General features: G+C 39.0%; 1 protein-coding gene across 1 annotated transcript; it reads left to right on the top strand.

The window, feature by feature from the left end:
* Window positions 1-2,800: 2,800 nt before the first annotated feature.
* On the top strand, window positions 2,801-38,861 carry HPGD (15-hydroxyprostaglandin dehydrogenase). The gene is made up of 7 exons (XM_077814514.1): window positions 2,801-2,893; window positions 3,299-3,422; window positions 7,636-7,742; window positions 27,342-27,429; window positions 35,037-35,113; window positions 37,251-37,414; window positions 38,723-38,861. Exons 1-7 carry the CDS (start codon window positions 2,801-2,803, stop codon window positions 38,859-38,861), a joined length of 792 nt encoding a protein of 263 aa, XP_077670640.1.
* The last annotated feature ends 22,087 nt before the right edge of the window (window positions 38,862-60,948 follow it).

Below are 60,948 nucleotides of genomic sequence, written 5' to 3'. Positions count from 1 at the left end.
CAAACAATAAGTTTTCTTTATGCTCTTCTTTTTTAAACCAGAGAAGGTTGAGACATCATTTAAAAACACAGAAATCACCCCAAACTTTCCTTCCAATGGATCACAGGACTTTAATAAGGGGCTTCTGAGAGCCCTCTCTACCATAACAAATACGGATAACCCAGATCTTGCATTCATGTAAATACCAACAAGTGTGGGTCTGAACCATTTGTGAGTTTCCCTTTAATGAGACTGTCAGAATATTATAAATTACAATTACACTAAAATCCTTATAACCCTAACAGAAATGAGTTATTCTAGTAGGCTGATCTCCTAATTTTAATCAAACATCCCAGCTTGTTAAATAGCTTTCTCACAGTCCTGATATACTCCGTGCCTTAGAACACAACATACATACATTAAAAACACAGTCTAAATTCATTGCTGTATGATCTGATAGTCAAGTGAATAGAACAGAGAGCTCCTTATAGTGTGTGTTGCCAAAATTGAAAGAGGTGAGGCATGGGAGGGGTTCACATGTGTTTGTTTTGCTTTTATTCCCAGCTGCCATACTACTATACTGTTTAAAGATTATGCCAACTGTTGCGGGTTTAATGGTTTTTCTGTAATTACATCAGGCAAAGAGAGGGCAGGGATGATTCAAAACCGATACTCAACTGTTATCGAAAATCCTTCTTTACTCATTCAGGGCCTGAGCCCAGGATTGAGGGCGTTCAGTACCTTGCGGGATTAGCCCTTGCCAGAACCAATGTGCAGTGGTGCTCACATACAATGATTTTTTTTTAAATATGCAATGAGGTTTTTAAAATATACTATTGGATTTACTGCATGGAACCAGAATAGTGACTTTTAAAATTAATTTAGGTAAAGACACCCATCATTCTCATTTACGGGACTAGTACTAAGATAATTTAATAGTTTGGCTTTTAAAAAAATTACATTTACATTCTAATAGAATATATCTTCTCAAATATTTGGCCAACCAAAATGAGGCCCTACCTTCACCTCCATGGCATTTCCCTGTCTGTAGTGCTATAGCTTCTGTTTATCACCAAAACCACCACTTGGTCACTCCAGATATGGTGGTGAGACAGAGACCTCAGGGTTTAGTGTGAGGCTTATGTTAGAAAGTAGGGCACCAGAGATCTTCCTATGCCTGCAGCACCAAGCGGGCACTCTGTGGGCCAGATTTTAATGGAAAACTCTGGGGGCCCTCACTTCACCACTCTGGCCAACTACTACCATGCAGACTCCTCACCCCCACACCAGCAGCATGCTCCCCCAGATGGGTCCCTTGTCCCCAATCCAGCCAACATCCTAACTAGAGTCCTCACTCCACCCCACACCCACATTGATGTTGGATTGAAAATGGGAAAACTGGAGCCTGTTTTGACTTTCACCAAAATCATAGAGTTCTGACCATGGGCAGGAGTGGGGGAGAGGGCCAAGGGGCTCAGCTAGGTGTACAACTCAGCCTACATAAACAACAAAGTACAAGACCCTCTCTCTATATAAGAAATGTATGTGGCATCTACAAAATTATTCTGGTTTTGTATATATATATATATATATATATTTTAAAAGCATAAAATATATTGGATTTAATCCTTAATGCCTGTATACCCAAACCTCCCATTGGCATCAATGGGACTACAGGAATGCAAGAAATTCTCTCCTGGTGTAAATTCTTTGATTTACATGGAGTTACACCAAGCACAAATTTGCCTCAATGTTTCCCTCTTCTTACTGAAACTACTTTGGTTTGCTTTGGACCAATTTATTTATTTAGAGGTATTTTATTTCAGGTTTGTTGTTAATTTTATATTTTTAACTCTTCGGACATCTGTGTCTCCTGTGGAGAGGCAGACAGTACTTTATTTATAAAGTCCTTTAATAAAACCTAGCTCCATATTTTGTGATGGATAGATTATGGCAGATTTAATTACACTTTTAAAAAAGTATCTTATTATTTACCTTACTAACCTGATAGCTGGAACATTTTTAGAAAGCAATGGCAGAGACATGATGACCCTGGGGGAAGTATGAACACACAGGAGATTCCCCCAGCTGTTATAAAAGGGGGAGGGGGGAACTGATGGGGCCCAGCAATGCATTTAGGAGTCTGAGGAGGGACTCCACGCTTGTTATTGTTTCGGGCTCTGAAACTTGTTCCAATTATTTAGCCTGCTGCTGATACGAATTGGGCCAAGCAAAACGCATAAAACCTGAGCAGTTGCCAACAGCCCTTATCAAAAGTCCCCTAACTTGTTCTCACGCCATTTGTCCGGACGCAAAGGGGAAGAAAAGAGGCAGGACCTGTCCCCAGAGTCTGCAGCTCGGGCTTTTGTTCGTTTGGAAAAAAAAAAAAAAGAAAAACATACCAGCGAGAGGGGGAAGCTGAGCGTGCAAAGCGCCCCTGCTGGCCCCCGTCAAACCTGGGGCTCCCGGGGACGCTCTGCCCGGGAATGCCCGGCGCCACTCCGCAGACACGCACTGGGCGGGTGTCAGCGCTGTCCCAGGAGAAGGGAAAGGAGAGAAGGAGCCGCAGCAGCGACGGCAGGAGGAGGAAGAGGAGGGGGAGGGAGGAAGTGAACTTACAGGGCAGGTGACACCGAGATAGGATCCCCATCCCCAGTGTGCTTGGCAACTTCCCTCTCGCCTGCTGCCCGCGGAGGCACGGCTGTGAGGGAAGATAAAGGAGACAGGGACTCTATAAATACCAAGTGCGAGCGCGCGCGCCCCAGAGCCCTGGCGAGGGACAGAGACCGGCGCGGCGCTCAGCCTTCAGCAAGCAGCGAGCATGCACGTGAATGGCAAGGTGGCTCTGGTGACTGGCGCGGCGCAGGGCATAGGCAGAGCCTTTGTCCAAGCGCTGCTGGAGGAGGGCGCGAAGGTAAGCGCGTGTGTCCCTGGCGCACCACCCAGGGGCTGCCGCCATCCCGGAGCCACTCTCACCTTCTTAGGAGGTCGCTTCCACAGAGGCTGCTGCTGCTGCTTTCTAGGAAGCCAAGAGCCTCTCCCCCAGTTTTCGTGCACGCTGTAGGTACCTGCTGCTGTCCTTCTCCCGGCTTCGTGCCCCTCCCCAGGGCCAGTTTTCCTTCCCGCGGGGCGTGCAGCTGGGGTGTGCAGGTTGGAGCAAGAGGGGCCTTAGACACGTCACCTCCCCGGCTGGGAAAAGGCTGTGTGGTATTTGGCTGGGGGGGGGGGGGGTCCGCTCGTCCCTCTTGAATTTCCCTTGTTTTACAAATGCTGTGATCATTCCTCTCACGTGCATCGCCCCGACCTCCTCCTGACACAGGTGGCTCTCGTGGATCGGAACCTCGAAGCCGGTGAGGAGAGCAAAGCTGCCCTGGATGAGCAGTTTGAAGCTCAGAGGACTCTTTTCATTCAGTGCGATGTTACAGATCAGGAGCAACTGCAAGGTAAGGAAGGAAATCTGTCAGCATTATACAGTATCATAACATGCAACAACCTGAACAAAGCTGGGCTACTGAACCTATAACTGTGCAATTAAGGTTTCTGGAGGGCAGCCTATTTCTGATCCCTTACAAGCATGACTCAAGTAGGATCTGTTTCTCACTCTGCAAATGTGAAATATTACTACCAGTGTGTGCCTTTGGCTTTAGGACTTGGCACATAGTAAAGAAAGGATAAAGACGTCACTGAATGTTTTGTGATACTTTTGTATGAAAGCCTCTGCATAAGATAAGGGTTATTTAATGAGTAATGTATTAAAAACTTTAAAATCCAGTGTTTAATAAAGTAGAGTATTTACTTAATAAAATATTTAAAGTGTTTAATAAAGCTTCCTGGCAGACTCAAAAATGCATCTTCTCACCATGAAAGTGACAAGTTTCTGCTCGGAGTGATCTGCAATACAGATACTTAGGAGTACAATGGAACTAGTCTGAATTTAGGTTGCTATTGTTCAGATCAGAATCTGGCCATAAATGCCAAGGATGAAATGTTGCTCTTTAAGCTAAGAAATAACTTATAATACAGCTTTTTAAATTTTAACTTAAACCATTGCAGATAAAAAGCAATCAACTCCTGTGATTTTTGATTTTGTGCATGTCCTCATTCAGGAATAAACTGCTCTACTGAGCTCTGGATAATAATATTTACTTTTTTATGCAGCATTTCACAACAGACATCTCACAAACATTTTATGATAACCACAACATCCCATGACTGTTTGCAGATTCATTAAGAGATCCTTAGTTAGGTTAAAAAAAACCTTGGGTCACTTATGTGAATGCTCTTTCCATGGAAAAAGATGTTAGACTTGATATAAACACATAGTTTCTTTCTTCTGCCTCATAAATTCTATGATTGCACCTTTGTCACATGATAATCTTCACAGAAGCAATGTGTGATTATTTTAATTCTTTCTTCACAAAACTTCAGCAATTTGCTGCTTGTCCAGAATGCAGCAATCTGATTGTTCACTTGTATAAATAAGCATAACTACACTACACCTATCCCCAACTCTTTTATACTGGTTGTCTATAAAGTAGATCAATTAATTTAAATTGGCTCTGTTAGTTTTAAATTCCTTAGTGGCTACCTACTCTGTAAGCTTTTTTACGGACAGTGGTCCTCATACTACAATTTGTTCAGTGTGGGCAAATCCCTCTGTTGCTTCACTGGAGTTCCGTATGGACATGTGACTGCCCCTGTGAAACAAGTTGCAGGATCAGGAACACAGTCTGCAGCCACACGGTGCACACTGTTCAGGGTCCCACTATCACATCTGCAGTCAGGTCATGGTCATGCTTTTTGCTGTGCATGGCCCAACAGTGTGGAGCTCTCTCTGCACAGACATTGGTTTTATTTTCTCCCAACCTACTTTTGAAAAATCACCTTAAAACCATTTTTCTCTGCAAAGCAGTTTTGGACTGATCAGCCTTGATCCATATTTATACCTCCCTTCCATTCCTTTTCATATCCTCTTTAAGTTGGATCCTCTCATTTATTTTAAGGTGCTTATATTTTCAGAGGGTGGTATTTTATATTTTGTACAGTGCCAAGAACACTGGCGAGATGGATGTATATGCAAAATAAATACAATAATTATAAATTACTAATTATCATAATACTAACAAGATTCTTTTGTTTCATATGGATATGTAACAAGGCAGGCCTTCTCCCCACCTCTCAAAGACAGTCTCTCTTCAGCAGTTTTATTGTCCAAACAAACAAAAACAGTTCTTCAACTCACCCTGGCTTTTACTCACAGGAGACTTTAACCCCTTTACCTCTCAGGCTCTCACTGCCTCCTCTCACAGGTGTATCTGTCAGTTTTGCTGTTCCTGGTCCTGTTCCCTGAGCATAGCCACCCAGGGCTTTTCTCTCCAGAGGACCTTTTTCTAAACAGTTCCTTTCAGGTTCTCCCTGTCTTCCCTTAGGGGAGTCTACCAGCCCTAATTCACCAGGTCTCTTCCTTTCCCAAGCCCAGGTACCCTCTTTTAAAGCCTAATCTTGGTCATCTGACCAGACACAAGGTACACTGACCCTGCTCCCTCTTAAAGAGGTAGTGCCACCCTGTGACCGGACCCTAAACAGATGTGATCACTGTGGACTGACAAACCTGTTGCCAGCAGTAGACTACATAAACTAATCAACATTTTTTTCAACACATCAGTTTGACCAGTTGAAAAGTATTTGCTTTTTTTTTCCTAGTGTGGTCAAGATTATTTGTATAGGCCTAGGAATGATACACACATCATTAAGAATAAGCCAAAAGTTTTTTGTTTTTGTTATTTTAAGACAGAAGACTTTGAATGCTATGTGTCAAGGACAGTGTTATTGAAGAGCTTCTGTAGAGAGCAGGATGAAAAACAAGTGAAGCATAAAGCCAAATTCTGAAATTGAGATCAAATTAAGGGCCTGATCCTGCATCCCCAAAACTGCATTGATTCCCTGAATGACCAGTTCTGCTCCCACTGAAGTCAAAGAATTTCAATTAACTTTGATAGTGCAGGATTGGGCCACTAAGGAAGTAAGGAAAACATGGTTAGAGAATGTTAGGTTCAGAGACTGAAGAACAAAATAGGCAATAAACTTAACACAAAACAGAAAAGACAGGAAACTAAAAATAGAGCCCTTTAAATATCAAAGCATTATAGTGGAGGATAATATCATCATTAACTCTGAAAGGCAAGGGAGGTTAGATGAATGCATTCTTTGCTTTTAGCTGTTTTTAACATGATACAATGCTCTTGTGTTTAAAAACGACTATTGTACCATATTCTGACCCCTTCTAAAATTGCTCTGGCAGCCTTAGCCAAATACCTGGTGATTCCCCTAACTAGGGTAATCCTGAGTGACACAAACACCTGATACTGTTGGTGCTATACCCATTCTAGTGTAAGGGTGTGGCCAGAGAAAAGGAGGTATGGCAACAGTGCTGTTGTAATTTTGTAATTTGTTGTAACTTTTCTGTTGGCCACAATGGCCTGGTGTCTCAAGAATACCTTTCAGGGAATCTGACGTGGTCTGGATTTTCATTTCATCAAGTTATTTATTTTCATTCAACATATATTTGTTATGTAGTATTTGTTTGATGTTTGCCACAGACAAACAGTTCAATGGAACAAGTGTTCCGTGTGATGAACAATGCTTGGAGGAAAGAAAAAGTAAAATGCGCAGAGACACGACTCAAAACTGTTCTTTTGTTCAAAGAAAATGTTAATGACACTTGTTCAGTGTTTTATGATAAAGCCCTTAAGAACTCTAAATTGCTGGGAAATATGCACACATTGCTGTTGAGTCAGATTCTGGCAGTACAGACATCTCTGCACTTTCTTTTTTAAATGTATTTTTGTCTTTGAGTATTTTTACAACCCTGAAAAAAACAGGCACCACAAAAGTATTGTAAGCTTTTTATTCTGAAAACATTGCCATCTTTAGGGTCCCACAAAAGGTGTCTATAAGCCACTTTGGGAATTCCCTACCTGCACAGGTTGTGCTGAGCATAGAGGTCCTGAGGATCTGGCCCACTAATTTTAATTCTGTCTGATGTATAGAAACTCTGTGGAGGTAATTTGTCAACAATAGAAGGAATGAGATTGAATCTGAGAGGCTATAAATCAGTAACTGTATATATAGGGTGTACATCAATTACTCATAAATAGGTACAGTTCATCAAGGAATATGGTGAATTATTGATAGTTTAAAGATTTAAAATATTTATTAATTACATCATTGAGTAAGGATAGACTCATTCTTAAAATAATTTGAATTCAAACCCAAACATGAGTTTTTCAGACTGTGTAAAGTTTTTCTTTAAAAGATACATGGGATCAGATCCTGAATTTCTTGAATACCCAAACTAATGCAAGATCAAGCAATAAAGACTTGATTTCAGAAGATGCTGAGTGAAAAGGTTGTACTATTCTACTTCCATTAACAGTCTTAAATAGAGTTACTGTTAATACTTGTTGAATAGTTAGACAAGTGTTGTATTTGTTAAACATTAACAAAGTATGTGTTTAACATTAACTGTTTTAAAAAAATGATGAATTAACATACTTTGGTAGGGTAACAAATATCGTGCCTTGCATTCCATGTGTAACATTTAAAAATATGGAAAACAAGACAGCTAAGGAATTTTTCCCTTGGATTTTACTGTAGGTGCTTTTAAAAAAACAATTGAACATTTTGGAAGGCTGGATGTTGTGGTTAATAATGCTGGAGTGAATAATGAAAAGGACTGGGAAAACACTATACAAATTAATTTGGTAAGCATTATCTGTTTTAAAATGTTCATACTGTATTACCTAAAGGTGAGATTTTCAAAGAGGCCTAAGGGAGTTAGGCACTCAACTCTAATTTAATTTTCCTCTTTGAAAATCCCAGCCTATAGTGCTTGATTATGCCTAAGGTAAAGTTTAGGAGGAAATTATGTGCTGTGGATTTGTGAGAGAGTGTTTTTGGTTCATTGGTTTTTGTTTACACTCAACGTGTATGTCATCCTGGAGAACATCTAAAGAAACAAATTTACCATTTGAAAAGAGTGTTTCAAACAATTTTTATTTAAACCATGTTTAGATGCACTAATGCTCTACAGTTAAGTCTCTTTCATGGATCATCATGTTCCTTCACATTAAAAATCCTATATTGCCCGCAACCCACTCATGCACATATATATACACACTCAAACCCCCCTACCTTCCAGTGACATGAGAGCCATTAATGGTCAGTGTATGGCGCGGCCCTACCTATATATACATGAGTCACTACAGATAATTATACTAGCACCTAAGCAAGTACTATAATTGTAACACTAATCTCAAATACTGATATATCTTAACAGTTAAGAATAAAATGAATCATTAATGCTATGATAACTCATTCATTGTCCTGTATCTGTACATTATTAATGTTAATGATGGCGAAATATTTACTGGTTATGGTCTTTAGTTCCTTTTCTTTTCTCTACTTTTTACACGTTGTACATGCAGAGAAATAGTCTTCCCTTAGACCCACATACCAGATCTTAAATCTAGTCTTTTGCTATTTGTACATAAACATTTCTCCCTGATTGTTCCACATATAGATGGAAAGCAGACTGCTGGAACTGGTAATCAGACAGACAACTCTGAAAAGAGAATAAATTCAAATATTATTGGTAATAACCATGTTTTATAATAACAGTATTGTTAAATTATTTTTATCAGCGTATACTACATTACACTACTAGATTCTAGTGACTAACATAATGGCATGCAAGGCCTGATCCCGCAGACTATATGGTACCTGCAGCATACTGAGCTGTGAAAAGTGTGAAAAGCCATGGCTGCTGCCTCTGGTAGACAAGCCTATCCAAGGTAGCAGTTGTCTTGTAGCAGAGAGAAATAAATATTTACAAATAAACTCTGTAGAAGTAAGTTTCTCAAGGAATGGAAAGTTCATGAGCTCTCCGCCTCTCATACTTCACAACTTATTTCTCACATTCTTCACTCCATTTGAATCTTTGCAGCTTGTAAACATGGCTTCAAATATAGATATGGGAATATAGAGAATAAAAACACTCCTGGTGGCTGAGGATCTTTGATACCTGAAAAGCCATTATTTCAGGCTGAAAGCAACCACAATAAAAGTTATGTTGGTCTACATTACCGACAGTCCACTAATGTCATTAATTGTTTATTCTTTGGCTCTCTGTATTAGATGTATGGAGAAAATGTGTTATGTGTTTAAACCCTCCGAATGCTAATCAGTCAGAAGGTAACCTGGAATAAAAAGATAGTTAGAAATAGTAGTGAGCCTCTAAAAATTCCAAGTGAACGAACATGTATGAAAATAGGAATATTGTGCATAAAAATTAGAGAATGAATCACTTATAAAAAGTGATGAATCACTTATAAACAACATAAAATAACTTATTGGCCCATATTTAAAACTGGAATATAAACAATAACATTAAGGAATATACACCTACTTTAGTCTCAGTCTTCACTGGAGTCCATTTCTATGTAAATGATTAAGACACATCAACTGTTATTGAGGCTCAGCTGGCATACACATGAGAAATAAGTTGCCCACTATTAAAAGATTTGTTTAATCTAGGGCTACATATTTCATTTTCTTAAGGCATACAAATATGTTCCAAGTTCTTCACGTATGAAATATTTTCACCATTCCCCATTTGTTGGAGCACATTCTTTCAGCTTAAGAGCAGCTGTCCAGCTGAACCCATGTAAATTCAGTGAACTTTTGCAAAAGAGATCTTTCAAACATGCATTCCTGGTTTCTCACATGACACGATGTCACAACTTGTTTGCTAATACATGGAATATCAGGGTTAGAATATCAGGAGGTCATCTAGTCCAAACCCCCTACTCAAAGCAGGACCAATACCCAATTGCCCCAGATCCCTAAATGGCCCCTTCAAGGATTGAACTCATAACCAACATGACTACCATTCCAATGCCATCCCAACTTCCCATTGCCAAAGAATGTTGTACGTGGGGGTTCACTTCTCAGTCACCATTTCTGGGTGGTTCCATCTTCAAGCCACATAGCTTGGAGATCTGAACTCCAAAAAAGCTGTCAGTCAGGAAGGACTTACTTTATGCCCTGACCTTTCAAATTCTGACTGTCATTCCAATATTTAGGAAAGACCTGCTTCCATGTTAGGATTCAGTGTATCTCTATACATCACTCCCATGAATCCGAATGCCAAACATAGTAATTTGCACCTGCAAACAGGGCAGCAACAGGAAGTTTGGAAGAGGGATTAATATAGAGTTTGCATGGGATTACAGCCATGAAAGATATTTTTATGTCAGTCTTCCAATGAAGGATATATATGCAAAAAATAATTTCAATCATCATTTTGTAGGATAATGACTTTTTATACATGAAGATGTTTTAAATTTGATCAAAACACATACAATACGAAACAAAATCACATGGGCACTCTGTTGGAATTTGACAACTAACTAATAGAGCAAGATAAGAGATCTAAAAGTACAGGGCTAGGTTATGGATTTTATAGCCAGAGGTGCACTGGAAAGGGTGAAGAGTGGCCATGCTAAAGCAGAAGTCGCAGAAGGATGGCTAGCTGGAAATATCTTCTGGGAGCCTGAAGGAGCGCATGCTGCTGGGCAGCTCTAGTGGCTAGTATAGGTGGAGAGCAAGCTCATTGCCCAACCTCACCACCTCCTTTCTTTTCTCATTTCATATGGTCAGTGTTGGCACTGGGACTGTTCAGTGGATTGTATCTAACTTCTATATTGGGGAACTAGACGTTGATGGAGGAGACTCCTTGAGCCCTTTTTACTGATATGTTAATATCAAAAACAGATTCATCCACAGACATTTTGGTAGAAGTGTCAGCAGAAGTTATTTTGCATAATTTGAGTATGCTGATTCTGAAACAAATTTGCTGAAGTGATCTTTTAAATCGTTGTGTCTTTCAAAAGAGAAAACAAAAAAGTGTCCTAAATGAAGTATTTCCACAGTTAGTCTTCTAGTCTCAGATTCACAAAGGGACTTAGACATTGCAAAACCTGCCTTTTAGGCACCTAGTCCCCACCCCCCACACCACTGGAATCTACAAAGCCTGAGTTAGGTGCCTAGGCTCCCTGTACAATGCATGGGGAGAGAAAGGTGCCTAAGAATGGGATCCACAAAAGCTAGCCTGCTAAGTGGGGAGCTGCTTAAGCTAGCCAATGGCAGATGCCAATGAGAGGGATGTGTCCTAAGCCCTGCCCCACACATGCCCAGGTTGGAGAAAGGTGTGTATTCTCTGGCCAGAATCTACAGCTGGAACCCTCTGCTGGAGTCAGGCACCTAGGACATTTTTTGTAAAAGTGGTAATGATACACAGACTGAACTCCACACAAAGCAGTTGTGCAGGGAGGGAGCAAGGAGGAGATGCGTGCTCCTTATAACTTTTGACCCAAAATGCAGGAGACCCTGGTTCAATTCCCTCTTTGCCTGAGGGGAAGGGGTTTGAACAGGTGAGTGCTCTAACTATCAGACTAAAGTGTCATTCTCACGCTCTCTGGCTTAATATATAAATAATTAAAAATGCAAAGTGGAACAGTTTAAACAGGAGAGATAGGGAGACTCACATCAGAAATTCCCATAGTCCAGTGGCCCTCAGCTGAGATGTGGGGAAACTCTGGTTCAGTTCTTATCCCCTAATCTGGCAAGGGGGAGAACTGAACCTGTGAGTGCCCTAATCCATGTAACTTCAGATCTAAAGGAGGCTGCCTCCTTTCCCCACTCCCTCCCATTTTGTGTGGAGTTAGGCATACTCTAAGCCTAACTACTGGATCAGGACCCACATACAATATAGGTGAGGCAACACCTATCTTCACCTGCTTTGAGGATCACACTTGGTCTTAAGCATAAGAAGTGTCTGGCCACCTAGCTGAGTCAGCAGTGCACATGCCCAGAGGCAGAAATTTAGGCCCCTAAGGGGACTTCTAGAGTGGAAATTAGGTGCCTACCAAGCAGGAGTTGTATGGATTTCAGTGGTACCTAAATCTAGGGGCCTTAATGACCTTTTTATGTAGTAAAGTGTAGTCAGTATCAATTAAGACTGTGCCCTGCAGAAGCTTTCAAGCCCTTCAGGATGGATGCCACTGAATTCCAATGTGTTCCTGACAAAAACATCAGGGAAAGTAGACTTAAGTGACATGGACTGTACTATGGCAAGTTATAGAAAGCTCATACTATAGGTGCAGAATCAATTATGTTTTTTTAAAAAGACAGAAAAAATAGATCAGCATGAAAAACAGACTGACAGCACATCTACAGTTTAAATTACATTCTTGTTCTCCTTGATTCCTACAAGTCTATCCACACTTGTGTTTGCACCAGACTGGTCTGTCTCAGTACAGGCTCAGCTGAGATCCCACGATAGGGCCCCCAGCTTAAATCTTATTTAATAAACTTTCTTTCTTTTCCATGGCACTGTAATCAAATACCATTTTTAACATACTGAACTATATATATTACTTCATCCACCCCTGTTTCAAGCTCTTATGAATCATGCTAGGAGATTAACCTCCAGGATATTTTGCATTGAGAACTGATGACGGTGTCTCACAAGAAGAAATGAGTGACACCAACAGATTGGTGCAGAGTCAGTATAGATAGACACAAATGGTCCAAGTTTAAAAAACAGGCTGTAATTATGCCATCACACAATTGACTGTGCCTTTATTTGTATGCTAGCAGTTAACTCAGGGTATATATGGTTGTAACTGGCCATCTAACTACTGGTCAGTTGTTTCTTCAAGACACACTAATTAAAGCCTTCTTCAAGAAACTGCCGCCTGGATCTGAGATATCACTTCCATGCCCTAACAAGGTACATTACTGGGCACAATATGTCAGAACATAATGTGATCTCCATGGAAGGCTCTTTGCAGTTAAATTCCAAAATTCACTAGTGTAGAGGTAGGCACAGTTCCTGTGGAGTCAAAAAAACAAAGAGGTTTGAGTACAAAACATATGTGGTAAGTCATGTGCAGTGTATGAATATAATGTTTCAAATCTTGTTCCTAAAACATAAATAACCAGATACTTTGCCATGCACTTTCACATAATACAGGTTTGCTACCAGGCAATGATCTGAATGTAAGTTCTCTTCCCTAAGCCAGACTTCTAGTGTCAATTATAATAGGTTGAAAGTGAAATTAATAGTTTACAGTTTGATTGCTCCTAGAGGTATATAAAATCATGAGTGGTGTGGAGAAAGTGAATAAGGAAAAGTTATTTACTTGTTCCCATAATATAAGAATAATATAGGGGCCACCAAATGAAATTAATGGGCAGCAGGTTTACAACAAATAAAAGGAAGTTCTTCTTCACACAGTGCACAGTCAACCTGTGAAACTCCTTGCCTGAGAAGTTTCAGAGTAGCAGCCATGTTAGTCTGTATCCGCAAAAAGAAAAGGAGGACTGGTGGCACCTTAGAGACTAACAAATTTATTTGAGCATAAGCTTTCGCGAGCTACAGCTCACTTCATTGGATGCATTCAGTGGAAAATACAGTAGGGAGATTTATATACACAGAGAACATGAAACAATGGGTGTTACATACACATTGTAACGAGAGTGATCACTTAAGGTGAGCTATTACCAGCAGGAGAGGAAAAAATTTCGATATTCATTTGCTATAAAGAAAAGGAGTACTTGTGGCACCTTAGAGACTAACCAATTTATTTGAGCATAAACTTTCGTGAACTACAGCTCACTTCATCGGATGCATCCGATGAAGTAAGCTGTAGCTCATGAAAGCTTATGCTCAAATAAATTGGTTAGTCTCTAAGGTGCCAAAAGTACTCCTTTTCTTTTTGCGAATACAGACTAACACGGCTGTTACTCTGAAACCATTCATTTGCTATGTGACTTTGGGCATGACACTTACCTAATTTCTTTCTGTAAGGTGTTTCTAGAGTAAGAAGCCTGATCTAGATATAGAAAGAGTGGCAGCCAATGAAAAGATTCCCATGGCAGCGAATTCCATAGATTAACTCTACTCAGTGCAACTGTTTCCCTTTTAATAGTTCTACAAAGACTTTGTACTTTCACTGAAAAAAAACCACACTTAGGGTTAAATCATTTTCCTCTGAAGTCAACAAAAATAGCTATGCTGATTTCAATTACAGTTGTATTGATCTTCATTCATCTTGACAGAAAAAATGCTTTGTTTTGGAGTATTGAGTTAGGGAATCTAATAATGATTCAACTCTCTCATCTCTCAACATACATAATATGTGAGTAGGGAATGCCAAATTAAGCTTGCCACTGTACAGTTTTTGGATTTTAATTCAACCTCTAGACACAATGTCAGCTTCCCTTTGAAGACATACACAGTCATAGCCACAAATACATTATGCATGTAAAGCTGTACATTGTCTTGGGCTAGAAAAGACCCATAAAATATCATAAAAAGTGATTACCTGGGTTAACCTCAAATTTATGAATCATTCTGGTAGGAAAATGTTTGTTCATTACTTTAAATTATGGATAGTAGACTCTTAATATTTTTATTTACCACGCATATTAAACCTTAATTTGCTTTTCTGACTTGTGAGAACAAGAATTATGAGCAGTATTATATAATGCTACTTCATAATAATTAGACAAGAGCATAAACAAATAAGATAAGAGGCCAGGGCTGTAATAAATGTTCAGCTGAAATATTTGTCATTAAAAATAAAAAATTAAAATTAAATTATCACCACTTTATATTCTAAAACATTAAAAATTAATAGTTATCCTTTTCTAAACATTTCTAAACTTGATTAATTAAGAAAAAGTATGTGTATGTTTGAGAGCAGAAGGGGTCTAAGAGGGGAAGGAGGAAACCTGATGCCTTACTCCACTAAAGTTTTGGAAACTAATTTAGTCAGATTTCTTGAATAAAATATATTTAGGAATTCTTGTTCTCATATTTCACTGAGTGTTTTACATATATTTCACTGGCAGCATTAGAAAGCTCAAATATTGCAGCTGTGTAACAACAGTTATTAGAAAGAGGCAAAATTCAAATACATGCATAGAATTTGTTCAGGCATGCAAGAGTCTCATTATTACTGGGCAGAACTTGAGGAAGTCTAGCAGACATCATTAAATCAGTCATTTTTCGTTTTTGTTGGTCTCATTTATATAAACTAATTTATACAAACAAAGGTAAAAATTGTCTGATAATTGAGATTGGTGAAGTTTTCTCCATTTCTAAATTGAAGCCTGCTTCGTGTCACAGTCACTCAGGGCTTGATCCTACGAAGAACTTAAATAGCTTGGTCCTGCAGATAGAAGAACGGAAGAGTGCTTATCTAACTCCTGATCATATGAGCTACAAAAAAAAACAATCCACTTTGCTCAGCAACTTTGTGGATCTGAAGTTTAAAGAGGTGTAATTGATAGCATTGACAGGACATTTGATTCAGTCTCTAGTTCTGGGGTTTCCCTTAACCTGTTTACACCCTGGTGCAGAATGTATTTAATAATAAATACAGTCCCTTGAAGGCAACTGGGTTAATATTTTCAAGGAAAATCAAAATTTACTGGTCATTTAAATGCCTTTAACTCCTCAAGTTACAGGCTACACTGCATCGAATGACATTTATGGGGCAGGAGAGGGAGCTCCCCTCACTTTGGCATTCATATGTTTACTGTCTTATCGGTCAGGGTTTTGCTGTGTGTATTTCAGTGAGGCGTGTCACAACTTTGTCCATTCATCAGTCCTGTCAGATTCTATCTACTTAAGATACTTATTTGGCCCCATTACTGTCGTAGCTAAACACCTCACACTCTAACATATTTATCCTTACAACACCCTTGTGAGCTAGGAAAGTGCTATTATTCCCCAGATGGAGAACTGAGGCACAGAGAGACTAAGTGACTTTCTCAATGCCACACATCTAGGGTGGAGCAGGGAACTGAACTCCTGTTTCCCAAGACCCAGGCTATCACCCTAACCACTGGCTCTCTCTTTGGGGGGGTATTTTAGACCCACTGCCCAGCTCTGTGGGAGCTGGAATCATGGAGGCCATTTCGAGGCTCAGCTCTGCCATTGTTGCTGGCCCTGCTGTTGCTTCTCTTCCCAAAGTCTCAGCTCTACTCAAAAATCCCAACTTCACACAGATAGCATGAGGTACTCTATCACCTCCTCAGCTACCCACACATTCATCCTATAAACTCTATGCTCTGAGGTCTTCTGACTGGAAATGAGGATGAGATGTTCTACTAGCACACACCCCTAGCTGCTATGATCTCTCCCACTTCCTGTTAAGTCTTCCAGTTCCCCAGGAGATTCAAGCATGCAGGAAAAACAGGAGACTACGCAGGTCAGCCATTCCCTAGTTACTGCTAAAGATTATGAGCTTAGAATGCCACCCATGGCCCAGCATTCAAACCAATGCATAAATAAAAACTCCAGTGGGATCACTTCAGCTGCAATCTCTCTCCCCTCTTCTGAAAGCTAGAATAGCGTCAAGTGTTTGGAACCTTTATTTATAAAAAATATTTTTAAGAACTACATATCATACTGGGGATTGTGTAAGGAATCTTGAATTAATACTCTCATCAATTCAAATATCCTAGCCAAATGCAAGACAAAGATTATCTTACAGACTTAGTTGAGCTCCTTAGTGTACAGTCACCAGTCTGTTGTAACAGGACCCAACCACACTTTCAGGTGCTTACCTCCTGTCTAGCACCTCTCCTTGTGATGTGGGACTCCACAGCACAAACTGCCTTAGGTCCTGAAACCAGTGCTGAACCCACCCGAGCTTCCCCAGTCACTTATGTGTACTCCCACAGATTCCATTGCACTGGATTATAGTTTAACTCTTTGATAAAGTAAGGAATGGTCTTTGCACAGGGGTTTCTAAGAGACAATAAGTTTTACTTTCAAAGCATACAAGAATTTCAGATCTTTAGGAAAAAAAAACCTATATAATCTTTCCATGCTCACCCTTTCTTATGAGCCCTTTGGCCCACTTCATCTGTCAGACAAGTAGGCCACTCCTGGCTTCTGCTTCCAGCAGTCCTTCAGTTTTTGGTCTATGATCAGCTAGTAAAAGTAAGAGTAAGAGAAAGAGATTGGAGAGATCCTGTCCTTAAATATGGTTTCCAATCCTTTGTCATGCAACTCCCAGACCAGCTTCAAAGCTGCAGTCAGGTGGTTAAAGTCCCACCTTCCCCTGGATACAAAGTGGGAAACCAAATCTTTTATCCAATCAATTGTTCTGACAAACACCATTGATAACTCATGTTGGTTGCTTCAAGAAGGTGCGAGGCATGCAATAAGTTGCCTTATTCTGTCCTGGACATCTCCAGCTAGTCACATCTACACATTCAAAATGCAAGTTACAGTCTTCAATCTTGTTAGTCTCTAAGGTGCCATAAGTACTCCTCAATGTTCAAAATGGTGATTACATCAAAGGAAAGTCACAATTTCATATCCTTGTACTTGACTGATTAAATGAACCCTTTTTTTTTTTTTAGAATGATTTTCTCTGAAAAAAATTAAATTGCATAGGCAAAGATTTAAGTCCTTTCTGGAATCAAGCCAACAGCCTACTAGTTAATAAGAGAGAAATCACCCTTGCAATTCAGTAGCTCACTAGTACTCTCCCATACTAAGTCAGTGCTCCAGATATGATCATGCCATGAAGAGAAAACTATTTCTATTAAAGTGATTAGAATTGCCCCCACTGAAATCAATTGCAGCAGATCAGACCATATGTATAAAAAGAAATCTGCAAGCTCTGAAAATAATCCTATCTGTGACTCACATGCCATTGTGGATCATGGAAGAACACATTAGAAAAAGGCATGCAGATTTACCTCAGTAATTGTACATTAAGCATGTGATCTTACTGGTTTATGGACTCTCAGTTTATGCTAACAGTGACTAATGTTGAGGCAAATGCTGCACTGAGAGGCAAATTGTTTATAGTGTAATGAGAAACTGTTTAAACCCAGCTTCCTAGAATGTAGTATTAAAGCCCAAACCCTGACGGGATCAACCCTTCCCCCAAACACACCCCACCCTGGAGAACAGCAACATGCTGTTTTACCCCCTGCAGTGCAAATCTTACCAGCAGCATTTAGTTTCAAGCCTCATAGGTACCTCATATATTATTCATTTATTTTATGTATAGCTCATGAAGTATGATGTTAATCAAGCAACAAAGAAAATATGAAAGTCAAACAATCAAGGTTCAAATTCCACCTGTTCAGTAACTTGCTTTATGAACTTGCCCAAATCAATTGTTTTCTATTAACATAGAGTAAATTGTTTTTAACACCTATATAAAAAGTGTCAGGAGAGGTAAGGAGATAAAGGGGTCTACAAGTTTTCCCAAACACACCAGTTGCCTTTTCATCTTTGTACCAATGTAATAGTCATCTCCAATCTTACAGGAATGCAGGAAATCATTTCTCAGCAGGAAAGCTTTCTAGGTAAGAAGATGTGGTGTTACTAGCTTTTCTAGGTAAGAAGATGTGGTGTTTTACTGCTACAAGAAGCTAGCGCAATAAGATGGAATCCCTGGATTATTAGAAATACCTCATATATTGAGTTAACAGTAAACATTTGTCAAACGTAATGGCTGATAATGAGGTTTGAAGTAGACAGTGAAGATGGACACATTTTTGCACTGGTGCTTATAGATCATGCTAGGAAGTTCATAACGATGTAGAAATAGCATGTGAATTTGAATTAAAGGTGATAAGTATGTCAACGTATCTAAGTGTTACATAACGTAGAATAGGCATGTTGCTAAAGCCAGGAGAAATGTGTTAGGCTTTGCTTAGATACAGCATGTCACCATATTTTCTGTTTAGAGTAATATAGCTGAAACTATAAAGCCACTGTGGGGGAAGAAGATTACAAGAGGAGGCTAAAAGTTTGTAACTTTTGTTTTTGAGCTTGTCATTTACACATAAAAGACCAGTCAGCATGTTAACTAGGGTCATTAGTCATAATATATGGTAGGGATTTGAGTTCTCCAACAGTTACGTTGAGGTGTTTTGCCTCAGTGTCCAATTATTTACTTTGCAAAATAATGGCATGCTGTCAGGGATTTTACTTTTGTCTTTATTAGCATTTGGTGCTTTGGCATGCATGAACTACTCTCATCCAATTCTGTAATTGGGATTGCAGAAGTAAACTAATATTACATTAAGACAAGTTTCTACACTCATGATTATAACTTTGCTGGACAGTAGCATGGTAAATACACTTTTTATTGGCAGCTGTCAGAGTGCAACTGCTTTTATTGGTAGTATACTCAGACCTGTAACGGTGTAATGATGAGTGTCCTCATTATTTATTATAAATCAATGTGTATATTTAAGTAAGAAAACTATCATCAACAGTATGGAGATGGTGGATTTTGTTGGCAAGCAGTGAGGTTACTTTCAGAGCTGCTACCAATAGTGGGTTTTTGGTAGCTAGGGGACAACTGCTGGTGTTTCAGCTTTGTTAATTTTCACTTTACCTGCATTTAGTAACTGTTCAGTTTCTAATTTGAACAGTTTGCTGTTCTTTGTTCTTGAAATTTTTATGGAGAACATCCAAGCTGCTGAATACAATGGTAAATGGATTATTTATCACAAGTCACTTCTTCAAAGGCAACATGCTTTATGTTTTGACATGATTTCTGCTGCATGTAGTGGATTAGCAGATATACATTAAAACAATGCGGGGGGGAAACAGATTTTTAGTGACTTTTTATTTTCAAATACAAAAAAAGAAAATACAGATGAATGCACTGATTTAAGAATGATCAGTGATTAAGAGTAAGGGTCAACATTTCTTTCTCAAAGTATGTGATAAGAATTACCAAACCAGAAGGCACTTCTCTCCTCACATGTTCCTGTTAGTCCTACATCAGTGCACTGAAGGCCATATTACAGAAAAATATTTATACTTGGCTGGCTTGGAGGTAATTTCAGAGATTTCCTTTTGCCTTATTATCCAAAACTGGAAGCAAGGGTGTACAGAAATATGAAGGTTGTTCTTTGGCTGTTTGGCTTTCCATCAGCCATATTTTATAGTAGCTTGAAGTAATATCTGGGAGAGTTTCCTCCAAAACACTCCAGCCGAAGTGTTTCTGGCTGATTCCAAAAGTGGGAGTTCAAAGTTGCATTTCATAAGGGATAAAGTATGAGGGGAGCATTAAACTGTAGAGTGACATACCAGCAGTAGTAGAGAGTACAACACAAAGGAGAAACAAATACTATATTTAAAACATATGCTTTTCTGCAAGGAGCTTCTTTTTTTGGCCTGCTTACAGGGTATGTCTTCATTGCAGCGTTAACTTGAGTAATCAGCACCTGGGTGTGAGCCCCTGGGTTGGCTTATCCCAGGTGTGAGCATCCACAATGCAAAGCCATACTCCAGTGTTTTCACTCAGCTGCATCCACTCTGGTGCTGCACTCACTTTGTGTGCATCACTAGGACTTGTGAGGGCAGTATCCCATGGTTCTTTGTGTTACAGTCAGCTGAGACACTCTATGATTCTTTCCCAGTGAATTGTGGTCATTCTGGGCACATGCAGGGAATTGTGGGAAGGCATTGGAGGACCATCAGCACTCGAGTGGCTTAGCCTTTGTCCATATTTCAAAATGAGTGGGCTACCAACCCAAATGTGGGCAGCATTCTAGCTTTAGCTTCTACCACCAAACGGGGCATCTAGCTCAGGTGTAAAGCTCTGTTACACATGGGGGAGGAGTTGTTTGTGGATGTGAGCCAGGTTAGTGACAACACTCAAGACAGATCCCAAGTTAACTCTGCAGTGAAGACAAACCCTCACATTTAGGATCAGGATTCTCCTCAGTTTGGTATAAAGGCAAGAGTCACTTCCAAACACTTGCTGGTTTGCTTCAGCCAAGAGAAATATTAATAGCATTAATTTAGTCTAGGAAAATTTGCAATCCTGTGATGTTGATAAAGCAGTCAACTAGCTAGGTTCTCCCTGCCATGTGGTTGGGACTTGGTCTGGGAATCATCTGGCTCTATTACTTCCTTGAAGTAGGGAAGGAAGCGATGGGGGGGGGGAGGAAGAGCACTTCCTCAAAAAGTTCCAAGCTATTTCCCTTTCCTATTCATTTATTTCATTTAATTATCCCAGGTGGGATTCTTCCTTTCCACCCTGCAGGCTGAGCAGCTTCTCTAGGACAGGATAGGTCCTCTATCTGATTCCCTATGGGTAGGACCCTACCAAATTCATGGCTGTGAAAAAAGCGTCACAGACTATGAAATCTGGTCTCCCCCCTGAAATTTGTATAGTATAAGGTAAAAGCGCACAAAAGACCAGATTTCACAGGGGAGTGAAAGAACCCCCAGTTTGAGAAACGCTAGGCTCCCCCGTGAAATCTGGTCTTTTGTGTACTTTTACCCTATATTATACAGATTTCATGCGGGAGACTTCTGCAGTGCAGAAGTAAAGGTGGCAATACCGCAACCCCCCTACAATAATCTTGCAACCCCCCCACAGCCCCATTTTGGGTCAGGACCTCTACAAGACTCCTAAGCTGGATGCATTTCATCACAAATGTCTGAGAAGAATACTGGGAATAACATATAGAGATATATGAAGACAAATGAAGTCAGAAAAATTACTGGACAAGGCACCCTCTCACAAATAACCTACAAAAGAAGACAGCAGTGGCTGGGATATGTGCTGAAAATGGAAAAAGAACACTTACCAAATACCGCCCTTGAATGGAAGCCAGAAAACGCAAGAAGAAAGAGGAAGACCACAAATAACATGGAATGAACAGTTCTGAACTACAGCAAGCACCTCAACAAGAAATGGGAAGATTTGGAGAGAAGGGCAGTTGACAGGCAAGGATGTAAATGTGGGTAGCCCAATGTGCAGCAAAGCATGGGGCGGACTAAGGTCTAAGAACTCCTACAGTTACAACACCATAAAATTTCAGATTTAAATAATTGAAAACATAGGATTTTAAAAATCATAAATTTCATGACCATAAAATGGACCATGAATTTAGTAGGGACCTACCTACGGGGCTTAGTGTGGGCTCTGTGCAACCTATAACATATATAGAACATTCTTCATCACCAGTCTCAACTAATGGATCTATTAACAGTTCAGCTGCTTTCACCTTATATATTATAGCTACTGTTTATCACCAGAATAATTATACCTTAGGGCAGCACCATCAGGCATAAATGCACATAGCTTTAATAATTCCTTTGATGGTTATATAGTACAATTAACATTAAACAGCCCTACACAATACATTTATTAACAGACATATCTCTGAAGACATGTATCAAATACTGTTCCTTTAAGGAGTATAAGAGAGTGTACATAAGCCTGGCTTCTATAAGGCACCCTCAATTCCCATTGACAGCAGTAGGAGTTGAAGTTGCTAAACACATCATAAGATTGGGCCCAGATAGAAAAGTGCATGAGCATAATGATCCTGTGAACAGAAAGTAGAATGAGGAGGTCAGCAATTTTCACAAATATTAGGGAAGATATTTATAAAATGTATTAGCATTTGCAAACCTAAAGATTGACAAGTGTGCAGTTTACAACTCGTCTAGGGTCAAAATCAAAGGTTACCGACCTTTATGGGTAGTGGGTGCTGTGGCCTGAAAAGGCTTTCAATTTACTTCCAACATCTCAGCTGGCACTTTGGCAATGCCCAGTCTCTTATGTATTGCGCGGGGAAATCAGTTTCCCATATTGCTATCTGTTGCTATCAGGTTGCTATCAGGTTTTGACCTATTGTATAACTGGGCATTGTATATTGTCTTTAGGACACACTGACGATAGTAGGGGCTGGTCTCCACTACAGGGAGATCGATGCTGCTGCAATCGAAGCAGTCGGGATCGATTTAGCGGGTCTAGTGAAGACCCACTGAATCAATGGCAGAGCACTCTCTGGTTGACCCCAGTATTCCAGCTCTCCAAGAGTAGTTAAGGAAGTCAATTGGAGAGCATCTCCCATCAACTCAGCACCATGAAGACACCGGGGTAAGTGGACCGAAACTACAGTCGACTCCAGCTATGTTATTCACGTAGCTGGAGTAGTGTAACTTAGGTCGACTTACCCCCATAGTGAAGACAAGCCCTAGATCTGTTAGTTTCCACATACATATTCATTTAAAATAAAAATAAGTCCAAACCAAAGCCTTGGATCAGAACTTTTAGGTTGAAAATCCAAATCCAAACTTTCCCTACATTTGGGAGCATTTAGATTTGGTATCTATATTCATCCCATTATTAAGATATAGTTGAGCTATGGAACTTTCATCTAAACCTGGTTTAGATCATTTTTAATTTTAAAAAAGAAAAGGAGTACTTGTGGCACCTTAGAGACTAACAAATTTATTTGAGCATAAGCTTTTGTGAGCTACAGCTCACTTCATCGGATGCATGCAGTGAAAAATACAGTGGGGAGATTTTATATACACTGATAACATGAAACAATGGGTGTTACCATACACCTGTAATGAGAGTGATCAGGTAAAGTGAGCTATTACCAGCAGGAGAGGGAGAAAAAAGCAAAAAATCTTTTGCAGTGATAATGAAGATGGGCCATTTCCATCAGTTGACAAGAATGTGTGAGGAAAAGTAGGGGGGGAAAATAAACATGGGGAAATAGTTTTACTTTGTGTAATGACATATCCACTCCCAGTCTTTATTCAAGCCTAATTTAATGGTGTCCAGTTTGCAAATTAATTCCAATTCAGCAGTCTCTTGGAGCAAAATTGGAATTAATTTGCAAACTGGACACCATTAAATTAGGCTTGAATAAAGACTAGGAGTGGATGTGTCATTACACAAAGTAAAACTATTTCCCCATGTTTATTTTTCCCCCTGTACTGTTCCTCACACGTTCTTGTACTCCTTTTCTTTTTGCGGATATAGACTAACACGGCTGCTACTCTGAAACCTTTTAATTTTAAGTATACTGTAACACCAGGTGCAGTGGTGTGTGCCTGTAATCCCAGCTACTTGGGACGCTGAGGCTGGTGGATTGCTTGAGCTCAGGGGTTCTGGGCCATGGTGCACTTTGCTGATCGGGTGTCCAGTGCCATTGACAGCCTGGCCAGTGGGTGGCTGAAGAACTGGCTAGACCAACACAAACAACATGTTGTGATCGGTTCTCTCTCTGTGAGGGCTGATGGACCAATCAACCAAGGTGACACATGCAGTAGATTTAATCAAAGCCCTTTCCTTGAAACTTGTGGCAATATTCATCTGCAGACTTTTTGTGTATTTTGAGATTAAAATCAACAATATGCCAATATTTCCTACAGATTCCAATTTTTCCATCAGTAAAAGAAATTAGAAACACAAGGATGTATATTACCATTGTGCATTGGGCTAAACCTTGCTGTAGTAACTGTCGCTTTTCATTCTGGACGAATGTAAAGACGACAGAAAGAGACAGCCTGGACAAATATGGAGTGTGGCCCTGAGAAAAAGCCTAGAACTTTTGGGTGTGGTGCTGACTAAAGAGGCTTGGGCCTGTAAGCAAAGAAAATATTTCCTCTTTGGTTCCTCCTGTGTTTAGGGAAAACGGGCTTGGTACATATTTTGTAAATAAACAAGATTGCATCTGTCAAGATTCTTTCCCCACTCTGAACTCTAGGGTACAGATATGGGGACCTGCATGAAAACCTCCTAAGCTTACTTTTACCAGCTTAGGTTAAAACTTCCCCAAGGTACAAACTATTTTACTTTTTGCCCTTGGACTTTCGCTGCCACCACCAAACATCTAACAGGGATATAATTTGGAAAGAGCCCGTTTAGAAACTTCTTTCCCCCCAAAATCCTCCCAAATCTTACACCCCCCTTCCTGGGGAAGGTTTGATAAAAATCCTCACCAATTTGCATAGGTGAACACAGACCCAAACCCTTGGATCTTAAGAACAATGAAAAAAGCATTCAGATTCTTAAAAGAAGAATTTTAATAGAAGAAAAAGTAAAAAGAATCACCTCTGTAAAATCAGGATGGTAAATACCCTACAGAGTACTCAGATTCAAAACAGAGAGAATCCCTCTAGGCAAAACCTTAAGTTACAAAAAGACACAAAAACAGGAATCTGCATTCCATTCAGCACAGCTTATTTTCTCAGCCATTTAAAGGAATCAGAATCTAACGCATATCTAGCTAGATTACTTACTAAGTTCTAAGACTCCTTTCCTGTTCTGTCCCCGGCAAAAGCATCACACAGACAGAGAGAGCCTTTGTTTCTCACCCCGTCCAGCTTTTGAAAGTATCTTGTCTCCTCATTGGTCATTTTGGTCAGGTGCCAGCGAGATTATCCTAGCGTCTTAACCCTTTACAGGTGGAAGGGTTTTTTCTCTGGCCAGGAGGGATTTTAAAGGTGTTTACCCTTCCCTTTATATTTATGACAGCATCAAAGAAAACAACAGACTGTCATCAATTTCTCCTCCTAACTGGAACAACCCTCAACCCCAAATTTAGCTAACTGCTCATTTTGAAAGGGATGATAATAATTTAACATCAGTCACATACAATGTAGACATATGATCCCATCAATATTGAAGAAAAATGAAATATCTGTGTTCTGTTTAAAACAAAAATAAAGCAAACTTTCCCATAGTTGTCCATTGTCCCTACTTACTTACCAGTAATATACTCCCTGGAATTTCTTGTTATGAGCGACGGGGAAAAATATCTATTATTTTATACTTGAGCGCCTCACATGCTCCTGAGCACTGTAAAAAGTACGTATGATAGAATACAAGACTTGATTGTGCAATCTTCTCACATGGCAAAACTCCTATTAAAGCGAACCAGAGTTTTTCCTGTATAAGTACAGCAAGATCTGGATCATGGTTTCTACATGAAATTTTATAGTGTGCTGCTAACTATATCTACTGCATTTACTATTAAAATAGTTTATAGATGAAAAATAAAAACATATAAAGAGACCTCACCTTTAAAATCCTTCCAGTTTGGTATTTGCAATTTAGATAACATTACTGAACTAGTACAAAGTTAATGTTCTCATATTTTAAGAGGTTGGGTTTTTTCCAGTTTAACTGGCCACTCCTTACAACCGGGCTTTAGTCATAGGCTGACTGGTTTTAACTTTATATTTCTATTATTTTGGGAGCTTTCCATCCTCCCCATTTACAGATAATCGTGCAAACCTTCCCTGCTCAGAACTGTCAATGAATTCACTAGGAGTACATGTGTAGAGGGCTTGCAGGACTGGCTGCTTCATCATTTGAACTTCTTAATTTAAAGTCGGGTTCTGTAAAGAGTGCTAGACACGAATAATATTTATAAAACATCTCATTTAAAAAGTGAAATAATCTTCCTGGCTATAAGGCATCCTTTTTGTTTGACTAACTAAATAGAATTGGAAATATGAAAAATCACCTGAGTTAGGGTTCAATTTTAGGAAAAATTGAAGGTCAAAGGGAGATCTAGGCAAAAAGCAGCATTTTTATTATATTTAATTAAAAGGAAATAGTTTTAAAACTTATCACTAAAGCAGTAATGGTGAAATTCTGCACAGGCAGGGGCAGTTTTTCAACTGGGACCTTATCCTGGAACTCTTGTATAAGATTAAGTAAGTTCTGACTGCAAGAGGAGTGCAGTAGTGAATCTCAGTAAAACAAAATTAGGCAAGGCCTGAGTATCAGTTTTCCTTCTCTCCAATCCCTCTGGAAAAAGCAAACACTCTCCCATGTAGCCTGTAACTAGCCCATATAAAACATCACCATCCTTTTGTTTATATATTTGTATGTTTTACCTTATAGATCTTCTTTGGGTCTCCCAGTATGCCTTGTTATTTGATCCTTGTATAGTCTTTTGGGACTGATCTTGCTCCTATTGAAGCCAATGGTAAAACTTCCATTGACTTTAATGGAAGAGAATGAGGATTTTAAACTCTAAATTCTTCGGGACAGGGACTATGTCACTGAGCCAAATCCTGGAAGGTGCTAAATATATGAAACTCCTATTGGAACCCTGAGAGTTACAGGGTTCAGCACCTCTCGAGGATTCAGTCAGTTACTTGTATATTCTTCAGTGCAAAATACACCATCTGGGCATAATAAATAATAATAATGAATCCCAAGTCCAAAGAAAAGTTTGATTGATCACTTTCATTTGCAAGGGAAACACTTGTATAGCGTGACAATAATTAAGCAAACAGTATTTGTTTCAGGCTGTTATTGTTACGTCAACTGCAGTAGTACTTCTTTAATGCTACCTGCCGTGGGTTATCTATGTCATATCTCGACATTATAAAGAAAAGCCTCACTGTTCAAGAAGAAGAAGATAAAAGGACAAATTTAGAATTTATTTCCCCTTTATATTTCATAAATCAGACTTCTGTGATCAGAGGAACATACATTGGCCTGGAATACATGAGAAAAGGAAATGGAGGGGTAATTATTAATATCTCATCTCTGGCAGGTAAGAAAATCTTATTTCTAAATCCTTGCCAGTACTTTTTAAAATAAGTTAATTCATATTTATTCCTTATTCTTTTCTTTCTTTTTTTATGATCTTTTTGTTGTTTCTTCAGACCTGTACAACATCTACTTGTCTTGCAGTGACCTCCAAAATGTATAGAGAAGGGCTACTATTTTTCCCAGCCCAGTTGGGCTATGTAATTATACACTCAGTAATTTCCTGCACGATTAGTCTCAGGTCCCACAATTATGAGTTTGGTATAAATATCTAATTTTTTAATCTTCCCTCCAAGGTTACCAATATTGTAGATTAAGTGAACATCAGCTAGGCTTAATTCATTATACTTCACTAATATTTTATCTTGGAAAGCCAAAAACAGCATTTGAAGCATACTGTATGTATGAAAGGATAGTCTTCAATATTTATAGACCCAAAGAGGAAACATTTACATTCTGAGTTTATTTTTTAAACTGTTTAATTTTTGTAGCATAAATAGATCAACAGGAATTAAATTTAGAGGGCAGGAAAGTACCAGAAAATCCTCTATAATGGGCCAAAAATCCATGAGAAAGAGGGAAGCTGAGCAAAAGCAGCTGTCTCTCTCCTTCCTCTAACCCTTTGGAAGCCCCCTTGTGTGAACATTATGTTGTACTAACTCTGTTGATACTAGAGAGAGTAGCTGGACAAGAAGTGGTCCTCCTGGCATCATCCCTTAGCAGACATGTAGGGAATACTTGCAGGAATTAATAGCGACCCTGTCAGCATTGATTCCAGCCCAGTCCCTCTTCATATTTTCAAACCATGTGGGGAGAACCTGAGGGTAAGAAAATAATCTTGTCTTTTATATATATAGATTGTAAACTCTTTTGGACAGGGACTGTCTTTTTGTTGTGAATGTACAGCATCTAGTACAATGGGGTCCTGGTCCATAACAAGGGGTCCTAGGAGCTACTGATAATTAAATGAGGAGGGACTGAGTATAGAGTAGAGGAGGAGGAGGAGGCACTGAGTGAGTATAGGGATTATTGTGGATTGGATGCCCAGAGTTCCCCTGCATATCAAGACATCTGCAAGCTGAGAAAACCAAGTCACCCCAATTATATTATGCATTGGAGCTATGTGAGTTTAAACTCAGTTTTATACACACACACACGAGTTTTTCCATTAAATGTCTTCATTTAGCCCTAACTCAGCATTGATAATATAGCCTGATCCAATGCCTATTGAAGTCAATGAGATTTTTTCCATCAACTGCAATAAGTGTTGGATCAGGCCCAAACTATCAGCCCTAGTGAAAGATTAAACAGTTTCACACAGCATATAAACATAGAAAAAGAGGGAAGCTGTAGACTACTGCACTATGGGGCCTGAGTCAGTAGTACTGATATGAGTCTTGCTTCCAGGCTTGCAGGACCTGAACTTTTCCTAGTGCATTACAGCATGATTTGACTTTTAAGATCTAGTAACCCAGCCCTCTCTGGTTTTGATAAGCTTTTAGAAATGTCTTTTTAATTAATCAATTAAAATTTTATTTATTTACTTGAACATGTTTTTTTTTAAATGTGATCATTATGCTCTAAAGGTTACGACTATCTCTTTAAAAAACAAAGTGTACTTTGCTTTCTTTACTTTTACATAGCGTGAGTTTAGCAATTGTTTCCAAGGTCATCAGAAAAAGCAGATTATAAAAAGTTGACACAGGCTTTATTTTATTCCTGTTTGTGTATTGTGATTATACTCTCTTTTGCTATCTAAGTCTCTAGTCCTGCAGTGACTGCACACATAAAACTCCCCATTGAGTAGCTGTTTAACACTCACTAGAATGAGTTACCTTTTTTCAGCAGACTTAGCTTCTGTTGACCATTAACAAACACGTTTCTCTATCACTTCTGGTTTTCAATTTTCTGTAAGTATGTTTTCATGAGACAGGCTCTATGCATAGCAAACATTTTTATCTCGCATTGCGTGCAAGAAGAATAGTTGTTTAATGCTTATAAAATGCTCTATGTTCAAAGTCCGGTACATACACTAACTGATTAGACTTCAGTTCTATCGGAATTTTGCCACTGATTTTAATTAGAGAAGGTTCAAGCCCTAGAGCTCAGTCCTGCAAGGTGAAGTCAATGGTACTACTCACCTTCTTTACGAGTAAGTGCTTTGCTGGATTGGGGCTAGAGTACCCAGATTCTTACACGATCAAGGCCTTGTTCCTTACCACACCTCTGCGAGGTAGGTATAAGTCAGGAAATAGAGGCAGCAAAAGACTGATTTGCCTAAGGCCACACAGGAAGTTTTTGGCACAAGAGGGATTAGAACTGAAAAGTACCTGACTACTAACCAAAAAAAATCCAACCCTCTGCTTATCCCTGTAGAGCATGCTGCCTCTCAAGGCTATAAAACTTCTGATAACTTTCAAAGGAGTTATGCATTCATATAAAAAGAGGAAGTTATACCACTAAGTCTCTCAGACAATGGGAGTTTTGTGTGTGTAGCTGCGGAACTGGTCCCATAGAAGAGAGCTTGCCACAGGTTTCTAAATGAATGCATTATCATAAATATCACTTGACATTTAAGGAGAGTAAGACATGTTAACCCCTCTTGTAAAATACTGTTAGAATATAGTTTTGAGGGTTGTGATTTCTGTATAAATTGGTTTTACACCTACTCAGAGAAAATGCATACAATGTTAAATGTAACTGCTAAGGTTGAAAACAAAAATTGAAGAGGATGGTTGGGTTAGCTGGGTTTCTGTTGTTGGCTGGGTTTTTGTTGTTTGGTAATTTTGGCAGATTTTATGCTTTCAGGAAGCTATGGTATAAACTAGGGCCTTTGAGCCAACTGGATTCTGAAAAGAAAAAGCAAAATATATGTACAGAGGACTTAAAAGTAGGTACAATAGTTAGTGTAAAAACATACTGACTTGTTAGAGTCATAGAATATAACGTTAGAAGGGACCACCAGATCATCCAATCTAACCTCCTGTATATCACAAGACACCAACACCACCCAGCAGCACCTACATGCTAAACCCAACAACCAAAATGAGACCAATGTATTGAAGCATACAGGAGACTAGACTATTATGTGCCACAGGCAGTGAATAGGAGAAATCAAGGGGCACCCGGGCCCGAGGCTCTTGCAATAGCAGGGAAATGATTAAGTGAGGTATATGCAGATGATCCCTGCAAGTGACCCACACTCCAGGGTGCAGGGTCCACAAGTTGCCAATATAGTGCTTTTTCCATAGGATGTTTGTCCAGAAGACAATGCATTTGGGTATTTCAGAAAGCACACTAATTTAGGCCCCGATCCTGCAAACATTTACATATGCTGAACTTTGCTATTATAAAGTGATTTCAATGGAAGATTCGTGGAAGTAAAGTTAAACACGTATGTGCGTGGTTGCAGGATTTGGATTTTAGGCTCAATATCTTAAAAAGAATTGTGATACTCTCAGACAAGAAAAGAAAAAAAGGGTTGTGCTGACCATAAATCAGGGTAGTAGCTCTGGGAAACAGAAGGGACTTTGATTTTGCTACTTGTAAAATGTCCTAAAAGGAATGCAGCAAGTGACTTCTGCAAAGCAGAACCCCTACAATAAAGTCTACATAGGGAGAGTGAACTGTATTCAAACCAGAGCCTCTGGTGAACCCTCTCTCTCATCATTCAGCCCATAGCACAGCTACAGGTTCATCAACTCTTTAATTTGTTTCCTTTGTTAGACCTTTGTTGGTCCAAAAGAGATTTTGACCTTCAGATCATACTGCAAGGTCATTCTGTTTTTCAGCTTTTTGTCTGAGGAGGAGGAGGGCCATTCAGTTTTGTTTTGAGGCTTGGAAATTCTACTTTTTAAGTTGGCATTATAACAATTATTCACTTTTTAAAAATAATTGTTATACATGTTCCTATAGGCTTTGATAAGCATCTTTTATAAAATAGACACAAACCAACATGGCAAAAAGTCTGTTATACTGGAAAAATAATTTTATCTCAGGATAGCTAGCAATGCAGCCATGGGGAAAAAGGGGGATGAAAGACCAACTACATGCTAATAAATAGTATTTAAAAAGAGATGCTTGTTCAAATCCTAGTGGGTAATCCCTGTCCTTTGGGGAAATATACCTAGGAGGAAATGCTTAATTGTGTGTTCACCAAACCTGTTCAATAGTCTGAAAGAAAGTGTAATATCAACAAATGCAACTCTGACATACAGCCTTCATCACCAATGCTAATTTCCCAATTTGTGGATCATGAAATTTAATTAAAACTATTGACCATCACAAATGAACAAACAGATTTAGTTAGAAGTCTCACTTCACGTCTAAAATGGTAACGAGTGATCCGGACACCTTAACAACAAAGTGACTAGAGTATAAACCAAGGAGAGGAGCTGCCTTTTTGTCAGCTTGCCAAGAAATCAGGAAGAGAGAAAATGAAAGGAAGAATTGCTCTGACTTGTAGGGTTAGTGAAACTGTCTTTTGATATCTAAGTGAGGTGTTGTATTATCTTCCACTTCATTCTCAGCTAGGTATGCTTTTTAAATTTATTTTCTGATTTTTATCTATTCTCTCTCTCTCTCTCTCTCAAATAAACAGTAGCTTGCTTAAATAACCTCTAAGCCCTTCTTCTGGATGCATCCTGTCTTCTACCTGCCTTTTCAATTGTAAATTCATTAGGATTGTCTTTATATTTATGTTATTTACAGCACGTTGTGGTATTAAACAAACAACAGCTTAGGTGTGATGGATAATATTGATAACTAGTGCTAACTCTACGTTGCAGGAAGTAAGAAATGCTCTACTCTTGGAGGACAAACCCAAATAGGAGTAAACTCATTGATAGCTCTCCAGAGTCATAAAAAAGCATGGTTTAGAAAGGCCTATGGCTCCTGCCTACAGAGATGTCACAGATGGAGGTTCAGAACCAGAGCAATCGCTCTTTCTTTAGGGGTGCCAGGGTACAGTGATCCATTGTAATAACTTTCAAAAGCATCCAAAGGCTGGATCTTTGAATCTGAGATGGGAATTTGCACCACCATTAAAAGTCACCACCATTCGTTGTAACACACTATTCTTCCCCCCAAGGTGAACAGCGCTAATAAAGATGCTGTTTTAACTGGATCAGTGTAACATTTAAATAAAGAAATAAAGATATCTTAAACACTGAAATATTGTTTTTCATGTCAGTGTTATAATTATAATGCTGTGCCTTAACAGAAAATTATTTCATTTGGCTGAAATTGACTCCAGAGCAGAGAGCCCACACCACCCCCTATGCATCACTTAATCTCTATTCAAATCCCACATTAAGGACTTGAGTAGTACATAGATCCTTGCATGTGTCCTCTCCACTGTGATGAATCACACCCTTTGTTGGTGATATTACTTACAAAAAACAAAAGGGAATAAACAGATTTTTTTTTTTAAATTGGGGTGATTTCCATTAGTCAGAGCTAAACAACAAACATTAGTATCCAAGTTTTATGACATCTCCTTTCAGGAATGTATTTGAGTTTTATATCTCTAATTTAGGACAGGCTGTGCTTTACTGCTTAAAGTTATATAATTTCCAGCTGGAGTTTGCAGTCCCTTTGCATTATAAATTTAGTCATTATGCCTGCTAGCACCCTTGTGACTGAAATCCCTATTACCAGCAGGAGAGTGAGTTTGTGTGTGTATGGGGGTGGGTTTTTGGAGGGGGGTGAGGGAGTGAGAGAACCTGGATTTGTGCAGGAAATGGCCCAACTTGATTATCATGCACATTGTGTAAAGAGTTGTCACTTTGGATGGGCTATCACCAGCAGGAGAGTGAATTTGTGTGGGGGGGGTGGAGGGTGAGAAAACCTGGATTTGTGCTGGAAATGGCCTAACCTGATGATCACTTTAGATAAGCTATTACCAGCAGGACAGTGGGGTGGGAGGAGGTATTGTTTCATATTCTCTGTGTATATATAAAGTCTGCTGCAGTTTCCACGGTATGCATCCGATGAAGTGAGCTGTAGCTCACGAAAGCTCATGCTCAAATAAATTGGTTAGTCTCTAAGGTGCCACAAGTACTCCTTTTCTTTTTTCTAATATAGTGGAAGTTGCTAGTATAAGTACATAGATTCATGGTCTGTCTGTCATCTCTTGATTATCCTACTGCCAGTGTAAACTCAATTGGGCAAAAACTGAACTCCTAATCTTTCTTCCCAAGCCCTCTTCCACTTCCTTCCTTCTCTATTGCAACTGATAATACCACACCCACCCCACTCCCATCACACAGAGAGACAACCTAGGCATCATCTTCATTTTGCTTCTCTTCTTTTCCAAATATAGACAAATCATGTTGGTTCTTTTCCCCCTCAATCTCTGAAAAATCCAACTCTTCCTCTTCTTACAACTAAACCGTTTGTCCATGCCTTGGCTATTACATCCCATCACTCTTTGGCTTCCCTAAAACACCTCTTGCTCCATTCCCACATACACAGAATGTCACAATGAAAATCATCTATCTAGTCTGCTGCCCAGAACATCATTCCCTTTCTGAATCTGTCCACTGATGTATTATTTTACCAGAGAGGCCAACTGAGAATGGGGCCCATTTATACTAAGCATAATACAAATGGATGCCTTCTACATCTTATTTAATCTTGTCTTCCTTCCAAGGTGCTTCAGAACTCTGCCCTGTCTGCTTCTCTGCTCTCATTTCTTCCTACTCCCCATCTTGAGCCCTTTACTCCACTGTTCCTTGTCTTTTCTCACTCTCATCTTCATGCCTTCTTCACTTAGATATCTTATGTGTTTCCCAGTGCCACTCCTTCGATCATTAACTCAGAGGTGTGGTGCCTAGAATAGGACACAGTACTCCAGTTGAGCCGTATCAGTATGGAGTAGAGCGGAAGAATTACTTCTCGTGTCTTGCTTGCAATACTGCTGCTAATACATCCCAAAATGATGTTCACTTTTTTTGCAGTGGTATTACATCGTTGACTCAGATTTAGTTTGTGATCCACTATGACCCCCATATCCTGTGCTGCAGTACTCCTTCCTAGGCAGTCAGTTCCCATTTTGTATTTGTGCAAGTGATCGTTCCTGCCTAGGTGGAGTACTTTGCATTTGTCCTCATTGAATTTCATCCTATTTATTTCAGACCATTTTTCCGGTTTGTCAAGATCATTTTAAATTCTAATCCTGTCCTCCAAAGCATTTGCAACCCCCCCCTCCCCAGCTTGATATCATCCAAAAACTTTATAAGTGCCCTCTCAAAACCATTATTCAAATAATTTATGAAGCTATTGAATAGAACCAGACCCAGGCCAGATCCCTGCAGTACCCCACTCGACATGCCCTTCCAGCTAGACTGTGAACAATACTCTTCTCTTCCTATGCTTCCATTCCTGTCTCCTTACTCTCTCTTGCCTTTTTGTTCTTTTCTGGAGGGTTTTATTTATTTTTTTTTTTGGCTGGTCTTTTACTCCCTGTCCTTTTCCCAATTTGACCTCATAATTACAGCTAGAACTAAGACATTTTACTAGTAATGACTGCTACATTTGATTGTGCAGTTGTTATAATCTCAACATGTGTTGATTATTAATGTGTATATTCAACTCTTTTCATTTTTCAAGGACTCATGCCTGCTGCACACCAACCAGTATACTGTGCTACAAAGCATGGAATAATTGGATTCACACGGTCTATAGCTGTGAGTATATGTAGCCAAAAACACTATCAGCAGTTCCTTGAGAACATGCTTACTTTCTCAGGTTCCCTCTCTATAGCGATGCAAGTCAAACCAGTGCCTACAGAAGTACTGTGTGGGGTTTGGTTTTGTTTTAACAAAAGCTTTTAAGGTGGTAGCTGGAGACTCCTTCATTTCACGGGGTGTCCAAGGAGGTAACAATGGAGTTGTATGTGGGGTTTGTGATCAGTACAAGGTTTGGGCAATCTTCTTCTTAGTGTATGGGCAATGAGGGTGATATAGAGAGAGGATAAAGACAATCAATAAAATAGACAACCTTGGATAAATCATTTCAGTTTCTCCATCTGTAAATTAGGGATGATATTTATATAATAAGTGGGTGCTGCAATACAAATTAGTAAATGTGGGGGAATGATTTGAATATGAAAAGTGCTCCCCATTATTAAGGCTGATTCAGGTATTCTGATTACTTAACATTGGTGTGCTAGTAACAATGAAAGGCTCCAATTCAGGATGGGGCCTATGCTGGGTGTTGTACAAACATATAGAAAGAAGCAGTCCCTGTCACAAGAAACTTCTTGTCTAATTTATGGAAAGATACCAGTAGAGGGAAAGGGCTTGAAGGAAGTATGAGGATAACAAGATCATGTATTTTCATGGACCAGTTATGTGCACAATTTGAGGATAGCCTCTTCACATGAGATTTCTAGTCAAATTTCCAGCCCAAAGAAGCTGAGATATATTTGGATAAGCATCCAGACTTTTAAAATGTTTTCCCAAAGCTCCGAATCTTCTAAGGTTAACTAATCCAGATCAGTTTTGGAATAGGAAACAGATATCACACCTTGGCCATAGTCTGCACATGACTGTATATAATTTACATTTTTTGCATGATTTAAAAAATATATTATAATATCATTCCAACAACAAAGAAACTGGGTAAAATGAGAGCATGTGCCACCTCCTAATGAACACAAGAAACTAAAACACTGGAGAAACACAATAGGACTTAAAATACTTACCAGATAATGGAGAAGAAGGTGCAACCTGACACAGGCGGGTGAAAATTACAACTTTTAGGACTGTAGTTGATTCTGCCAGATTTAGGAGGCCAGCTCCTAAAGAGGATTCTGGATAAGGCTCCAATAAAAATGGTAAACCTCAGATTAAACAATTTAGTGGTGAACAGGCAGTCAAAAAGAAAGTCATTCCAGGGCAAGGGACAGAATCCCGATTTTCTGTGGTGAGGGAGGTGAGTGGAAAATATTCAAAAGTTTAGGGCTGGAATTTGGTGTGATTTGAGATAGTCATGTTATTTTGTTTTCTTATGAAAAAGTTTTTTATATATTAGAAAAAAACAAGGTTTGCTGGGGTTATTTTTAGGATGTCAGTTGCTTCTTCTGTGTAAGGTAATATCATTATACCAACCATAATGCTGATGGTTGTAGCTGACATTGCTGATGAGAAAAACTAAAAAAAACCAAACCCGTTTTAAGGAAATAAAATGTTCATATTTCTGTCAGAATAATATGGGGTGTATGCAAGGTCTTGACTTGCTAAAGAATATATTGTTCAAACTTTTCCTGAAACATTCAAGCATCAATACCACCACCATTTCTTTAGCTAGTAATGATACCAAGGCTACAGAAAGCTTGGAGTACATGGTAAATTTTTGCGTGTAGCCTGAGGTAGTCTTGTCCAGAAGCTGTCAGCATAATTGTTCACCTGACTTTATAGATTAAGGAATAAAATCTAGAATGTAATCAAGACTCGTATGCATTGATGTGAGTGACACTCCTTTTTATGGCCTTCATCCTCTTCATGTCGACCTCTCCCAACCACGTACCAAATTAATTTCTGCTTTGAGCACCAATTTTGTGTAAAACAGAAATTATATAAAATAATCAGACACACACACACACACCCCTATCATAAAAGGCCATAAATAAGACCAGGATCAATACCCAGTCTGCCACCCTCACAGCCCTCTTATGCTATTTGCCAACATCAACCACTGATAAATAAAGGGCTAATATGCTACTGTTAGTTTTGCTGATTGTGTCAAGCAACATGTTTACTAGTCTTTGTAAAGGTTCACAAAATGCAGAAAATGAACACAATGTGTCTGACGCTTTTGTAGATGGCGGCTCAAATGGGAAATTATGGCGTGCGACTAAATACAATTTGTCCAGGTTTTGTTAACACACCAATTCTTCAGTCTATTGATAAAGAAGAGAATATGGGACAATATTATGAATACAAGGATGCGATCAAAGACATGATGAAGTTCTATGGTGTTATGGAGTAAGTGAAGCTACCCATAATATTCTTTTGTCTTCTCTAGCTGAAGGGAAAGTAAGTAGTAGCACCACAGGCAACTGATCCACAGAAGGCAGTGTAACCAATGTCTGTACTGTATTTCTGCACAAACTACACGAGAGACAAAAGAGAAGGCAACTGAACCATTTTATTTCTGTTGTCTCTTTTCAACCCAAGCAGCTAATCAAATGTCAGGGCCCTGGGGATGTTCCAGTTGGAAGTAGAAATTGATTGAGTCTTTCTTTGAGTCTTTATTTTCTTTGATGAAATCTTATTTATTTACAAAGAATGTACAAAGTCCTGTGTCTTTGAACACAAAAGGAATCAAACAGCAGGAAACAGCTTCTTTTCCTCACAGCAGCAGGAGCACTCTTCTCAGCCTGCACCTCTAACTCAAAAATCTCTTCCCAGGTCTCTTCCAGGGTCAAACACCATGCTTTCATCTGCTCCTTCAGGCTGTCTGTCACTCTGAGTATGCCAGTCTTCTGCCTTCTCAATTGCTATGTGCACTTCCTTCCCACCTAATCACAGCCAGACCCCTCAAGCCCACTCAGTCCAAACTCCTGGGAGGATTCACCATCCTCTTTTGCCTTAGGTGGGGCAAAGATTGTGGTTAACTCATCCTGACACTTTAACTGAATGATAAGTTCACACCCAGTCTCAGAGATGATTGTGATTCATGCAGTCACTAGTACCTCAAAGCATAACACCATGTTGGTTTGCCTCTGCTTTTTCAGATGTCACTTGCTCTCACTGAGTAGCACTGAAGTTTTACAGTCACTATTGCAAATTACAGAGGGCAAATTCTCCCCTAATTTGCACTGCTCTCCAGTTAATGTCAGTGGAAACAAATACAGAATACATAACAGAGGAGATCTGCAGTGTAGTGAAGAGAAGCATTTTCCTATAGCATTTATCAAAGTTCAGGGAACTTTGATAGTAAACTAAGTGGCAGCCAAACATCTGAAGTATTTACCAATGACTAGACCTAGAAGGGCTCATTTGCAAAGTTGCAGTTGTATATTTTTTGCATGTCCAAATTATGATGACCCCATATCCTTCCAGAAATGCTCTTGCTACTTCTGTAATAGTTCCAAAAGACTTGGAAGTAGATCTATGCAAATTGTAGATGGTTCATTTTGCAAATGTTTATGCAAACCTTTATTTATACTTAGTTTAGTACATACTTTTTCCACAATCTCCAGTGCATTATGCTATCAGACTAAGATATCCAAGAAGGTATTCTGTGCCATGTCTGATTTTCAAAATGGAAAAACATTTATTTTTCTGTAGCCCGTCGCTAATTGCCAAAGGACTGTTAATGATCCTTGAAGATGATGCTTTAAATGGAGAGGTTATGAAGATTACAGCATCCAAGGGGATTCATTTTCAAGAATATAGTCCACTTCCTTTTCAATCAGGAAGGATATAAATATTATTCTGTTATCTTGTCTCTAAATTAATGTAAAAATGTCTTTTAAACAATTTTTTGAAAAAAGACAAATGTTGTTTGTGTCCAAAGAGTTACATGATTTGAACTCTTTAATGAAATAATATACAGTTGTGTAGTAATATGATTTCTTACTCTGATTTTAAAAGCTGCTGTTAATATTCTTTATTTGATAGAATAAGCATATTGCTCAAAAGATATTCAATGATGCAGTAATAAGGGTCAGATTCTGCCCATTGGTAATTATATGCTTGTGGCAGGCTGCTCCACTCCTGACCTAGTCTAGCACTGCAGGCACTGCTTGCTTCAGTTGCCCTTCTGTCAGGACTCTTAGGACCATCACACAGCTCAAAAGGGGATAAGACAAAATTCCCTTACTGGGATTCTACTTTATTAAATACAAATAAACTTGAAATAGAAAATCTCCCTTTGGCTTCAGAAGTCACACAGCCCTCCTCCTTGGGGCTTTTTCCTCTCAGTCCTGGCCTCTCTGGCCTGTAGTCTCTCCCGCTGAGTTCAGGGTTGCGCAGCCCTCCTCCTTGGGGCCTGTGTTTCTCTGGGAGCTTCTCCCCTCTCCACAAGACACCTTCCCTCTTTGTGGGCACCACTCTGCAATTGAGCCCTGGTGACCTTTATAGGGCCCAAGCGCTGGTTATTCAATTAACTGCCTAGACAGGCAGTTACATATTGATGTAAAAACAGTTACCAAAAATATATGCTCACTTTGACTTCCAATTCTTTTAAAACTTAAAAGAATCAATGAATGAACAGTAAATGGCTAAATATTTGGCAGCAAGAGGTGACTACAGGACATCTGATGAGAATAATGGTGCACTGCTGGCTCACATGGTTACCCCAGAATGCCAAAAGAACAGTACTTGCACATCTTCCAGACATTTTGCACCTTCACAGCTTTTGATGTTGCACTTTTACTTGGGCAAAATGGCCCTTAACTTCACTGTAAGTTTGGACAAATTGAGAGCATGATCGGACCTTTTTTATATATTTATCTAATTTGTGTAATAAATTGTGGACGAAGATAATACCGTTAACTCTGATGAGAACAATTCATTAAGATACTGTGTGACTATGGAACAGATGGTTTTATGCATACTGGACAAATTTACGAATAGTGTTAATTAGCACCACTCCGTTCTCTTTAATGAGTTGCGCCTGTTTACAAATTGGGCTCACAATCCTCAAATTTGATTGTACTTTGCTATTAGCTGGTAGCCAGAGATGTCTTGTAGGTCTATTTACAATAGTTTTTGGTTCTTTTATGGGACCAAGTAGACAGAATAGTCTATGTCTATTTTCCATGTGTAAAAATGTGTTGCATCTTTTTTCTGTGCTGCCTGTAGAAATATTACAATAGTACTAGCACCTTCCCATCTCCTTTTGGTTATACAGTAACACAAGTCATGCCAGACATAAAAAACATAGTTATAGGATAGTGCAAAGTTAAAGTGGGAGTATCAGTGAAAAAATATAAACTATTTTAAAATGAAAAGTGACCTATTGCAAATAATCACCAAAGTCTGTACTTTCTATGGAATAATTGGGGGAAGGAAGAGGAAATCACTCAGTAATTAGGGAGGAAAAGATCTTTGTTTTTGGAAGGGTTTCTGAGCACATCTGCTTCTTTATTGCACTCAAAGACTAAAAACGAAGTATAACCAATAAAAATTCCAATCACTTATTTACAAATTAGAAAAATGGATTTTAAAGACTAGGAGCAACTACAGGGATCTGTTAAATGAACTTGTCTTTTTGATATAGCATTGTCCTATATTTGTTTTGCCCGTAATTATATTTTGTGAGTTTGGAACTTTCTAAAAAAAATGTACTTTTAAATGAAATAAAAATAATTTAAAGTTCTATTCGAGTATTTTTTCTGTTGAAAGGCAACAAATTTAAAGCTAATTAAAACTGATGTGTTACAGTGCATAAGCCTGTGGAACTCACTGCCACAAGATAGTTTGAGGCCACGATTTTAGTAAGATTGTCTAATATTTTGTTCATTTATACAGATAATGTCCTCAATTAGACTCATAGATATTATAAAAAGAGTTTTGAAAGAAGAGCTAAGAATGAAGGAATGAAGAGCTGAGAAAAGGGGGGAGAAAAAGATCAAGCATGTCCCCACTTCCTCTCCTCTCTTTTCTTCCTTTTCCCTTCTGGCTATGTCAAAACTGGCAATTCAGCATTTTTGAAACCTATTTCAACTCCTTAATTGGGCCCCCACCAGTAACATCAGCATCTTCCAGACACCTTTACAGGAGCCCTGAAATAGCCTCTGACCTCTATATGTGTAGCATAAAAATCCAAGAACTAATATCCCAATACAGTTATTTAAATTCCTGGATAAATTTCACTGCTACCAGAGGGTATTTTAAACATTGCCTATAAGATATTAGGAGACTTGGTTTTTACCAGCACTTGCCTGGGTAAAGCAAAAACCTGCTGTAAAACTTAAAACAGTCAACATGCGTCATTAGGTAGATAGGCAACTCTAATATCCTTTGCTCCTTTTCTTGTCTAGAAATATTTCATTTTAAGTAGTTTATAAACAAAGCAAATTATATTAATAACCATATGTTCAACCTATCTAACTAGTAGCAACCACAGGAATTTAGACAAATGGCCAGATTTTGAAAAGAATGCAGCTATTAGCAGCTACCATTGAAAACATATTTAGTTCAAAAAATACTTGGAACACTACTTAGTTTCATATTATATATTTCTGACATAATCACCTTGATTACTATGCTCACATCTGGTAACTACATTTCAAAAAAGAAATATTGAAAAGATTGGGATGGTTTCGTCTGGAGAAGCGACCAGTAAAGGGGGATATGATTGAGGACTGTAAATAATAAATGAGATTGACCTATTCTATCAGGCACTCCTGTTTACCTTTTATATAAAACAAAACCAAGGTGAAACTGAAAGGCAACAAATTTAAAGCTAATTAAAACTGATGTGTTACAGTGCATAAGCCTGTGGAACTCACTGCCACAAGATAGTTTTGAGGCCACAACTTTAGTAAGATTGTCTAATATTTTGTTCATTTATACAGATAATATCCTCAATTAGACTCATAGATATTAAGATCAGAAGGGACCATCATGATCATCTAGTCTGACCTCCTGCACAATGCAGGCCACAGAATCTCACCCACCCACTCCTTCAGTAAACCTCTCACCTATGTCTGAGCTATTGAAGTCCTCAAATCATGGTTTAAAGACTTCAAGGTGCAGAGAATCCTCCAGCAAGTGACCCGTGCCCCATGCTACAGAGGAAGGCGAAAAACCCCCGAGGACACTTCCAATCTGCCCTGGAGGAAAATTCCTTCCCAACCCCAAATATGGCGATCAGCTAAACCCTGAGCATGTGGGCAAGATTCACCAGCCAGATACCCAGGAAAGAATTCTCTGTAGTAACTCAGATCCCACCCCATCAAACATCCCATCACAGGCCATTGGGCCTATTTACCATGAATAGTTAAAGATCAATTAATTGCCAAAATCATGTTATCTCATCATACCGTTTCCGCCATAAATTTATCGAGTTTAATCTTGAAGCCAGATAGGTCTTTTGCCCCCACTGTTTCCCTTGGAACGCTTCACTCCTCTGATGGTTAGAAACCTTCATCTAATTTCAAGTCTAAACTTCCCGATGACAAGTTTATATCCATTTGTTCTTGTGTCCACATTGGTACTGAGCTTAAATAATTCCTCTCCCTCTCCAGTATTTATCCCTCTGATATATTTAGAGAGAGCAATCATATCTCCCCTCAGCCTTCTTTTGGTTAAGCTAAACAAGCCAAGCTCCTTGAGTTTCCTTTCCTAAGACATTCCTCGGATCATCCTAGTAGCCCTTCTCTGTACCTGTTCCAGTTTGAATTCATCCTTGTTAAACATGGGAGACCAGAACTGCACACAGTATTCCAGGTGAGGTCTCACCAGTGCCTTGTATAGTGGTACTAACACCTCCTTATCTCTACTGGAAATACCTCGCCTGCATCCCAAGACTGCATTAGCTTTTTTCACGGCCATATCACATTGGCGGCTCATAGTCATCCTGTGGTCAACCAATACTCCAAGGTCCTTCTCCTCCTCCCTTACTTCTAATTGATGCGTCCCCAGCTTATAACTAAAATTCTTGTTATTAATCCCTAAATGCATGACCTTACACTTCTCACTATTAAATTTCATCCTATTACTATTACTACAGTTTACAAGGTCATCCAGATCCTCCTGTATGATATCCCGGTCCTTCTCTACATTGGCAGTACCTCCCAGCTTTGTATCATCCGCAAACTTTATTAGCACACTCCCACTTCTTGTGCCGAGGTCAGTAATAAAAAGCTTAACTAAGATTGGTCCCAAAACCAATCCCTGAGGAACTCCACTGGTAACCTCCCTCCAGCCTGACAGTTCACCTTTCAGTATGACCTGCCTGTAGTCTCCCCTTTAACCAATTTAAAGGTGCCACCTTTCAATTTTCATATTGATCCCCATCTTTTCCAATTTAACTAATAATTCCCCAAGGGGTACCGTATCAAACGCCTTACTGAAATCTAGGTAAATTAGATCCACTGCATTTCCTTTGTCTAAAAAATCTGTTACTTTCTCAAAGAAGGAGATCAGGTTGGTTTAGCACGATCTGCCTTTTGTAAAACCGTGTTGTATTTTGTCCCATTTACCATTGACCTCAATGTCCTTAACTACTTTCTCCTTCAAATTTTTTTCCAAGACCTTGCGTACTACAGATGTCAAACTAACAGGCCTGTAGTTACCCAGATCACGTTTTTTCCCTTTCTTAAAAATAGGAACTATGTTAGCAATTCTCCAGTCATAGGGTACAACCCCTGAGTTTACAGATTCATTAAACATTCTTGCTAATGGGCTTGCAATTTCATGTGCCAATTCCTTTAATATTCTTGAATGAAGATTATCTGGGCCCCCTGATTTAGTCCCATTAAGCAGTTCGACTTTCGCTTCTATCTCAGATATGGTAATATCTACCTCCATATCCTCATTCCCATTTGTCATACTACCATTATCCCTAAGATCCTCATTAGCCTCATTAAAGACTGAGGCAAAGTATTTGTTTAGATATTGGGCCATGCCTAGATTATCCTTAACCTCCACTCCGTCCTCAGTGTTTAGCGGTCCCACTTCTCCTTTCGGAGGCAGAGCTAAAATGTATAACTCCTCATGTTTCAGGATTTAAGCCAACCTAATCTTAATTGGCCTGTGGTTATGCATTATAACTATAAGCAATTTATTCTAGAATTGTTTATAATGAGGTTTATTGCACTTTTCTCTGAAGCAGCCAGAACTGGTCACCACCAAAGACAAAATGTTGAGTTAGGTGACCACTAGACTGATCTGCTAGGATGTTTCTAACGTGCCTATCTTTAACTAATTAATTTATTAAACAGTTACTGTTTTCCAACTCAGCTCGGGAGTAACTCATTGTTTCAGCTGATCAGTATAATACACCAAACTTTTGATATGTGTCTGTTAACAGACAATATACATTGATACCAATTCAACAGATGTCAAAATCTCAATTTCCCACACAGCATATGATGACGCTGTTAGAACATGCCCCTTAAAGAAAAAAGAAGTTAGATGGGCTGTATAAATATCAGTGTTTCACTTTCTGCTAGAGATCAAGAGACCAAACCTGAAGCACACAGTGATTTAGGAGGCAAGTTTTCAGAAACTGAGAACTGAGATCCATTATCAGTTGCATGCCTAAATGTGTGTGCAACTATTGCAATTGTGAACACATCAAATATATTTGTATATAAAAACAAGCATTTAGATTCCTAACCAACTAGTGTACAAATGTGTATGCACAATTGTTTATGCAAGTGGACTCAGGGCACTCCGAAAAAATCTGGTCCTAAAGGTAGGGAAGGATTAAAAATGTATGTTACTTATATGTACATGTCTTTCTAAGCCGGGAATCAGCGAATTCAACAAGTTTTTCTGGACTATGTTTTTTAACTTAAAAGAGACAGCTTTTGGAATATAAGGTATATAAAGTAAATTTTATATTACACACACACACACACTGTATAACTGGGCGTTCCAATAAATGGAAGTGCTATTAAGTAACATAGGGCTACATGGAACAGACTTTGGACTCAAATAACTAGAGTTTTCAGAATATAGGAATTAGAGTTATTGGAATTATACTGTATATACATATATATATACACACTATATATACTGTATATATATATATATATATATACACACATTTATATACTGTATATATATATATATATATATACTGTATATATGTGTGTGTATATATATATATATACACACACTGTATATACAACTGACGTCTGACAATCAGATATGAAGGTTGACAAGGCAATATCTAATCATTTGGTAAAAATCACATTTACAATAAGAAAACTATTAAAGCATTATCACAAGTTGGAACTTATTGAAGGCACTCAGAAGATGAGAATGAGGTAGCAAATTTGAGCAAACTCAAAGCAAATTTTCATGAGAAAAATAACCAGCTAGCCTCCAAGACATAACTAAAAAGACATGCTTAAAATCAAATATTACATCTATAGCAGTTTAGTTCCTTGTGAAAATAGTAAAATATATATGAGAGTTTTATCTCTCAGGAAGAGAAAGTCCTAAATATCTTTAGGAAAGATTTCCTGTAAAGCTTCCCCACGTTTGGAAGTCTCCCAAAGAGCAAGAAAACTGTTTGATCTACAGAGGTACAGTAGGCACAAAGATGAATGGAAAAAAGAAATGGTGAACTTAATTTCCATGCAATGATCTTAAACCATTTTAAAAGATCTTAAACGTCTTAAATTAAAAGTCTTGACATCATTCCAAATCTTAATGTGTTTTGCAAAAGAGCTCATTATTTTTAAGAAAACTGGTCCATATTAGTAGGAAAATTCAGTCAAAAGAAAAAAGAAATCTTCGAACAAAAGATATTAATCGCCAAGAACCTAAAATGAAGGGTTAAGAGTGAACTTGAATCAGATATTGAAAATTATTTGCAATGACTTCTCAGTATTACGGTGCAATAATCAGACCTAATATATATTTCTTTCTGAGTGAGTTCCTAGAGCTTTTGGATGGGAGCATTTTTAATGAATAAAACGATAACTGATACCATCCATTCTTTCCTCATGGTGGCATTCAGGCTATTTTAGGCTTTCACACAGTGCCTATTGCTATGGTAAAGAAACACAATGTCCAAAACAAAAGGTGTTTTTCTCTTTCGGTATGAGAAAGTAATGTTACTATATGGTGTCAAGGTTCCTTCCCCACTCTGAACTCTAGGGTACAGATGTGGGGACCTGCATGAAAACCTCATAAGCTTACTTTTACCAGCTTAGGTTAAAACTTCCCCAAGGTACAAAATTATTTTACCCTTGGATTTCCACTGCCACCACCAAACTTTATCTGGGTTTATTGGGAAACGTGGTTTGGACACGTCTTTCCCCGCAAAATCCTCCCAAGCCTTGCATCCCACTTTCTGGGGAAGGTTTGTTAAAAATCCTCACCAATTTGCATAGGTGACCACAGACCCAAGCCCTTGGATCTTAGAACAATGAAAAAGCATTCAGTTTTCTTACAAGAAGACTTTTAATAGAAGTAAAGGAATCACCTCTGTAAAATCAGGATGGTAGATACCTTACAGGGTAATTAGATTCAAAACATAGAGAATCCCTCTAGGCAAAACCTTAAGTTACAAAAAAGACACACAGACAGGAATATTCATTCTATTCAGCACAGCTATTTTCTCAGCCATTTAAAGAAATCATAATCTAACACATAGCTAGCTAGATTACTTACTAAATTCTAAGACTCCATTCCTGTTCTGTCCCCGGCCAAAGCATTATACAGACAGACAGAGAACCTTTGTTTTTCTCCCTCCTCCCAGCTTTTGAAATTATCTTGTCTCCTCATTGGTCATTTTGGTCAGGTGCCACCGAGGTTACCTTTAGCTTCTTAACCCTTTACATGTAAGAGGATTTTTCCTCTGGCCAGGAGGGATTTTAAAGGGGTTTACCCTTCCCTTTATATTTATGACATATGGACATAATTTTTCTTACAACATTGATTAAGATTAAATCTTTTTGGAAAACATATGTTATTATTAGGGCTCTATGTCTGTCACGGAGGTCACAGAAGTCACAGACTTTCCATGACCTCCGTGACTTCTGCAGGGGCCAGTGTGGCCGACCCCAGTGCTGCCCAAGCAGCTGGCTCTGGGGCCAGCTGCTCAGGTGACCCCAGAACAGCCAGCTGCTGCTCCGGGTGGCCCCAGGAAGCAGTCCCTGGCTGGCTGGCTGGAGCAGCCACTGCTCCTGCAGCTCCAGGCAGCTGGTGCTGCTGCCACCCACTGCCTCCCGATTTAATCACCAGTATTTTTAGAATAAGTCATGGACAGGTCATGAGCTGTGAATTTTTGTTTATTGCCCATGACCTGTTCATGACTTTTACCAAAAATACCCATGAGTAAATTGTAACCTTAGTTATTATTTATTTTTTTAATATTACCATACCACCTAGGAGCCCCTGTCACACACCAGGGCTCCATCATTCTAGACGGAACAGAAAGGCAGTCCCTCTTCCAAAGAGCTTACAATAAGTGTAAAATAAAACCAATGAATAGAGAGACAGACAGGGGAGTTCAAGGAAACCATGAGAAAATGTTGGACACCATAATATGCCATGGTCTCAGCACACCAGCAGCCTAACTATTTTTGTAGGTATCACAGAAAAGGAGAGTTTTAAGAAGGAGTCTGAAGAAAGATGAAGTAGCTTTGTGGATCGTTTACAGGGAACTCTTCCCAAGCGTGAAAGGCAGCATGGAAGAAAGCACAAAAGGACTTGTTTATAAATGTAATAAGTAGGTGGCAATGAAGGTCACGTTTATAAACAAGCCCTTTTGTGCTTTCTTCCACACTGCCTTTCACACTTGGGAAGAGTTCAGTTGTCCGATTGGAGATGGGAGATGACATCTTGATCGAGAATGAGAGATGGATGGGGGGAAGCCAGGAAGGGCCTTAAAAGTGAAGACAAGTTGCTTAGATTTGATGCAGTAGAAAGGGGGAGCCAGTGGAAGGAGTCAGAGAGGTGACATGGTCAAAGCAACAAGTTAGAAAAATGATCTTTGCAGCAGCATTCTGAATCCATGTGAGTGGGGAAGTCTGTATTTGTCAAGGCCAGAAAAACAGATGTTTTGGTAATCAGAACACAAGATGATGAAAGCTTGCGGCCTGCTCTATACCTTGATCTGAATATAGTCAAAATGAGGGCTCAGCCTGATCTCTTGCAGTGCGTCCCACAGCCTGTGTCCTGCTGCCAAGAATGCTGTCTTCCAAGTGCTGCCTAGAACCTGGTTCTAGCCATCTGCATCTTCGCCTTTAGGGATCATGAAGGTAAGATCATTTTGTGGTTGCTAGCAAGCACTCCCGAGCAAAGTACTGTCAGCTAGCTCCAAACCATATAGAAAAAGGAAATAAAGCCACTGCCTCATAATAAGTCGTCATTCAGAAAAGAAGAGAGTGAATCGGGACATTTGTCACTTGGGAAGTGCACGCCTGTTGTTGGCAGGTGTGGGGATTAGATTGGTAACACTTGTCAAGATGCGTACAAGGAAAGAGTTCTTTGACTGTATTTTCTGATGTTATTCAAAAGCTACTTTATTATATATAATAAATGGGCTGGGCAAAGCCTTTAACTCAAATTCCAGGGAAGGGAAGATTAGGTAGATGCATGTGGCCAAAAATCAACTTCATATGGACCTATTTGGGAAGTAATCAACCTCTTGGCATATGGAGCAATGTAACCTACATAGCAAATCATGGAAGCAGTTTTAGCTTGGTATATTCCATGGACCCGAAATTCTGTAGCAAGATTCCTACATTCAATTCAGGTAAACTGTAATAAGGAGGTTTAGATTAATATATTAAATATTAAAATGAACACCACAATCAGTATGGCAGCCCCTATGTTATTTATTTTTATATTAAATGTATTTTATGCGGTTCCACATTTTCAGTATGCCATCTTTAGGTCATCTTTATATTTCAGATTCAACAATGCAGTTGACACGTCTAAGAGGTGTTGGCTTAGAATACCTACTCACATCACATGCACTCAGATCACATTTTCAAGTTTTTCTTACCAATCATGACATCTAGAAACAAATCTGTTTCAAAATGAAAGCTGAAGGAACACAATTCTGTGGCAAAAAGTGAATTATGTTGCCATAGAATATATAGAACCCTAGTAATAACCTTAATAACAGCAGCCATGTGGACTGCAGTGCTGAATTTATCACAGGGTTCGTCCTGAATGAAAGAACTTTGATAAGTAAGTTTTAAGATGACACAGGCTATTTAAAAGTTGGGCAACTTTTTTTAAAAAAGTTGGATTTTATGGTTTTTGTCATTAAGAAAGATTATTTTGTTCTTTTTTTAAAAAAATGCTGAAGACCATCACACCGTAATATGTTTCTGAATATACGATATGTGGGAGTATCTTGAAACACAAGATCAGTCAGTTGGATAATATTCAGGTTTTGGTTTGGTTTGCAACTCAGAATAATAAATACCTCACATGTTCCTTTAAACAATGGAGTGAAATGTTTGTTTTAATAAATCTGTTTGGTATAAATCTGTTTGGTATTATTTGGACCTTATGCTTTGTTGTCGTTTTTTTTACCTGCCTGTTTTGTACTTTGTAATCATACCTTTTTATTTATTTATTGTCCCCTTCAGCTTCTGAGTTACAAAGTTGATCTGACATTAAGCTGTTCCTTTTTTGTATCAGAGAAGTAACAAAAAAGGTAAATCATATTATATTATCCTTCACTTTCTTTGAACCATCTGGCCTGCTGGATCAGAGCCCAATACTGTCAAGATTTCATGATGAAAAACAAATACACTTAGCTAAGAGGGGAAGTTAAAGTAGGAGTGTCGCCCCATGAAAAGTTTGCAGCAATTCAGAGGTGTCCCTGTGAGTTATGTTGAGCAGTGGAGGAAGGAAGTCATTGTCCTCAAAAACAGAGCGCTATCCTGGCAGTAGGGCCTTTAGTGCTTCCTCACATATCTAGGACCATTCTCTTCAGCGTGAGGCTTGTGTTCAGGGCTGCAGAATATAACAAAAAACATAGCTGCTGAGTTTTTCTAGCTTATCCTGGCTTCACTGCATTTGATACAGAAGAAGGAAAGACAAGCCTCTGTATCAGTGCTTTCTGTAATACAAGGAATTTGAAAGGAGGAACAATGGTGTATTGTATACTCAGCAATTTGTTGACGTTTGCTGTATTGAACAACCATATAAATAATATAGGGCCGATTCTGGATCTCACAGAAGTTAATGGGAGTTTGGCAATTGCCTTTATATAGAGACAAGATTTAACCCAGTGTTTAAGATCCAAACTGGATAAATGGTTAGTAGGACTGAGCCAGCCGTAAGGGGAAAAAAGGCAGATCAATCAGGTATTTCTAGGACAACCTTCAGCTGAGTACTTAATACAATAATTAAGATTTGCCTATAACTGTCCATGATGTATTCTGCTCTTCACCGCCACTAGGTTTTGCAGCTTTGTTTATTGTTTTCCTCCTTACTCTCACTTTCTTCTTGTTGTTTTATTTTCTTTTATGTCACTTTTCCTGGTGAGGGTCACAGTGGCAGCATGGAGAGTAGGGAGGACCAGACCTCTCTTTCCTCCACAATAGGTTCCAGCACTTCCTGGGGTTCCCCAGCATTCCCAGGCCAGCCAGGAGATACAATCTCTCCAGCATGTCCTTGGTTGGCCTCAAGGCCTCCTCCCAGTGGGACATGCCCAGTAAACTTCCAAAGGAAGCCTCCAGGGGAATCCTTATCAGGAGCCCAAACCACCTCAGCTGGCTCCTTTCAATCCGGAAGAGTAGCAGCTATACTACTAGGCTCTTCCAAATAGCCAAGCCCCTCACCCTATCTCGAAGAGTAAGCCCAGCAACCCTGCAGAGAAACTTCATTTCCACTGCTTGTACCCATGATCTCGTCCTTTCTGACATTACCCAAAAAGTGCATGACCATAAGTGAGGATGGGGACGTAAAGTGACCTCTAAATCAAGAGCTTCATCCAAGAACTCAGCTCTCACTTCACCATCACAGATCGGTACAGCACCCACATCACTGTTGCCACTGCACCAATCTGCCGGTCTCTCACTTTCTTTGGTGTTTTAATTGCTTATCATTGATCACTGTGGAAAGGCTTTTGCAAAAAACAAAAAAAAAGCTGAGTCTTGTAATATGCTGTGGTAACCATTAGGCTGGGACAAAACTCTCTCTTTAGTCAATAGTTCCATAAGAGCTTGATTGAAAGCACCTTAAATTCAGTCTTTCAAGATTCATCATATGTTCCTTAGCTGCATTGTCCAAGAGAAATGCAGCTCACTCAGAGGCGTCCTGAATGGAGAAGCAGTCTCAAACACTTGTCACAGAGGCTGGGATCCAATAGAGGATGCAGGCCACTAATCTGATGCATTTCTGGTAGCGTTTCCTGCTAAGCAGTTGGGGTGACTCATTCTTCACAATTTGGCATTTCTACATTCAGTCCATCTTTATCAATAGATACAGAAAGTTATAATGATCCAAATCAGAGATGACAAGCGCATGGATCGCTGTGGCCTGATCTTCATCAGAGAGACAGAGAGAGAGGGGTGCAGTTTCTTTGCAAGCTGGAGATAAAAACCATGCATTTCTTGCCATTGTTGCTACTTGGGCATCCAGGGATAGTGATAAATCCAGGGATAGTGATAGCTGCAAGGCTTCGTACTACCGTGAACAAATGGAAAAAAGATAACGTGATGGAAGGAGAGGTGAGTGTCTGCACTATCTCTTCTAAGTGTTTCCTCCTTCCTACCAGCATCATCACTTCATTTTTGCCTGGGTTCACCCAGGTGCTGCTTTTCATCCAGGTGCTGATCCCCACAGGCATTGTGAATCTGTGTGACATCATTGGAACCTCTGCCAAAAAGATAGTCTCTCTTCTCTTGTCATAGTTCAGTTTCAAAATGTTTAAATACAGCACAAACAGAAACTGCTTTGATCTAGAAAAGATAAGATCTTTCAATCATTAGCACCTGCCTTTTATGATCTAAAAAATAAAATTAAAAATTAAAAAATAAGATATTACAACTGTTGTCATATTGTGCACTGACACTGCTGTCATGTCATGAAACAATGTAAAACTAATATTAAAATAACAAATCTTATAAAACAAAATTCAAAACTTCAAAATATTTTCCCCAAATTGCCAGTTGTTCTGATTTAAATTATATATTTGTTTTTGTTCCAAATCAGAACAAAAATACATTTTTAAACATCACACACTGGAAAGGGAGAACTACTAAGGTATTTTTCACCATCTCTTAAATCAATTTCTCACTGTCTGAGCCTGGTCCTGAAACTCTTACTCAAGCAAGTAACCTAACTGATTCCAATATGACTATTCATGTTAGTGAAGTTTGCTTAGGCCCTTTATAATGTGGTGTACAAACTAAACAATAAAATCTGAATTCTTCCCAATTTTTCCAGCACACAGTTATGGCTTTTTGCTGTAAGGTAAGTTACGGAGGAGTTCTGAGCTTCTGACATTACATTTTTTTAATTTTATTTATGTGAAAAAACCTTGAAGCATTTGTACTTTTAAAAACTAGACATTTAGCCAATGACAATGAGATTCCAAACAGAAGAGGGCATATCATGTCTTAGAAAAAATCCCAGAACTGTCCACTGATATCAGTGGGAAGTTCTGCTTAAAAACTGGCACAATATGACCAACACAAAGTAAAACGTAGGTCAAAATTGGAACCTTTGGCACCAGCACTGAGAGAGTGTGTTCTTAAAAAGGAATCAAATACACCAAGTCACTATTATTTGGCCTCTTGATTTCTTCTGAAATGTCAAGAGTTTAAAAAGAGCAGATAAGAACAAACATACTATAAAAATTTTTGCAAATTCTTTGGTAAACAGTAAAATAAGCATTATTTAGGCAGGGGATTTTGGGAGAAGAAAAAACATCTCTCTTCCATTATACATCTATTCCATGGCACAGTTTTGTGGTTGGAAGCATAATGCATGTCTTTAACAACAAAATAACACTGCCTGCATACATACAGGGATAACTACTGAAGTTGTTTTTGCTACTGCTAATTTTTCTTCAGCTTGGTGTCATGTATCTTAGCTTAGAAACATATCTTAGAGACAGATAGTTCAGAAAATGCTGAGTGTTCTCTGACAAAACAGACAGAGATTCTAACTTAATTTCCAAGGATGAATCTCAGAGGGCCAAATTTAATAATATATTTTATGGGTAAGTTAAAATGCTTCAGGATGAAATAGAAGATCTATCTGTTCAGTGAGGTCTTTGATTTTTAATTCATTATAACAGAATGGGGTCTGTACTCAACTCTTATTTTGAAGAATTTAACTTTGATGGCTGTTTTAATTGCTGCAAGTCAGTGTGGGCACCATTATTAGTATCCAAATAAACAAATCATATTTTACTTTATTTACATTTAAAACTTTAATTAATTAATTCACAGTAAAACACTTATATTTACAAATTAACTCATGCTTGGCCATTAAGACCTAACATCCCTATTCAGGGAAGCAATCTGATTCAGGACAGCACTTCAATGCATGCTTAATTTTAGGCATGTTTTTAAATCCAACTGGTTTTAATGGGGCTTAATCCTGTGTTTAAGTGGTTGCCTGAGTCAGGGCCTAATTTAGCATTAACCCACATACCAAAGTAATGAGACAATGTACACAACTCTAGGGTTTTGATTATGCCTATCCTCACAGTAGTATGCAAATAGAGAAAAGGGCAAGGAGCTTTCCTCATTCCTCAAACCCCTGTGCAAGAGCCAAGCACCCTCACATTCAGGGAAGACGAGGACTATACAAGTTCGGACATCCTGAAGGGAATGAGTTAAGACTTTCTCTCCTCTGAAGAAGGGGGGGAGACACTATACTTCAACCTTGACTCCTGGAGGCACTGGGTGTTAGTGACTCTTCAATTCCACTTTTCAGCTCAAACTCCTCTTATTTCTGACTCATCATAGCAACATTAATGTATATATTAGTTCTTAAAGTGTCCTGGGCAAGTAAAATCCATTTCTCAACTTCAGTAAGTTCAGTCTAGTGGCTGTAGGATTTACATATTACATTGCACATTTTCTCCTGAATGCAAAGTTCAGCCATGCTATGAAACTGTGGTATAGTTACCACCGTTTCACAGTATGACTGTACTCTAGTGTATGACTGTACACTGCATGAGATAATGCAGTTAGAAGAAACTGCTGAGCTTTGTGGACTTCAACTCCAGCTAAAACTGTTCACTGCTCAGGAATGTTCACGATAGGTTCAAGACCTCCGATAAACCAGATCCTCAATCAAGTAAAAACTTCCACAGAAATTCCAGTGTCAGAGTTAGCCAGCCATAAAGACCTCTGGTTTGTAGGCACCTCACTGCCAAGAAGAGAGAACCTGTTACCCCAAAACAAGGAGCCAAGATCATTGCAGTAGGTGATCAGTGAAAGACAAAAGTTGTGACATTGCAAAAGCCTGTAGCTACAAAGTGGTCACTGCTGCAGATCAACTAAAAAGCCTACAACAGAACTGCAAGTAAACTCACTAGCATTATGGCAAAAGTCATCTGAACTTTAAATAATGTTTAGGGCATTAGCTGAGGAGGTGTGTTATCAATTAAATGGGCAATTGCTTAAGGTCATCAATGTATATTAAAGCAAAGGTAGCTTTAGAATTCCCTTTCTAGCTAACCAGGAAAAATTCTCCTATGAATTTATAAAAGCATTCAATAATGTCATAGTGAATCCTTCTCTCAAGGTTGAGTTACCTTACAGTATTACAGCTTCCATCAAAGCAAAGAGGGGTATTTGAATACTGGGTTATTACTTAATAGTTACTAATTGCTAGGCTCTTTTTATTTATTTTTGTTTTTTTCTCTTTTCTTGTTTAATTTCAAATCAGTCAAGATGTCTGAAAAGATATTCTCAGCATCAAATATGTAACATACCATATTGGTCCTACAATATTGGATACTGATCATTAAAATTGGTCTACATATAACAAGTGTGCAACCAATTGATATATTTGATCAGTGGCTCTGACGGTGTTTTATAACACAGGAAATGGATATATCCATCTTAAAACAGAAACACAAATTATAATATAGATAAATAGTTTTTGATTTTCAAATCTTGATTTTGGATTTAGGATATATCAGTGACTGGTTTGTGATGCGCAACTTTGAACTGCAATCATTACAACTGCATTTCTAAAGCCTAACTGAATTTGATAAGTCATAACTAATTTATAAATCTTGATACATTTTTCACTGTCTCGTAATTCTCTAAATCCATCATTAGAAATGAGCTACATAAAAAGTTCTGATTTGCCTGCTGTAATCAGATTCAGTAGCTTTGTTTATACGACAGCTGCCAAGACTTTTGAATCACTAAGTCAGACTGTGACATGCCCGCTTGTATAACTTGTATTTGTTGGCAGGGTGTGAAGGTTTTGTAAACCTGTTGTTGGATGTATAAATCTAGTCACATGTCCAAAATTGAAACAAAATAATAGACTTGTACAAAATTAGTTTTAAAACCGTGGAGGCAGATTCACTCAATCTGATGCAGGTAAGTGTAATTTACACCTTCCTGCCCCCCTAATTCTCAAAGGCAAAGAGAAGATTCACCACAGGGGTAGCAGACAGTGACCAAACACCTCAGAGTTTCTGCCTAGAGGGAGGAACTTTAAAATCCACCAGGACTCCACACATTCCCTGCGAGTAGGGAATGAGCTGAATCAGTGCATCTCAGGCTGCAAGGGCCATTTCAGATATGTCTACACAGCATTTTGGAGCAGGCCTCCCTGCCTGGGTTGACAGACTCAAGCTAGCAGAGCTCACACTAGAGCTCAATAAATAGCTGTGCAGACAGTGCTTTGAAGTTGCAGCTCTGAAGCCTGCCTGCCCCCTCCCTTCCCACCACCACTTAGTTTGGAGGATGGGCTGGCTCTCTACAAGCCCCATTCCCAAAAGGAAGAAAGCTGTGGCTGCTTACCTCAGCTGTTGGTCTTTCCATCACTTGAGGATCCCTATAGTCCCTAATTTCATGATCTATCCTTTAGTTATGAAGTTAATAGAACAGACGCTAGGACAAAAGAGAGAGAAATAACTTCTCTAGGTATCATTCACCATTGCTTCCAACTATTGCTTAAAAAGCCCCCCACCCCAATTCACTGAACACTCTCTCCCCACCAATTAGTTATGTGTTATCAAATTATGGTAGAGTTGAGGTATCCTAATATAGTCTAAATCCAAAATCAAGATATCTAAATTAAAGAACATTTATCTATATTACAATTGTAAGATCAGGTTCTTAATTAGCAAAATCTAGTGGAACCTCCAATTTCCTTTAATCCTTATTTCTCTTAAGATAGGGGTCCTGTTTCCTGTATTACTATCATTGTCAAAACACTTTTTCCAAAGACTTAACAAAATAAATGTAAGAGACATAGTATTTCCATTTCAGAAAGGGAAAAGAAAACAAAGAAATAATGAAAAAACTTCAAACTGAAGATTTAGCAAAACGTCACTTCATTAATGTAGTCCTGATTTTTGTAGACCCAGTCTATTTGAGGCTAAGAACATTTGATGCACTTTGTGCTTTTTCTTAGCAGGTAGGATACCAAGTGTGACAGTACTCCCCATAAGGCTTTATGGAGATATTCTTATGAATGTATATACGACATAACTAGAATGTGTTTTATGCTACATATGCCATGTAAGATATCTCTGTAAAAGGTTATGATCTACTGAATCTATTAATCCTATTTGTATGCATGTATCATTTTTGTATGCAAAGTTATGAATATTGGCTGCATAGTTGTTTGATTCTGTGTACGTTTTAGTGGAGCAGTTGGTCAGCTTCCTGAGAAAAGACTATTCTCAGTAAGTGCCCAATCAAGAAGCTCTTAAGCCAACAATGAACTTGGAGATGCCAGTCCACATCTGGGCTTTCCCAGGAATGTGGCTTGGCTGGTGAGGAACTCAGTCATGCGTGGTCATGTGACTTGCCCAGGTGACTCCAAAACTCCATTTTGCAGTTGGACTTTGCATAGGAGAGGAGAGGGGGTTTCCACCCACAAGAGAAAGTCTATTGAAACCCTGGGGAGACTCCTCCATTTTTGTCTTCAGCTGGCTAAAGAGAGAGCCTCTCCACCCCCAAAGATACCTGAAAGAAACTGGAACAAAGGACAGTAACTACAAGGGGTGTGATTGATTGCTGGACCCAGACTAGAAGAAAACTATCCTGTAAAAGAAAGCTTACTGGAACTGGTGAGATTTTATCTGTATTCAGTTTTATTATTGTACTAGACTTAGACTTGCGTGTTTTATTTCATTTTGCTTGGTAATTCACTTTGTTCTATCTGTTACTACTTGGAACCACTTAAATCCTACTTTCTGTATTTAATAAAATCACTTTTTACTTATTAATTAACCCAGAGTATGTATTAATACCTGGGGAAGGGGGGGAACAGCTGTGCATCTCTCTCTCTATCAGTGTTATAGAAGGCGAACAATTTATGAGTTTACCCTGTATAAAGCTTATACAGATTTATATAATGGATTTATTTAGGGTTTGGACCCCATTGGGAGTTGGGCATCTGAGTGTCAAGGACAGGAACACTTCCTAAGTTGCTTTCAATTAACCTACAGCGGTTAGAGGACGTGGTTCAGACCTGGATCTGACTCAAACCAGGCAGGGCACTGACGTCTTAAGCTGACAGGGCAGGAAAGCAGGAGCAGAAGTGCCCAGATTACATCAGGTGGCAAGCCCCAGGTGGTTTCTGTGATCCAAACCGCCACACCGAGTGCCAAATAAAATGTTCTGTAGTACATGCACTTTCTGTCTTACAAGTAGTAGCTTCATGTCCCTTGCAGAAAGTATTTTCAGCATTACCTCTGACCTGGACTGACGTAGCTTAGTCTCCACAACCCACGAACTATTAAGCACTGCAACTGACTTTGGTACTGTTTCAAGATGATGTGAATGGCATATTCTGCCATCATGAACAGATTGTATTTTGCTGTCACTGAACCTTGGAGGGAGCAAATATTTTTTTTAAATTACTTCCCCCACTAATTCAGACATTTATGCTAATGCATCATTACCAATCATGTTTCAATATGGAACATATTTAGGAACAAAGGAAATCACTGAGAGAGAACTAGGTTCACTTATTATTGCTATTCAAGAATCCATAAATACATAGGTATACTGATATTTTTCTACCTTTCATTCGTCTCAAGAGAGAAGTATTTCAAGTGTTCAGTAAATAAGGTTCTCAGTTTTTTCCACCGTGTAATACCGTTGTGTTTAAGCCTCTCTTTTAAAACCACTGCAATGTTCTTTGTTTGAATACTCAAATGATGATTAGTTACATCTGCTTTCACACGACTAAAGTGTTTGGAAGACAAACAGTAGCTAAAAAAAGATAAACAAAAATATTAAATATTAACTTAAGGAAAACTACAAGGGCCTGTTCTTCCACAAGGCTCTTAATTTGGCCTACAGTTTTCTGCCCCCATACTGCATGATAGCCATAATTTAGAAATCTTATATATACACATCTAAACTCTATTGTTTGTGTCCTCTTTTGCTTTGGGGGGGGCAGGGTATGCAAATTCACAGGTGCAAAATTAGAAGTCATTTTTGTACCTTAATCTACAAAATACATTATTGACAAGTTATGTTAATGACTATTTGGGAGCTTCAGTCTGTACCTAAAATTTCCATACTTGTGGGTTTAATAGCAGTTAAATGCGCTACACCATTAATGTTATATTGAAGTGCAATTCCACTTTGAAAAGTGATAGTAAAAATAGTAATGGCCTGTGTTATATGGAAGGTCAGATTAGATGATGTAATAGTCCCTTTTGGCTTTAAACTCTGAACCAAGTTTAACTGCTAGTCCTGCAAATGCAGGTATTATCTGAAAGCCAAGCTTCATCCTGAGTTTGACCTCACCAATAACAAAGACTAAGTACCTCTTATATATCACTTTTCATCAGTAGATCAGTTAGCAAAGAAGGTCAGCATTATTATCTTCATTTTACAGATGGGGAAACTGAGGCACAGAGCAGTCAAGTGTCACCCAACAAGCCAGTGGCAGGGCTGGGAATAGAACCCTGGTGCACTAATCCTAGTTTAGTGCCCTAGACACTGGGCTCCACTTACCTGCCCTGCATAAGGACTCTGCAATCTAGTGGTGATGTGCAAACCGGAATCCAGCTAACTTTCCTATCATTCCAAAGCATTTCTGCTGATGCTCCTACCACTGCTGCTCTACACCCTTCCAAAAATACGCAGTCCGCTGGACTCAGCTTTGCTTCTCCTTTCCCTCCTGAAAAAGAATAGGTTGTTCAGCAATCATTCAACCTGTTCCTTCTCTTTCCATTCCTTGCCAGAACCCATTCTCCTTCCCCTACACCCCCAAATTCTCCCACCAGGACCTCGTGTGCCTAGTCATCTTATCTCAGTCTTCCTATCCCACCAGACCATAATCTCTTGGCCTCCTTCTCCTCCGGCAGATTGTACTGCAGGACCCTGTGAATGTAAATAGCATCCAGTGGTCTCCGCCAGTTCAGAAAAACATGGGGATTGAAACATGTGATGCACCAGCTAAACATTTACATAAGTAATAGTAGTTCTGGAAAAAAGCAGAGAATTTTTTTAAATCTATTTACTGAGAACTCGTATCTCAGAATTTCTCACAAGTTTCACTAAGCAGCCATCTGGTGGTCACTACTCTGCTGTAAAAACAGTCTGTAGGAAAAAAAGATATCCTTTCATGACAACAGTGATAGACCCTGCAATGACTACTTTGCAGTCCTCTGCTAACTCTTCTACAAGCTAGTCACACCATTAGAAAGACGGTCACTGTATTTAAAGTATGTAGTGTATTTCCACTGCCACCAAATTTTAACTACTATGATCCTGCATGGGACATGAAGATCACAAATTACACTGTAGTGTTGGTATTTTCTTTCCCAGGGTGTCTACTACATCCTCCACAGAACTCGGAGGAGTCTATAAGTTTTTCTGCTTTTCCCTCATCATCCTTGGTGTCCCAGACTGAGAGATGACAAGACAGGCCCTAAAACAATTCCTAAGAGCCCAGTCTTGAAGCCACTTTTCATCCAGCCCTCTGTTGTCTATCTAAGGTACTTATATGACTGCCATTACCATATCTGAGCACTTCAAAATTTTTAATGCGTTTCTCCTCACATTTGCCCTTTTGAAGTAGGGAAGCACTATCATCCCCCATTTTATAGGTTGGGAATGGCAGCACAGAGACACCAAGGAGGAAATCCTGGCTCCACTGAAGTCAATGGGAGTTTTGCCACTGATTTCAATGGGATCAAGATTTCATCTTAAGTGACTTGCCCAAGATCACATAGGAAATCTGTGCCGAACGGGGAATTGAACCGGGTCTCAGGCTAGTTCCGTCACCACTTGACAATCCTTCCTCTCCCCACAAATGTCCCTGGTTATTCTGTGTATGCAATAGCTGCAGCAGCAGGCCTTGATCAGATGGCATCACAATGCAACAAGCAATACTCCTGTGAAAGCTCTCCAAAACTTGAGTATCAACATCCTGTAGATACCATGATGAGAGATGGGACATATATAGTTAGTAAATAAGTGCCTTTTTTTCCTATTGAGTACTGAAATATTATACTTCTAAAAACTCTAGTTATCAGTTTACTTTCTAGAGAGCGTTGCGGAAGCATGTAACAAAGACAAACACCCCATGCTCACCCAATGTGACTTTACATTCATTCTTTCTTGCAGTTGTTCCTCTTCATCTAAAATAATAGTGATTTCAGAACAAAAGTACGTTTTGGCCTTTGTGTTTGGAAACAACAATTGGAAAGATCTAGCAGACGATTGATGCACACTGATGAACAG

Source organism: Eretmochelys imbricata, chromosome 4, assembly GCF_965152235.1.
Source record: "Eretmochelys imbricata isolate rEreImb1 chromosome 4, rEreImb1.hap1, whole genome shotgun sequence".
NCBI lineage: Eukaryota > Metazoa > Chordata > Testudines > Cheloniidae > Eretmochelys > Eretmochelys imbricata.
Note: the sequence above shows the minus strand (reverse complement) of the source record. Positions and strands in the feature narration are given on the sequence as shown.

Excerpts from the sequence above, each read along its gene's own strand:
- HPGD (XM_077814514.1), top strand. The coding sequence starts at position 2,801 with ATGCACGTGAATGGCAAGGTGGCTCTGGTGACTGGCGCGGCGCAGGGC. Across the intron at positions 2,894-3,298 it reads TGCTGGAGGAGGGCGCGAAG|GTGGCTCTCGTGGATCGGAA; the intron begins GTAAGCGCGTGT and ends CTCCTGACACAG. Across the intron at positions 3,423-7,635 it reads AGATCAGGAGCAACTGCAAG|GTGCTTTTAAAAAAACAATT; the intron begins GTAAGGAAGGAA and ends ATTTTACTGTAG.